The sequence below is a fragment of the Dermacentor variabilis genome, chromosome 2 (genome assembly GCF_050947875.1).
Source record: "Dermacentor variabilis isolate Ectoservices chromosome 2, ASM5094787v1, whole genome shotgun sequence".
NCBI lineage: Eukaryota > Metazoa > Arthropoda > Arachnida > Ixodida > Ixodidae > Dermacentor > Dermacentor variabilis.
Genome location: NC_134569.1, coordinates 197,267,627 through 197,339,715, shown reverse-complemented (window position 1 = coordinate 197,339,715; position 72,089 = coordinate 197,267,627). Strand labels below are relative to the sequence as shown.

At 45.3% G+C, this 72,089-nt stretch overlaps 1 protein-coding gene across 1 annotated transcript; it reads right to left on the bottom strand.

Annotated features, from left to right (window-relative positions):
* Positions 1-16,540: 16,540 nt before the first annotated feature.
* On the bottom strand, positions 16,541-23,123 carry LOC142570626 (uncharacterized). The gene is made up of 3 exons (XM_075678988.1): positions 23,094-23,123; positions 20,576-20,698; positions 16,541-16,897 (listed from the first exon to the last, which is right to left on the bottom strand). The coding sequence occupies exons 1-3, from the start codon at positions 23,121-23,123 to the stop codon at positions 16,544-16,546; spliced, it is 507 nt and encodes a 168-aa protein (XP_075535103.1). The 3' UTR covers positions 16,541-16,543.
* Positions 23,124-72,089: the final 48,966 nt, after the last annotated feature.

Genomic DNA, 72,089 nt, shown 5'->3' with positions numbered 1-72,089 from the left:
CGTGCAGTTTGTTATTTATTTCTGCGTCCCACAAACGTTGCCAGTGGTTTCGCAGTTTCCTTCTTAAGGAAGGCTTCAGGTCTGTGACAGGGACCGAAGCAGTAGGATTAACTGCATGCGATGAAATTGATGTGGCCAACTGGTCCGCTAGAACGTTACCCTCGATGCCCATATGTCCAGGCACGCAGCATATAATCACATGTTGGTTAGATATATATGCTTTAAACAGTACGGAGTAGAGTTCATTAATTATTGGATTTTTGTGGTTAAAGAAAGACATCAAGGCCTTCACAACACTAAGGGAGTCGGTATATATAACTGATTTCTGGAGTTTTGATTTATTTATATGCTTTAAGGCCGACAGCAGTGCGTAGGCCTCAGCCGTAAAGATCCTAGTTTCCGGATGCAGTACACCGGTTTCAGAGAAGGATGGACCGACGGCTGCATGGGACACCCCGTCGTGTGGCTTCGATGCATCTGTGCAGAACCCCGTACAGGAGTGTTTGTGCTGGAGTTCCCGGAAATGCACTTGGATTTCAATCTCTGGAGCGTGTTTTGTAACTTGCATGAAAGATATATCGCATTGTATCAACTGCCACTCCCAGGAGGTGGCAGCTTGGCTGGATGCATTAGGCGAAGCTCGAGGTGTGGAACATGCATTTCTTTACTTAGCTCCCTCACACGCGGCGAGAAAGGTTGCCTTACGGAGAGACGATTGCGAAAGAGTGTAGCCCATGTCATATCGTTAACGCTATTAAAACACGCATGTTGAGGATTAGAGTGCACTTTCAGAGAATTTGTTTGGTTGATGTATGTTCTCTGCCGATGAAGTGACCACTCATTTGTTTCTACGTATAAACTGAAAGCGCCTGTGGCTAAGCGGATTCCTAGATGGTGCACTGGATCTAGCATCTTTAGCGCGCTCAGGGCGGCAGAATGATACATCACGGCACCATAATCTAATCGTGACCGAATTAGGCTCTTATACAGATTCATTAAGCACATGCCATCACTACCCCACGTAGTCTGCAATAGAAGTTTCATTAGGTTCATTCTTTTCAGACATTTTTCTTTAAGATGTTTAATGTGTGGGATGAAAGTCAGTCTATTGTCAAGTATAACACCTAAAAAATTGTGTTCTTTGTTTTCAGGTATCTGTTGTCCACACAATTCTAAGCAAGGATCCGAAACCAGGCCTCTCTTTCTTGTAAGCAGAGCACAAGAACCCTTGTGAGGATTGATTTTAAATCCATTTTTCTCTGCCCACTGTGACACCTTGTTGAAACCATGCTGTACCTGTCTCTCGCACACTGCGAAGTTACAGTACTTGAAACCCATTTGAATGTCGTCCACGCAGACGGAATACAAAATGGCCGGTGGTAAGGAAGCACGGAGTGTTGTCATCTTAACAATGAAGAATGTGCAACCGAGCACGCCTCCCTGGAGTACATCAGTTTCTTGTGTGAAAGGACGTGACAGTACATTGCCGACTTTTACCCGGAATATACGATTGGACAAGTAGCTTTTCATTATGTTTAGCATGTTACCATGAATGCCTATTTCTGACAAATTTCTCAAGATGCCGTAGCGCCACGTTGTCATACGCCTTCTCCATGTCGAGGAATATGGATAGGAAAAACTGTTTGTGTACAAATGCGTCACGAATATTTCCTTCAACACGTACCAGGTGATCGGTTGTGGAGCGTAATTCTCAGAAGCCGCACTAATAGGGATCAAGCATTGTGCTCATTTCAAGGAAATGGATGAGTCGCTTATTCACCATTTTTTCAAAAAGCTTACAAATTCAACTTGGGAGGGCTATCGGTCGGTAACTTGCCACTGAGGAAGGGTCCTTGCCTTGTTTCAAAACAGGGACCACAATGGCTTCTTTCCATTCGGTTGGAAAGTACCCTCCATCCCAGATAGTGTTGAAACGTCTAAGTAGTGTAACTTGCGTATCATTGTGTAAGTTTCTGAGCATTTCGTACATGATTCTATCAGATCCTGGTGCAGAGCTCTTGCATGCGCTCAAAGCAGCTCGCAACTCTGCAATACTAAAAGAACGGTTGAACGGTTCATTCTGCCGACACTTTCTTATGAGTGGCTTACATTCTTCTATTTGTTTATATTTGAGAAAGGGTGTTGAATAATTGGTGGAACTTGACACACTCTCAAAGTGCTCCCCAAGTGAGTCTGCCTGATCAAGCAGTGTATCGTCCTGTGTATTTACCAGAGGGAGTGAATACGTCGGTCGACCTCTAATTCTATTTACCGTGTTCCAGACTTCGGCCCCATCTGTAAACGAGTTAATACTCAATAAAAAGTTCTGCCAACATTCTCTTCTGGCCTGCCTGTGGGTTCTCCTGTCTTGGGATTTTACGTTCTTAAAGTTGATAAGATTCTCTGCAGTGGGGGAAGCGCGTAGCAGCCCCCATGCTTTGTTCTGTTTCTTACGAGCGATCCTACGTTCGACGTTCCACCAGGGGACAGGCTGTCTGCACGCCGAGCCACTACGTTCAGATATGCATTTAGATGCGGCATCTATTATGAACGCTGTAAAATACTCCACAGCAGCATCAATTTTTAAAGAAGACATATCAGACCATGAGATGCTAGTGAGAGTTCGAAATTTCTCCCAGTCGGCTGTGTCTATCTTCCACCTAGGAGCTTGTGGAGGAAATTCGTTTTCTTGAGATGTTCTTAGCAGTACGGGGAAATGATCCATCCCGTAAGGATTGCTCGTAACTTCCCATTCGAGTTCGGGCAGTATAGACGCGCAAACTATACTAAGGTCTATTGACGAAAAGGTTCTGTTTGCAAGAGAGTAATATATGGGTTCTTTCTTATTGAGAAGGCACGCTCCAGAAAAAAGAAGGAACTGTTCAACGAGACGACCTCGCGCATCGATACGGCAGTCTCCCCACAAGCTGCTATGTGCATTGAAATCGCCAAGAACAGCATAAGGTTCTGGCAATTCATCTATGAAGGACTAAAATGCTGGTTTGTTTAATTTGTAATGTGGGGATATGTAAGGCGAACAAATAGTGATGAGTTTGTTTAGCAGGACAACTCGAACCGACACTGCTTCGGGGGCCGTTCGTAGCTGTAAACGTTAACACGCTATGCTTTATTTAATTACAATGGCAACACCGCCCGATGATGTGATAGCATCATCGCGATCCTCGCGAAAAGTAACGGGCTGTCGAAGAAAATTTGTGTGTTTTGGTTTGAAGTGTGTTTCCTGTAAACACTGCACTTTTGGATTGTGTTGGTGGATCAATTCTTGCACATCATCAAAGTTTCTAAGGAGACCACTGAGGTTCCATTGAATAATTTGTGTGTCCATATTGGAAGTAAAAAGGTGCTGTGTGTGCGGAAACGGAAGTGATGCATTAGATTAGAGAGCTCTTTCGAGGCCCTGTAACCAGGGTTTTGCCTTTTCTGGAACGTTCGAGGGAGCCTCGCCGCTCCTTAGGCGCTTCGTGCGCCGTGAGGATAGGTGTTGTGTCCATTGCCTCTTGTGTGGCGCTGGACATGTGAGGTTGCGAGCGAGAAGTTTCCCGAGAGAGTCCTGCCTTGGAGGGCAAGACTCCTGCGCCCACCAGCCCGGAGGTCGATGGGGCTCCCTGAGGGATTTGGCTGCGCCGGCTGTTGCCAGCGCTGGAAGGGGCCGGGGAGGTTGAGGCAGCCTCGGCAGCGCCTACCTTCGGGGCCACTATCGGTCCTGCGGGATCGCTGCGTGTAACGCAGGTTGGCGCAGATAATTCTTGTGGGGCCGGCAACCCAAGGGTAGCCTGGCCTGTTTGCTGGTTGGATGGAGCAGGCTTACCTACTTCCACCCTGGGGGCAGGAGCCTAAGGTACCTTCTCGCTGCACGCGGGCAGGGCACTTGGCAATGGCCGCTGCGACGCTGGCCCCCGACGCGCCGCATCAGCATAAAGTGTGATGTGGAAAGTTGAGCACCTCTTACGGGTTTCCTTAAACGAAATGTTTTCTTTGACATTGAGGGTGATTATTTCTTTTTCTTTCTTCAAGTTCGGACAGGAGCGTGAGCAGGCTGGATGGTCACCACTGCAGTTCACACAGTGAGGTGTGCCACTGCAGTTGTCGGAGGGGTGGCCCTGGACTCCACACTTTGCACAAGTTATTTGACTACGGCAGCTATGCGAGCCATGGCTGAACCTCTGACATTTGAAACACCGTCTAGGGTTGGGGATATATAGTCGCACATTTAACTTTATGTATCCTGTTTCGATGGTTTCTGGCAGTACGCTGGATGCAAATGTTAGGACAAGATGCTTAGTGGGGATTTCCTTGTCTCGTCTAAATATAATACGTTTTACATCAGTTACATTTTGTTCTTTCCATCCTTCGAGGAGTTCAGTTTCTGTAAAGTCTCGGCAGTCTGCCTCTGACACGACTCCCCGTGAGCTATTCATTGTTCGGTGTTGTGTAACAGAAATTGGTATGTTAACAAATGTCACAAGACTGCCAAGCTTCTCGTACTGATGTTTCTGAGGGATCTCAAGGAGAAGGTTCCCGCTAGCCATTTTCGTTATTTTATAACCTGACCCTATGGCTTCCGTTAAAGATTTTGCAGCTATGAAAGGGGAAAGGAATCTGGCCTGCTTTTCGGAGTTCTCGCTGTGCCCGACGTGGTATTTCGGATACGTCTCTCTTGTTCTGTTGAAGCATGTGGTTAGGTCATCGATGCGTCCCCTCTTTCGAGGGTGACGACCAATTATGCGGGGAAATGCGGGTGTCCCCATAGTACCTTCTTTTCTTTCCGGCGGCAATTCCGGTCACCCACCACGGTGCCCAACCAGGGGACGCTGCAGCACTTAACGGGTAAGGCTGCAGACGCCAACCGAACATTGCCACTATAAACTAATATATTGTACCCAAGGGAGGGCACATACACAAAGTTAACCCTAGCCGCATAGGAAAATTAGGAAGTGACGGAATAAAAGAGATGAAAGGACAGTAAACGAAAGAAGATAGGAAAGAAAAAGGTTGAAGAGGTGGACAGGAAAAGGCGACTGCCGATTTCCCCCGGGTGGGTCAGTACGGGGGTGCCGTCTACGTGAAGCAGAGGCCAAAGAGGTGAGTTGCCTCCATCGGGGGGCCTTAAAGGTCCGAACACCCGGCATCGGCTCAACTCCCAGGATCCTCTTTTCGCCGGACACGGCTAAGCGGAGCACGGCTGCGCGTGGGAGGGTCCAACCCTCGTGTGCTCGGGTACGTGGTGTCGCAACACACCAGACGCCTGCTGATGCAGACGCCCCTGCGGGTTCCTTCCTTATTACCAGCTGTGCTAGGATTTGCTGTATATATATTGGACCTTCAACTAACTTCGGCTTCAGGTCCGACAAGTGTCTGTTACTTGTGTATAATAATATGGAAATAAATATTTTATCCATTCATTCATTGAAATCTTAATTTATGAAATACTCAGAATTTTTTTGAATTATATGGATGTGATTGTATAATTATGCTTGGTCCCGATGCCAAATAGCAGGAGCATATGCAATCTAGGGGCGAGCAAGTGTAATGTAAGCGAATCAAGGTAAATGGCATGGGTGCCTGCTTTAAGTTACGCTTAAGCATACCAATAGAACGGTTAGCTGAAGCCAAAGTTCAAATGATGTGATGTTTTCGTGTTAGTTCGCGCTTGTTATGAATTTCAAGATACTTGTAAATGGGGTTACGTTCGATGAGGCTATCATCTAAATTATATGAGGTAGGTATCAAGGGTTACCGATCAGAAAATGACATTAGTTTGGCTTTAGAACAGTTTTGTGGTGCCTTTTATGAAGATGAACACGATGAACTGATGGTGTTCCAATGTTTGCCGAGTCTTGCAGTCAGCGTCAATGTCGATAATGGAATACACTACGCACACGCAAAAAAAGAAGTCGCATTTTCGACAAAAAACATGAGGGCGAATTATTCATGAAGCATAAATAAGAGCGAAGTGCCTAGAAAGCTCCCCTGAACCACAGTAGATGAGGTGTAAGTCCACAGACAGTCGTAATCGTGTACAGACAGGAACTGTTGTCGTGAAATATAGTATCTCACGCAAGCAACAACAATGCATTCAATGCTATGTTGGTTAGCCTAAAGACGATACTGCGGTGGGGCACGCGATCAAACAAACGCCCTCGTAAAAATTAAGAAAAACTACGTCAACGTGCACTGCAGTATCAAGTGCGGGATAAGTAGCAACACGCGTGATAAGTAGTCGTTTAGAAACCTTTAGAGGAAACTAGAAAACTCAGAATTTTATTTTATGAAAACTTGCTTTCTCGTGGTGTTTGGTCTTCGTAGTGGTAGAAGTTCACTGGTTGAGCGGGTAAGAAGTTGCGCCGGTAATGATGTCGTAATCGGAGAGTCCCCAAAAACTTCATTATATCAAAAACAACATCCCCGGAATTCATTAAGACACGGCCAAGAATACTAGACGCTCTAACTGAAGGCTCAGGGGTGTGAGTAAGTGGTTGTGTGAGTGTGAAAGACAAGAACATATTAAAAAATGGACATGCACTATTCTGACCACCAGGACACTGATCGAGTTGACCAGTCTATGTTAGAGAAATTCCTATGTCATAGGAAAGTTATGATAGAAATTGTAGAAACGTATTTAAAGAACACTTACAGCCATCTTGTTGGCTCTTGTTACTAAGACACTTTTTTAATTTTTGAAGTAAATGAATTCTTCCACAAAGGCCATTACGGCTTTCTTGTAACATTTCTATTACAGTCGGAAATTATACTGCATTTTAAGGATTCTCACATGGCCCTTAACAATGGTGTGCCAACTAACACCTTCTATTTAGACTTCGCCTGAAGTAAATCGATATGTCATTCTACTACCATTAACTCACTTGCGTACTGGTCTCTTGTTTCTCCAGTGGATTAAAGAATTGATTTGTAACTGCACACGGCTGGTCTAAACTGAGGAAATTGATTCGTCCGAGGCACCCATGGGTTCGGGAACACGTCTAGGTTCTCTTTTATGCTCAGTGCCTTTTCTAACTAATATTATAATTTTAGCGGTAATCAGAAATTTATCTCTCTTTTTCTTCAATGTTCCGCTTTCTACCAAAACGATACCGATGCCACCAACCCATTCTAATACTCCCATATATTAATACGCATCGGTGCGACCGCATTTCTCTACATTTGAGACAATGAGTTTTCTGCAGCCAAACACAATTTCCTGATTGCTAGTTCTGTCCTAAGAAAATCTCGATTTAATATATTCGACCTTAAAAATATCTTGGCATTCACATTATCAAATCATTGTTATAGTCGGAACATGCACGATGGGTAACGTCCAGATCAAATGGTATGCTAGGTTATCCAAACGATCTCTTTTCTCGCTCCATCGTTGCTATACGATCTGTTGTCACTCACTTTCGTCCCGAGCTAGAATATGCTGCAAAGGTCAGGTAACACTTATCTACAGGCTTGTTGTTGTTTAGAAGGGCTCGGTAGGTTTTATACTGTGGTACTGTCATCGCACATCTATTGTAACGAGCACGAAAGCTTGTCGTTAGCTTTCTTTCCTAACAATTTGCAAAAAATATTCTTTCTTCAACCTTTTCCAGTTCATCTATGAACACAATAGCGCACATAAATCGCACTAAATATAATCTCCGTCTTTAATGTCACGTTGGCTCTATTTTTGTAACAGCGTAACTTACACCCATTTTTTTGTCTGCCTAAAACCTGCCCGCTTCAACCAGCATACCAACAAAACCTGATAGATTTGGCGAAGCACTCAGCTGTTTTTTTAACAATAATACATTTATGACCTATTTTTTATGTTTATTTATGTGCCATAATATTTGAGTGTGTATGTGTGTGTGCGTGTGTTCATATTTTCTCTTTTCGACGATCAATCGCATTTCAAAGCGCAATTTATGCAATTATAATCTATTTCAGACACTTCTCCTCTACGCTGTCGATAATCCTTCAGGCTACGACAAGTAAATAAAAAACTTACGTGCCCTCCGTATTTCTGGCACCTTCTGACGCACGTGCTAGCGAGGTGATGAACGGCCTAATCAACAGTTCTTCCTATTGATGTAGAGAAGGCCTTTTGTTTCTAAATATGCTTAACAAATAAAAGGCGCTGTACTGACGACAGAAAGCCGCCAAGAAGAACCCTAACTGAAGTGCTCTGTTCTTGCTCGGGCTTGACGACGGTGGCATTTGGAAACTGCAAGAAAATGGCAAAATATTGTTACGCGAAGGACGAGTCAGTAAGACGAGCAACTATTTACAGGTTATATTTAAAACAACGGTGGCAGCGCTGACCGGTTAGATTCCCAGCGCTAGCCCCATTCGTTCTTCCTCCTCTTTTCTCCGGTGATGGAGCCCACGCTCCGCATTCAAACATTCAAATACCACCCGCGTGTAGCATTATATTCATCTAAGTCATCCATAACGCGTGCTTGCCAAGGGAAATCGAGTAAGCACTCTGCACTGATTTGACAGCAACCACTCTTATGCGTGAAAGAAAAGTAGTGTTGTTCAAGACGGAACGATCAGCCAGATAATAAGCAGTTATCAGGGTCCCTCTATACTTTTCATCTGGTTACAAACTTCTGCGTAATGCTTCGAAAGCTTCGTACGGTACCCGCAGTGGACGCACCGCGGCACTGGCACAAGTATACAAGGGGTACGGCAGCAGACGCGGACCGGACGCCACAGGCGCTCTGTGCGTACGGCGACTTCTGCGCAAAGGCCAGCTGCCGTTGTTGGTGGGTGATCAAGGCCGGCATAATGTGGGATTTCCCACGTTGGTTCTCCTTTTCTCTACATAGCGCCCCGTTTGCTGACAGCGATGCCTATTGACAGCAACAATTCCTAGTTAATGTTGTATGTCTCGTTGTCGGTCCCGCTACAAGTTCATCGAACAAAAAGGTATGCTTATTTTCTTTCTTTACCGACGCGGACCTATGAGAGAAGTGGAAGTGAGGGGTTCCATGGCGAGTGAGAATCGGTTTCGCATTTGATAGCAGAAATGTTCGCATCTGTGAAAAACATTTTGATGCCGAAGACGTTATTTCTGAACGGGAACATTGTGTCCTTGCAGTGGGAACGGCCAAAGCTTAAAGAAAATGCTATTCCTAGGACTTGTAGTGGTCTGCCGGCATTCTTGTCTAAGCCCCAACAGCAGTCTGATCCAGTGACGCGCGGTGCACCTCAAAAATGGCCGCGGCAGCTCTCGCCTGAGTGCGCAAGACCAAATATTTCTGCTGTCCACACTGTACAGAAAACGGATTCAGCCGGAGAAAAAGTGGTCCGTAAGCCTGTCGATACCCATATCAGGGTCTCCAGCGTGTATTTGTCTGCTTCTCCAAGGAATACGCCTGATTTTGAGACTGCAGTTTGCCTTTTGGCATTCCTTTGCAGATGAAATACAGACAATGAAGAAGCCTGTATGCGCGGATGTAGCGAGCTAAATAGTGCATGCAGGTTGCGACGGTTCTGATATTCAGCAATTGAAATTTCAGCTTTGTAGCCTTATGCAGTATCGTACCAGATGTCAGTTGAAGCTCGCAAAAACAACGTCCCGATTGACCATAAAAAATGAATTGCGCAGGTGTACAGAAAAGCTGTCAAACTGAGAGATGCTGAACTTATACCAATGCATCATGAAAGCAAACGTGAAGTCCATGAAAGCAGCTTGGTAAGCATACATGTCTTAACATTTGTTAACTGCTGCCCGTGGGCTTACGCTGCCTATACCAGTTCTATTAGGATCCAGAACGTTCCAAAATAATAAAACGATTCTGCATGAGCGATGGGACTTATCATCGCAATGATTTCACTTGGAGTTGGTCAGTTTCCTTTCAGAACTTCTCACTGGCAAGCTTGCAAGCTGAATAAAGAGGTTTTGTTGAGCCTCGTGAAGGCACTTGTATAAACGATCAAGGTTACGCACGATCCGTCTGCTGCTCGCGAGTTGTGCTGTCAAAATAGAAGGTTTGCCTGTGACCGTGACTTATGTCGGTCTATTCTGTTATTATTATTATTATTATTATTATTATTATTATTATTATTATTATTATTATTTATTAATACCTCAAGGGTCCAAAATAGGACATTACATGAGGGGTGGGCATGTAAAAGGCGGGATTGATGATGTGGAAATTAGAAAGATGAGTCGGAACACTCAATTGCAGATCTAAAGCGTGCTGTATCGCGGAGGAGTGCAGTTTGTCTTGGAAGGCCATTCCAGTCTAGGGCAGTTTGGACGAAGAATGACTGCAGGAACGTAGTGGTGTGGGCTTGTGGCGGGATTACGCAGTCCGGATGGCCTGTTCGACGAACACCATCAGCCAGCTGGACCAGCTGGCTGTCACGAGGTATGGAATCAAAAAACCTGTGATAGAGGCATAGGCGAGAGATGCGACGAGGAGAGGCAAGAGGCGATAGGTCTAGTTTAGATGTTAGTGACGAAACGCTAGTGTGATATGAGTAATCTGAAAGAATAAATCTAGCAGCACGGTTTTGAACGCTTTCAATGGCTTTAGTGAGATTAGTTTGGTAAGGGTCAAAGATAGCACATGCATATTCAACTTTTGGTCGCACAAGCGTTTTAGAGGCAACTGATTTCACGGGTGGTTGTGCCATGAAGATATCACGGCGAAGATAACCAAGAATTTTGTTAGCTGAATTAATTATGTGGCTTACGTGATTTGTCCAAGAAAAATCTTTGGATAGGTGAATTCCTAAGTACTTGAAGGAGTCGGTAGTAGATATAGTGTAGTTGTTAATCTTGTAGGCAGGGGAAATGTAGTTAGGTCGATGATGGAATGAAATATGCACAGTCTTACTAACGTTTAGGGACAAGAGCCATGTAGTACACCAGTTTTGAATATGAAAGAGGTCCTCCTGAAGAGTAGAGATGGCTGCGACGGTATTGATAGGGCGGTATAGGATACAAACATCAGCGAAAAGACGTATTGCAGGGGTTACAGTGAATGGCAGGTCATTAATGTAGATTAAAAATAAAAGTGGCCCAAGAACAGTGCCCTGAGGTACACCAGATAGAACGGAGGAAACTGAAGATGTAAGGCTGTTAGCATACACAAACTGTTTTCCGTTAGTTGAAAACACTGGATCCAGTTAAGAACAAGTGGGTGGATGTTTAGGCGTGATAATTTTAGTAGAAGGCGAGAATGTGGAACCTTATCGAAAGCCTTTTCGAAATCCAAAAACAGGGCGTCAGTTGGAAAGTTAGAGTCGAGGTTCAAATGAGTATCATGAATAAATAAAGCTAACTGCGTTTCGCATGAGTGATCTTTCCTGAAGCCATGTTGATTAGGGTGAAAGAACTTCACTGAAGTTAGGAAGTTAGCAACATGAGAGTAAATGACATGTTCCATGATTTTGGAGCATACGCTGGTGAGTGAAATGGGGCGGTAGTAACCTGGGGAAGACCGATCACCTTTCTTGATAACTGGAATGTACTTCCCTGTTTACCAGTCTCTTGGAACAATGCCTGTGTCCAGTGATTGCTGAAAGATGATACAGAGCATCGAACTACAGACATACTTCGTATTTTTTAACACTTTGACATTAATGCCGTCGGTTCCACAGGATGATGAGCACTTCAGGCCATCTATTACCTTAACGATGCCTTCCGGCCTAAAATTAATACCTTCCATTGGTGTAAAATCGAAAAATGGTAAATCTGGTAGTTCATTGGCAGGTTCTTTTGTAAACATTGAACAAAATGCAAGGTTCAAGGCATCAGGAACATTTGAGTCAGCAATGGGTGAGCCCGAATTATCACATAGAGAAACAGAATTATTAGTTTCGGGTTTTATCGTTTTCCAAGAACGCCGCGGGTTAGAGTGCAACATGTTTGGGACGGTAGTAGAAAAGAAATTACGTTTTGTGTGTGCTTTTACTGAGTTATATTCTTTAGTAGCTTTGTTATATTTTCCCAGGCAGAAGAAGAACCTGAGCATTTGGCTACACGAAATAATCATTTTTTCTTATTGTTTAAGCGCTTTAAAGTAGTGTTGAACCAGGGGGAACGTGCTCTTTCATTTATCGTGATAGCTCTTAACACTAACAAGGGAGTGTACAGGTAAAGAAAGGAATTCCTCTATGATTGCAGCTGAAGCTCAAGTCTACTGCATTTACACATTTTAACATAAAAATAAGTTTCCGCAACTTCCATACCCTTGCACCCTCTACTCTTACGTCAGGAACCTATACTTTGGTTTTAGGTTGGAGGAGGATTCATTTGCCACCTTGAAAGACAAGCTGAAAGTTTACCCTCTTTGAGAACACCGAGATTTAAAAAAATACATGTTTTATGTTTGCTGCGTTTTTTAAGGCTCTAGCGGAGTTTTAAAGTTATAGTCGTATGAAACACGCAGGCATTATTCTTACCATTCCAGTGTCCAGAGCAGCAGTCTCCATAGATAAGCAGTAATATAAGTAGTTATATACATAACTCAAGACTTTCGTTATTCATGCACATAAGTGCACGAATTAATTTTCCTCAGTGACCATGTCCATGTGGACACCAGAATGACAGTTACCTCCCCTTTCTCTAACATTAAAATAATTCTCACATCGCTCCAGTATTAAATTCTAGCCAAAAAATCCCCGTAAATATTTAGGGCTACAGAAAACTGCCTAAGCCGCTGTTGCTACTATAGGTGTCCTCATGTCTGACAAAATGGTTGTCCGTAAGAGCCGTCACATAGAAGAGAAGTACACTCCTTGAAAACGTCGACTTCACAGAGCATATCTGTCGCGCATTCGCATTTACCGTCCATGGCGGTAAGATGAAGACGCCTTCCGGGGAAAAAATAAGCGTTAAAGATTTCGCTGACCAGCAAAGAGCAGACCCAAAGATAGTAAGCATCATCGAGTACTCGGAAGGAACACCGACGTTGTACCTAGGGCATTTAGGCGAGGATTACCTTTCTTTTCTCTTCCAAACAATGTCCTCCTATAAAAGAACTTCTAGCCAGTCCTTGTACATTCAGCAGTGCCTCCAGAAACTCTGCACGCCCTACATAACAACCCAACCGCTGGGCACCTCGATTATTCCGTAAACTATCGAGGATATAAGTATTAAGGTCCATGCCTGATCGCCAACGTTGCCCACTGCATCAGGGACATGCCAAGACTGCCAGCGGTGGAGGACACAAGAATTGAAGTCTCTGGGATTGCTGCAGACAATTGAGCCACCTTGCCGACCGTTCCAGTAGATCGGAATGGACTTCGGCTCATTTGCGACGTCAGCATTCGGGACTAACGGCTCAGTCACACAGGCGACTTGAAGAGGTCGCCTGACCATTTGCGACTGGTGACCAAAAAGCGACGGAACACCACTGATATTCACACCAGTAAGCACGGTTGAGGGCGACCGGCAAGTCGCTATCCCAGAGATTATCGTTCTCAGCGAGAATTTTATAGGGGTATATGCAGTTCATGCGCACTTCGCTCGTTTCGCGTTCCGGCAGCGGCCATGTATTTTGATTTGAGCAGAGAGCAATACGTGGTAACTGTGCTGGTGTGCTCAGCCGCGGTTTCAGTTGTGGCAGCGCGGAAGCCTCCGAACAAACGACACTAGTGAGTACGCCCGTGTCTCCCTTCGCGAAAACTCGCCGGCCACGCTAGCCACCTCCTGCCCGAACTCAGCGCGCATGAAGAGGAGTATTATGGAGAGTAAGTTTGAATGACTAAATTGCCTAGCGTGGGGACCGATGCATAGTTTTTCTGCATTCTTTTGTTGCTGTTTGCCTTCCTGAGAAAGATACCGTTTACCTTCGACACGTTGCTGGCCCTGTTGCGCCCCAGGATCGCGAGGCAAGACACCCAATCACATTCCTATAATCTGTCATGGTGGCGCAGACTTTGTAACTACATTTCTGTAGTCTGCCATGCTGGCGTGGACTTTGTATTTCGTGCGACGCAGGAGTACGCCGGATGAAAACACACGGTAACATAACTTTCGGCACGCCATTGATTCCTTTAGCAGTTTTGCAACCCCGGTTGCGCGACTGAAATGTCAAGTAGTGAACAACTGGTCCAAAATAGAAGCTTGTCGAGAAAAGCGACCATTTACGTTTATTGCGACCAACTTGGTCGAGAGGCCGGTGTCATTCGCCGCTGTGAATTAACCTTAAGTGGATCGCCGTGGCTAGCGAGTACGCTACCCGCTACGCCGAAGCGAAAGTCGTTAGCAAAAACATTGTGACCGAAGTGACAAAATTCTTCGTCGAGAGCATTTTCTTATGACATTGTGCCTCAGAAGTCCTGATCACCCACATAAGTGGCGTTTTTAGTCGAGAGTTTCCTCAAGCTATCCGGCAATACAGTAAGACAAGTAACCACAGGACAGACGCCTACGACCCGCAGACGAATGGCCTTGCAGAGCGCCTGAACAAGACCCTCACCGACATGTTATACATGTACGTGGACATGGAACTCAAAACCTGGGAAGCAGTGGTTCCCTACGTAACGTTCGCATGCAATATGGCAGTGCGACAAACAACACACATTAAGCCATTCAAGCTGGTTTACGGAAGGAATCCAACGACGATTTTTGACGCCATGCTCACGATACGTTCCTACGAAGAGAATTGCGATGTCGCCGCCTATCTGCGCGCGTCGAAGAAGCACAACTTATCAGCCGGCACATCAAGAGCAACCAAAGGACGCACAGCCGACGCTACATGGTATACCAGCCCATCCCCGCTATTCTAGGAAAGACTTGGTGTAAAACATTTGCGACGCTATTTCGGACACTGCAAGATAACCCAACGTATTAGCTCACAGAGTTATTAGGTCCTGCCAGACGGTACTTCGCGATCACAGTGGCGTCACGCACGACATGAAGTCGTTCTTTTGATCGCCCTGTCGGATTTGAGAGAAGTTCACGCGCACATTCCCATGACAAGATGATTTGCCTCGTCCCAGAAAAGGCTGGTACGGTAAGCCTGGACCTCAACCTGTCAACTGTGATAAGCGTCCGCACGTCGACATAACTGTCCTCTTCTCCTAAACGGTGCACCCCTTTTCCCCCAAGCCGATACAAAAGGATGGGGGAAGAGAAGGCAAACTGAAGGGCAAGAGCTCAACGAAAAAGCCTGAAGGATACACTAATGCTTCCGCAGGCTCCCCAGGAAGACGTGGGCAACCACTAGTCCGCAAGGGGTAATTAAGGCCGTGCTATCCCCCGCATGCTTAACCTGTCAAGTGTGAGAAGTGCTCAAGCAGGCATCCCCATATCAACATAATTGCCCTCTTCTCCGTAAGGGGGTCTCCGATCTTTCCCCAAACTAACAGAAAATTGTGGAAGAGGAGGGAAACGGAATGACAAGTGCTCAACGGTAGAAGCTGACGAAAGCACTAATACTTCCGCACGCTCTCAAAGAAGACATCGATGACCACAGGACCACCAGTGCTTATTTAAGGCCCTGCGGGCCCCAATGTTAATCAGAACTGCTCGAGACTCGGGAGAGTCAAAACCATATATCAATGAAGTGAATACGATCTTTTATATTTTTGCTTCATCATCGCTAGCCCGGTTTCGTCTCGTTTCCTGCTTCTTACGGTGAAGACCCACCTAACACAATCGAGATCGTATTATCGTCCACATCGTGCGTCTTCAGCCTTTCTATGCCTGCTGGCGGACTTCGGGAATTCATATATGTGTTTTTTTTTCGTTACCACGGTACCTTTGTTTTTCGCTTTTGTGTTTGGTTTCAGCATCGGGACAATGCTATTTAAGAGGGAGATTTGACGCATGGTACTTATTTATCCGTCTCCTGTGATCACTTTTTCGCCGATTAACAAATGTTATATGTTATACTTCGGTGCAGGGCCCACCTATCCTGATGTACCCACAATCAGACCAGGTGTATCTGAAGTTTCACGAATGTTATCGATGATTCTATCAGTTGTCTGTCGTCACCGAACTTTGTGTAATCTCATAGTATGCGCGACTCCAATTCTGTACTACTTTAGGAAAACACACGGGCACCAGTGCTGAGTCGTGTATATAAGCTGACGCGCTTCACCCGCGCATCAGATTTTCGATGTTCGAGGACGGTGCTTGCCTCTATCTTTGGGCTTACATCGTAACGTTATTTTGTAGGCGCAAGTCCGGCCAATCTTTATTTTGTGGTCCACAGTTTTGGTGCTGTTTACGCTTCCAGTGCAACGTTGGAATACAAACATAATCGCAAAATGCTGCGGATTTCTTACGGCAATATTGGGTCATTCAAAGTCACAGGCTGCTGCAAGCTTCTGAGAGTTTAAAAAAAAACCCTCATTGTCAAGGTAAAAACGAGAACGAGCGTTTGAGGATCACTGATGGAGGATTTTATTCTCATTGAATAATATTTCAACTGGCTGTATCTGGTTATAACTACACCGTTCACAAGCAACGCCAAAGCTTCTGACAACCGCTGGCTAGCCTGTTCCTTTTAGATGGGAACATGGCCAGAATCCCAGGCAAATATTCAACAAACACTTCCCTACGCCACGCACTTGACTATCCAGACCAAGGACGGCCGTAACCGAAGCCATAAGTGGAGGCACTCGTGTAGGGAGAGGAGAAGGGGGAGGATCCACCAATGATGCGGTACTGCGGGCCAGCGGGGAGGGGTTTCGCATTGTAGACCGCGTCGGCACTGGCTCCAGGGGCAGTGCCGGGCTCGTTGGTGTCAATCTTTGCGCGGAATCCGCCAGCATCAGCGATGTACTTCACCTGGCGGAAGATGCCGTTGGCGTCCGTGTAGCCATACATGCCAGTCTTTCTGTTAGAGGCGTCGCCCTGTTCTTTGTAGAAGGACTTGGTGCCGTACTGGTCGGAGTTATCGTAGCCGAAGCTGTACGGTTGCGGTGGCTGCAGTTGGAAATTTCATATGAGTGGGATATTTGTGTCGTTTAGTACAAATATGATGTGAGGAACCGGAACATTTTTAGCTGAGGTGTCATTTGGGCACCGAACAGCTTAAAAATGTTATTTCAAGCTTGAAAGCACTGCTTCCTGCTAGACAACTTCATGAAAAAAAGAAGTTTAGTACTGCGGCGCAGTGAAGCTAATTTTAACCCTGCAGCATTCATTAGTTCACGGTACATATTATCAGCAATACCTACATGCATATGAAACATAGAAAATATACGTCTGCTTTGAGCATGCAGCTTGATTACAACAATTAAAAATATGTAATTTTTAAACGAATGAGCCGGCAATATACATAGGGAAACACAGCCTCCAGCACTGTCGCGCTTGGTTGTTGTTTCATTAAGCACATTTCCGACAAAACACATCAAGCTTCGAATATTCATTACCACGTAGAGAATGGTTGGCGGTAGTGGCTGATCACACACAGTAATTTTTGACATTGCACCTTCGGCTAACCTTTGCACTTAGCCGCGGCATACCAGTATAACTCAACGGGTAGCGATATCAAAATTTTGAAATGATCTACCTTGTTTCAACAAGGTTTATTTTGCTATGTGGAGAGCACGTTTACTTTAATAGGGTGCCCATTTATGACAATTAGTGCTGCATTATAGGACTGATTTGATCCTCACCAATGCTGTCGCAGCACTAAGTACGAGCTATGTGCAGCAAATGCATATGACATTAGAAAGCAGTAGCCTCTCTTGCTAGCATCAATCTTTGTAACTCATTCAGAGTAAGCTCTATTTCATTTATGTCATTTGCTTAAAGAAGTTTAATTATGTGTTTTACGTGCCGAAACCCAGATCAGATTATGAGGCATACCGCTGTGGGGGACTACGGAATAATTTTGTCCACCAGTGGTTAAAAATCAAATGAAAAAGTAAAATAAAAAATTAAAATAGTTTAATTGCCGCCCCGGCCCTGCCAAAGTGGTTGTCCAGCGAAGCTGTTGAAAACCACTACTACAACTGCTGAGCTACTACTACTATGGGAGCAATAGCAATTTTGACAGCACACGGGCACTGGTCGAATTGCCATTCTTTTTCCCTCTGCCGCTCCGCGTATTCACGCTGCTTCTCGGAAGTCCAAACTGGGCGTTGCCTACCCATATTGGTGCTGCAATAACAATGAACGCAGTTGCTAGGCTGCTTCTTTATATACGGAACACTAGTGAAATCAACCTACATTCGCAAGCTACCGTCACCGCGGCAGCTTGCGCATCGGTAATATTTACTGGGAAGCGCATGCAGGGAGTGTTACTTGTTTCGAATTGTTATCAGGAGCGCCTTATCAATTACGTGGTTCGGATGTTTGTTTAGTGCGTGTTCTTTATTGAAGCGAATGCTTTTCCGTATGTTGTATGTGCGAATACAAAGAATGCATGCGCCTTTCGCTTCACTTTGCTCAGTGATTCACCTCCACCGTAGGTCGGCCCGGTATTGCAATAACTCTGGGATCGGCCCATGTCTTTTTGTACCCGGTTAACTAGACGAAAAACGCTGACCAAGACGTGGCTAACAGCTGCGCTGTAATATTGGCAGTCACTTAAATAACTTTGCGTGATTCAAATGAGAAAGTATTGTGACTTCTCTAAGCTATGACCATCGAATACTTCTTAAGTACTACAACGAGTCTTCGTTCCGTTCTCCACTTTGCTTTCTCTGCGTTCGTAGATCGCAAGACCGCAACCATTCAGAACTCATCGCGAAGTAGCTACGTGTTCATATTGCGATTGAATCATTGTTTTCCATGACGTGACACGTTACGTAATGTCATGCATGAGCATCTCAGAACCAATTTGACGTCCAGGTATCGCGTCAGCAGGATAGGTGAGGGTATACACTGTCACGTTTGCTTAACAAATCTGCTCGATTCACCTTGCTCTAATATGAACCACCCTTAATCGTCTTTATTCCACCTTAACCACTTGAATGAACCTTATTGATGTACATTAATGCACCGTTATTCACTTTATTTCCCCTTCATTCACTCTACTCTACCTTAAGTCACCTTACCCTGACGTTGCAGTTGGGTGGCTGCGACGTGACGTGTACAATCACGCACGCACCAGGCCGTGGGGCCAGTACGAGCCACAACCGTGGAGCTGCCGTGGCGTCAGGGAAGCGGGCACGCCTCGCACCACGGCGGCCCAGGCTCGATTTCCGCTCAAACCCAAATGCAATTAGTTTTCATTTGAAAGCCACTAGTTCACTTGGTTTACAGGAACCTCCGTGAGAAGTTTGACGTCAATTCGAGCATTCGTTGATGTGTTGACTCTTTACGCCCTAGGCCAATTTCGGTATCATCGCTTGATCACGCCGGGCTTTCTGCCTCACGGGACATGCAATGCTTTCGCATTATTAATAGGTGGTATAACTCTAGTGATCATGGAATACATTTGTACCGCCGCTTCTTCTGGACCTATCCCTTAAGATGACATTAACATTTTTTTCCGCTTCTCTTAGGATGTGACGACGCATGCCATATTACTCAAATGCACATCGTAATTTCTCATCAGGAATTTATGTGTTTTCTTGACAGGAGCCTGTAGAAGTTTGAGCACGCTATAATTAGCAGAATTTTATTACCGTTGCTTGTTTTCTCACTTGTGTTGCTGAAGACTCGCCGAAAAAGAAATCACCGACAATTACAATATTCCCTAACGCAAAATTTAACCGCACCTCTATGCATGTTTTCATTTCACTATATATTGGTTGGCGCGGACGCTCTGTCTCGTGCAGCACATTGCAAACGGAGCGAATTGTAGTGCGAATGCCTCACTAATCGACAGATCGCAAGATCGCGAGAGGCAGCGTGTGGGAGACGCGTGGGTACGATTCACAGCAGCCGCCGCGGACAGACCTCCGCTCATGCAGCGCTTTGCTTCCATTTATGGTTTTCGTGGACGCGACCCCCGCGTGCCACCGGTGGACAGACGACGGTGAGCTACTCTGGCGCCATCTCGTAGCAATCGCCGCTGCAAAGCCCGTCTTACGCGGCACCACACTTTTTATCTCACGCTTTTGCCATACCCTTTTCCTCCGCTTTCCTCCCCGCGCTCTCTTGCCTATCGCCGTCTTTCATCCTTCGCTGTGCTTTTTTGCTAGGTCACGCCAACGTCAACGCCACACGCAGGAACAGGAGCCTAAGAGCTGCGCTCTATTATGTATTTTTCTACTTTTGGTTTGGTTTCAAGTAGTCGTCCCCACATTTTAAAGAAAGCTCATGGACACAATGTTCATCTAAATGTATAATGACAAATTTCACGTTGGCCTAGTTTATTATGACACAATTGCCAATCAGAGTCACCTAATTTAATGCCATGAAGTCTGGACTACATTTTAGACGCAACGAGAGCACGTCACTTCCTGTAGAAAAGGCTCACAAATATCATAATATAGATCAAGAGAAAGAAGCACCGCAAAATTCGTATTGAAGCCACCTGTGTGATTCCCCCTTCCAATTTGTAAGGAAGTTTCTACGTAGAATCTGCGACTATACCCAAGGGTTTATTGTAGTGCTGGTAGGCTCACAAGGACTAAGCAATGGTGTACTTGTTGCGTGTCTGGATGTACTTGCGTGATGCTGCACCTGTCGCGCGAAAGTACTTACGTAGAAAGCACCAATGGCGCCACCAAGTCCTCCACCAAATCCGCTACCAAATCCGCCACCAACTCCACCAAATCCGGACTGACCGCCGCCCAGTGTTGTGGAGACGATGGAAAGCGCGAACACCTGTGAACAAATCGCGCAGTATCCCAGATGATATTGCTGTGTTTTCGTATAATAGATGGAAAGGCGTAGTGAAGAAGAACTTCAGCTTGGCTGAGTTGGTGTTTACTGCATATCATATTGTAACGTCCCACTGGGGCCTTGAAAGTTTTGAAATAAATAAATAAATAAATAAATAAATAAATAAATAAATAAATAAATAAATAAATAAATATTGACCGCGAATAAGGACGGGGACTGCGGTAGAGCACACAAAACGTTCTTGTGTTCACTTCCGCTTTCCCTGTCTTAATTTGCGCTCAATATGATATGCATATACGTAGTGAAAAGTTATAACGCAACGGAATGCAGTACAAGACCAGCAAATATACATAAATAGAAAATGCAAGCCAAGTAAATGCCCATAATTATCGAGATAATCCGCTGCTATCCGGCATTACTGGAGTGATTGCGTCACTCAGTCAAGCCATTGCGAGAGCTGGATATTTAGTTGTCTGGTTGGGGTGTCCTATTGCCGACTGTCCTAATTTAACGATCGTTGGTTAATACGACGGCATAGCACTCTGTCATTTAGTGCGCAGAGCACAATCCACACAACGATTTGAATCGGAGTGCGCGATTTTTTTTAACACGTGACATGTGACGCCGGTGCTTCGGCACACTTTGGTCGTCTCAAAAGTATCACCTGCTACAGAACCATGCCAAGCAGATACAGGTTATCGCACCATTTGTACGAAAGTACAAGCAAACATATGCAGCATTATCGCAGCGTTATGCCTCGGAAATCGGACGATGCATGTGCGTTATTAACCCTTCCCTCCCCACTCCACCTTTCACCAGTGTTGGAGGTCATATGCGGCACTTTTTGTTGTTGTTGTTCAGCATACAGCGCCTATATTTTGGACAAAATCTGGAACACAACCTCTAATGTAGCTAATATCTTGCCGCCGTGATACAAATATATCTTAAATGCAGGATTCAGTTGGGCTTGAAATAGACGAACAGTGAAAGATAACGAGAAGGTTTTTTTGAAGCGGGCGGCAGTTATTTCGACGGACGCCACCATGTTTTCCCTATGTTTCCAAGGCTACTCTCGCCTGCGTTAGTTAGCCTAAAACGCCAAAGGTATCGTAAACACGCAAGAGCCCATGCACCGTTTTTCCACCACGCAATCGCGGCGTGGATCAAACAGCTCTATCGGAAATGTGGTCGTCATTGCTATATGGCGTGCGAAAAATAGCTGCTATGTGCGTCGATCGCTCTTGTATTAGTGATATGGCTGTATTTATATGGAGTAAATCTGGCACTGCTGCATCTACTGGAGCTAATTTCCATAAGTTCCAAAGGGTGTACGCTCACTCTTCTAGCCAACTGTATGGCTGGGTGGCGTCCTTGTATTTTGCGGCAAAATATATTTCGCGTTTTCTGTGAAGATGAAGAGTTAGAGTGAAAATTCGTGGATTGCGATTAAGGGCGTATTGCGAGAAATACGCAGTCCAAATTCCGCGATCTGCACAAGACAAAATTGAAGTCACAGGCCTTCGCGGCACACGAAGCACACTCACAGTTTAAGCTGGAGACACGGCTCCATAGTACATGTCGTGACAGCTGGGGGAATACGATACAACTGCAACGCAAATATTGCACGTACCGACGCTACGCGGAGCGCATCTCACATAGCGTGGGAAGCGGCCTGATACCATGCAACTGCTACATGTCGTGCCACTGGGTGCAATAATGCAGCTACCACACAAAGTGTGCACGTAAAGACCCTACGTGGTACGCATTAGCATCACGTGATTCCTCGTGCGCTAAGACGCCTGTATAGGAGGATGCTTCCGCAGCCGCTAGCAAGGGCGTGGGCGTGGCGCAGTAGTAGAGCAGCTGACTCCTCCGCAGAGGACCCGGTTTCTAACCCAGCCGGTACTGGGAATATTTTTTTTTCACATTCCTAGCGTTACCTGCAACGGACACCGGCGGAACCAGCGGACAAATGGCCAACCAAAATGGCGAATGAACTGAGCCCATAACAGATTACGCTGTAAAACTCAAATGAAAATACTAAACGTAATAAGAAAATAGAAGTAACACCACTGCCATTTACAGTTCCCAAGCTCAGTGCAAGTGCGGTGGTTCTCTTCTGAACGTTGCAATCGTTGAAAAATATATGCTGCGGCTTGCATGTTATAACAGCAAACGTCTGCGACCTACGTACAATATATTTGGCACTAGCGGTACCATGTGCAGGCCAAAATTCTGAGCACGCAGTCGAATCGGCGAACGTATGGCTGTGCATTTTCTGGCAGTTACACCAAGGTGAGAAGTGAAAAGAATTCTACGTAAGTGCATCATCCTTCACCGTAGTGGTAGCAACTCATTTTAAGTGCAGTCTTCTTACCTGAGCGAAGACAGCGGCTGCAGAAGACATCATGACTGGGAGTGTGCGCAAACCTTTCGGACACTGGAGCGAGCACGCAGAGATTTGCAGACTCTTGCTTCCAAGACGTGCTACTTCTTCGGCTTTATCGTGCGCAAAGCGTACGCGCCACTGGTTAAGTTACCGACGGTGGTGACTGACGCACAGTGCCACGGTGCAGCGTTTTATACTGCCATTTGTCTGCCGCAAGATGGCCAGCGCTTGCGCGTGGCCTCCTTGACACTCGAGCCTCACGTTTCCTGTTTTTGTTTTGTTGCTGCTGCTGTCTTCATGGCCGCAGCGGCTTTCACCACCGCGTTACATATCGCTTCGTTCTCACGTGGAGCCGAAAAAAAAAACGCGATGGTTACTGCGCGCAGCAAGAGAAACACACGCGCACACAAACAAAGAAGAACAAGGTCAACCGCATTCTTAGAGTTGTTGAGAGTTCATATGATAAATATGTGTTATTTGAAGAGGTATAAGAGAAATTGTCTCACAAGTTGGAAGACAGATCAAAACAAATTATATGTTGAACGATTTCAGCTCATAAGACAAGGCGCTTTCGTTTACTTTTTTTAAAGGGAGATATTACGGTGCTGTCATAAAAAAAATGTTAAAAACCACATCGAATTCGTAGTCACAATTTGTGTAATGACAAACCCGCCGCAGTTGCTTACAGGCGATGGTGATGCGCTGCTGAGCACGACAACGGGGGATCAAATCCCGGCCGGAGCGGCCGCATTTTGATGGCGGCGAAATGCAAAATCGCCCGTGGGGGCCCGTGCATTGGGGGCACGTGTGAAATCTCCTGCTGGTAAAAATTAATCAGCAGTCCCCGCTAGGGCATGCCTCATAATAAAATCGGGGTTTTCACACGTGAAATCTCAGAATTGCGTTCATTGTAATGACAGTGGAGAAACGTTATAATGACCACCTTAGGAAATTCAAACACTGAAATGCGCTGACATCTAAAGTATATGACAGCGTCTTGGAATACATTTTGTGCACATCCCGTAGGGCATAATGATATTCAGTCTTATCGACAATATAATTTTCAGTTGTTGTCTGAGCATGCACCTATAGTTAAAGTTCTGCAAGGACAACGCACTGAACCTTCACTAGCCCTCCTGAATGGGAATAATAAGCACAGTCACGATCAAAAATTTCCGGGCCGGCGCACCAGCAAAAAAATTAAAATGTATTCATTCACAGCTCCGTGGCCTGGAATTGGTTTAATGCATTGTGCTGGTCAAATATGGGGGCGTACGCGTGCGCTCTTGATTTCAGCCAGAATGCCTAGGCTGCGACAAAAAAAAAAGATATCGCAGCACCTTTGGTTCCAAACCTTTTGATCGCGACTGTACTTGTCTCTATTGTCTAGGAAGTCAATGCGCATGGGTTTCCGCATAAAAAGGTAGATCTAGGGCGCTATAACGTTAAACTATTCCAAATTTTTCTATTCCAATTCTGCTATCAGCCCACCGCGATTGGTCAAAAACTTTTTTGGACCACCCCCACTTCACCTGTCTGTCATGCGACGTCCCGAAAACCGCGATAGCGCCCCATCTGATATGACATGTACACACTGATTTTGCATAATTTGACCGAACAAAACAAAAATAGTTATTTCTGATTCGATGCCTTTTCGCCAATTGCCCTGGGCTATTGGTCAAACATTTTCGGGCTGCGCCCACTTCACCTGCCTCTCACGCGACGTCACGAAGCCGCAAGAACTTACCGCGTCAAAGTGACGTGTACGCGTTAAAGATGCTATAATATGCCGAACAAAAGGGAGTTGTGTTCTGAATTGCCGCAGGCTGCCCCGTTGCGAAAGGAATAAAAGATGGCTGCCGCAGATTGCTCCGGCACTGGCTACACGCCCCTCCCGAAGTGCATCGGTTTATTTGCGTGCAATAAAACTTTTCGCGTGGCCGCGTTACGTTTTCGAGAAATTTCGGCACGTTTACGACCTCGTTCTGCCAACTCTTCTTTGCTGAGGATCCGTTTTAGCGTCATTCTTAAGCTTCCGTTGCATGCCGCCGCGATTGTCGACGAGCCATCGCAAGCTAAGTAAGAGAAAGCGGACCAATCTCAAACGTCGGCATCACCCTCTTCATGGAGTTATCGATATTCAGTGCAGTGGCTCGCCCCCATCGACTCCCTCTAACTTGAGCATGCTCCTCGCCTCTTGTGAGCCAATTAGATAAGACAAGCCGCTCAGTGCTGGTAATGTTATTCGTTTTTCAAGCATTTCAAGCAAACAAAAGTGACCTCCTATGAACTAGGGGAGCATTTGATTGGTTTGTTCAGACAACACTGCGGGTGACCGCCCGATGCTTGCGCCGGCGGTTCAGCAAATTTGACGTCAGGAAATCGAAATAAAAACACATTGGAATAGTTTTACGTTATACGGTCCCTAGTGTAATGTACTATATCATAAATGCAAATGAGGCGAAAGCATAATATTGGAATGAACTAAAATTGTCAAGATGTAACTTTTGAAGAATTTATAAAGGATTATCTACAACCCAGCACAGTCACATTTGTACGAAAAATAGCTAGGTAGAGAATCCTTATTCAGTTTGACATAACACCCAAACAGTGAAATGCGCTAAGATTTCCAGTTTTTATTCATCACATATGTTAAAGGTACAAGAATGCCAGATGGCATGGAGAAATCCCTTGAGAATTCACGTTTTAGCGAGGCACATAATTTATTTATTGTACAGTTCATCTTCATTTACTTAATTTAAGGACGGCTGCCACCGAAAAGTAATTAAAAGCTGGAGAATTTAGTGTTGCTTTTTTTGCAATCTATTTATACGTTTACACTCGTGGTAACACGTATTCTTGTTTTTTCTCAAAGCTTTATTTTTTTGTTCAGTAACCAGTGTTCTGAATGCATGTATAAGTTATGTTGTGGAAAATTCGGCCAATAAAAGAAGTTCTCTAAACCCCGCGTCATTTTACAACGCCAGTGTGCTTTGCACCATAGAGTGGCAGACAATATTCAAGAGGTTTTATAATTTTGTAAATTATTTTAAGACATTTTGTTATTATACTCGTGGAGAAGCAGCTACATATTTCAATGTCATAACGAGTTGCACTTTCACCTAGAAGAGGAACACATTGCAGCTGGTCCATTACTCCAGATGTCATCAAAGTCCGCGGACTGCAGTAGCTCATCCTCTTATAATGCAAAAGGAAAGAAAGTTGGGTTAGTTGGTACGGTAACATATTCTTGGATTTTTGGAAGTGTCTGTGTCACTTCGGGCTACAATCCAAGAATATGTTCTGATCATCGTAGCCTCGAAACTGGATGTCGTGGAGTTAGTGTAAAAGTATTGATTTGCAGTTCACAATGTCTGCTTTTTCCGTAGTCAGAAGTGTTTTTCAAAACTGCTCATAATATCACAATAAAATTCAAGTCAGTGATACTTGGTATAAACGTGGGCATTAATGTTCTTAGGAAAGATATTTACTTGGGACGGAAAGTAAACCAATAAAGATGCCATCACACATGCTGCGAACAATCATAGACTTAAGAAAGTCTTGGAAACGAAGAGAAGAGGGACACTGTGGGGCTAACGCGCTTCTGATAAAGAAAATCATTGTTGTAAGTTCTTTTTTTATTTTTTGTGGTAGACCAGTGAACGCTCTTCACGAACAGCAATAGAGGGAACCCACGTCTCGCGCACCAGAGATGACAGCCATGAATGTAGCGTAGGTGCGTTTTGCATAACCGAAGCACGCTTAGAAATGATGCTACGGGAAGCATTTCCAGATGCCTCGCTGTCAGGTACCATTGACGGAGTAAGCGGGAATATTAATATCGCATAGGAATATGAACGGGCATTGAAAGGGATTCGCGGTCACTTTAGTTTTCTGTTTTGGTGTCCGTGCTCTTACTTAATAGAGAATTTAAAAGTTGGGGCCGCAATACTTTGAGGTCCCAAACCGTGCTGCGTTGGTTGCTCTTCGGTTCGGAGCATCAGAGTTTTAGAGTGTGGACAAGAGCAGCGTTGGGTTGCGCTCTCGGGCGCACGCAGCAGTGGGGAAAATAGAAGACGCTTCAAAGCGAAAACACAACAAGAGGAGTCTTTTGCGAGAAAAACGCAAACAAATTCATTTTTTCACAAGAGGAAAGTCTCAGAATATTGTTTGTAATAAAAATATTCAATTTTTTTTTTATTTTTGGCCGCAAGCGCCTTGGGGCCTCAAGAAGATAGTGGGCCAGAACTGAGCATGCGGAGAACGCAAGGCAGTCTTGGGCCACAATTCTAAAACGCTCTGATATGTCAAAGATGCACCCTGAACAAATGTTTTACAGCGGAGCTGTATACGTCTACCCTCCAACACATGTTTCAATATCCGTGCCTGAAAACTCCCGCGCCTTCTATGAGGAGGGAAAACAAACCAGTAAGGCATGTGCTGACACCTAGCGTAGCAAGAGGAAACCTAAGAAAACATCCACTACACAGTTTCATACAATAATTACCAGAAACAGGGAGGAAGGAAAGCGTAGGAGAAGCACGATAGACGGCTCCGGGCCGTCGCCGGCCTGGACTCAGTCCCAAAGGCGATCGCTGTTAAGATAAAGCTCCCGCGACCGCGCAGTGGGACAGTACCGCGGTACGGCTGGCAGGGTAGTACCGTTCAGTACCGCATGTTAGCAAGGTGACCCCGCCTCCGGTTAAATTAAAACTGCAAGCATGGGCAGAGAATAATCGCATTTTGGGAGAACTTCAGAATGGCTTCAGAATAGGTAGGCGTTTGGATGATAACTTATTCGTTCTTACTCAGTGTATTGAAATATCAAGAGTAGAAAGCAGACCATTATATCTGGACTTTTAGACATTACAGGAGCCTATGACAACGAAGACCGCAACATTTTGCGGGATATTCTGGAAGGGGTAGGCTTACGTGACGATTGTGTTCAGCTTTTGGAGAGATTTACCTCTCTGGGCGCTTGTCTGTGGTATTTGTTTCATAGTGCCCTTGTTTTATTTGCGCTGTTTAACTTCAGTTCTAAAAATGAACCAACTGGTCCTCATCACGATCCTACTAATAGAAAATACCGTTTGCGCTGAATGGGAAGGGATGAGGAGTGAGGAGAAAGCTGGTATCAATAAAGGACTGAGGGAGAGGTGCCCTTTATTCCTGCTGCTGTTTATGATGTACATGGTGAGGATGGAGAGGGCGCCAGAAGAAAGTAACATCGGGTCTAAACTCTCGTACACAGAGGCGGGTACAGTAGCAGAGCAGTAGCTTCTAGGTTTATTTTATGCGGACGACATTGTGTTGCCAGCTAACAAGCAAGGTGATTTGCAACGTCTGGCTAATATCTCTCGACAGGAAGACAAGAATTTAGGTTTGAAAGTTAGTGTTAGAAAATTAGGTGTTATGGTATTCAATGAAAACATTGAACAGGAAGTAGCAATACAAGGTAAGGAAATGCCTCAGTGAAGAGAATACAAATACCTTTGTATATGGCTAAACGAAAGCAATAGATATATGGAAACACAGGAAAAATACAATAACAATGCAGGGAAAGAGAAATGGAGCCACAATGAAACACAGAGCGCAATGGGGATACAATAGGTACGAGGTGCTCCTGGGTATGTTGAAAGGTGTAATGGTTCCAGGACTTACTTTTGGAAATGCGGTTGCTTGCTTTAAATCAAGGGTACACTGAGGACTCGATGGGAACCATAGGACAGTTGGTGGCCTCGCATTGGGCGTTCACGGGAAGACTACAAATGAAGCTGTGCCGGGTGATATGGGCTGGACTAGTTTTGAAGTGAGGGAAGCTCGCAGTAACATTGAGTATGAAGAACGGCTGAGGAATATGGAAGAATGTAAATGGGCTGGGAGAGTGTTCAGGTACCTGTACAGGAAAAACATTCGCTCACAGTGGAGGAAAACGACTAGGAAGCTTACCAGCAAGTATGGGGCCTGTAGGGTGGGCAACACAGCAACTAAGAAGGTGAAGCGGAAAATCAGATAGGCTGAAATAATCTCATGGGTTGCGGCAATGAAAAGAAACTTGCGATGAGTAACTACCTAAGAGGAAAAAACGAAATCAGGAAAGAAATTATTGATGACAACTCAAAGGGACTTTTTGAAACGAGATCGGGATGCCTTAGAACATGCACCTATAAAGCGAGATATAAGGAGGAAGAAGAAGCATGGTGCTTGCTGTGGTAAAGCTAGAGAAATGATGGAGCATGTTTTATTAGAATGTGAAGACGTCTGCGCAGCGGCCGGTGTAGTAACCACTGGCGTCCTTGAAGCCCTTGGGTTCATCGAGAGCAGTGGAAAAGTAAACATGTCGCATTAGAGATTAGTAAGAGGTGATTGGAAGATTGGTGGAAGAAAAGTGGGGAAACGACAAAAAATGGAGGCGTACCAAGGAAAGTTCGCAATAGGGGGTCAGAAAATTTGATTGTGGGAGTTCATGGTGTTTTTTTTTGCTTGTTTAACCTAGGTGGGACATTAGGCAGTGTTATAGCAAGACATTGGTTGCGCAACCCACCGCCCCCTTCCAAAGGAGACGCTCATAACATCCACCCATCCATCCAGGTTCGCAGCGTCTGCGATCAGAGGAGGTGGCAGACGCGGCACGCGGTTCCGAACGCGCTCCTAGAGCATGCGGCGCTCGAAATATCGGTTGGCTTCCTCATACGGGTAAAGCACGGTGGTAAGGCGAAGCACCCCCCCACCCCACCACCCCCCCACCCCCCTTGACAGAGTGCACTATAGTGCCGCCAATAACAACCTCCCAATGGATGCTCAATATATTCTTGAATGGTAAGCGGGGTTGGTTCTTGAGAATTTTTTTATATATTAATAAGAAACATTTCAGCAGCACAATGTCAGGCATATACGTGTCAGCCTTTGATTTCGGAGTGTTAGTCTAAAGAGTATGAAGGAGGCTTGACGATTTCTATCCACAAATATCTGCGTTGTCGTTGCCCATAGTTACAATTAAATGGGCAGGAGTAATTTGCATACACACCGGAGCCAGCACGGAGGCGCAGGCACCTTCCTCATTCGCTTCTTTCGCGACTTCACACAAACACCGCTGATTGCACGAACTGACCAGTAACGCTTTCGCGTAAAAAAACGTGACGTCAGGGCCTCTCCTATTTTTTTTTTCCTCCATGATTAAAGGGAATTCCGGCGCCAGTGTCCACGGGATCCAGCATGGGAGTTATGGGAAATACATAGGTTTGCCTAAACTTTGTCCTTGTGGCTATAAATGGCTCTTGGACTTTGTAAATGCGTCATTTTCAACAAAATGCTGGGTACTAATTTAATAAAATAATGAACATTATTGAAAGCATCCGACGGCAGAATTTCAACACAGAACTTCTAGCGCAGAAGCCCGTCATTGAAACAATTACGCCACTCACGCATTTTTTCCCTCCGTATCAGTTTCATTGCAACACCAGCTAAGCACATACAAAGCAGATCATTTTGGGCTAAATAATATTATTACATCGTTTCGATAGACTGTACTGATTTAAAAGGCCTTCAAGGAGGCTTTCAAAGGTACCAAACTGGCAAAGTCCTGAAACCACTTGCTCTAGGGCATTGTTCGTGTACGCATTGCATTCAGTAAGGTGCTGCCTCGCAGACCTTGCATATACGCCGGCATTTCTGGCATCCATACGCGTTTACCACACGCTCCTCATACACAGAAGCATTATCGCGTCAGCCGGCACTCTCCCTGCGTCTGCGCGTGACAAGAACCGATAATACCGCAAGGGCTTATCGGCAGCTCTATTTTCAGAGTTCGTTTGAGAACATCCCACAAGAACACGGAGTGATTGTGCTACTGACGCAAGCGTAAACAATGGGCTATAGAACACCCTCATAAATTACTTGCGGGCACGGAGTAAGACATATAGGAGGTGAAACTCCCGTCAGCGCGAGCGAGCGCGGGCGACCAGATAAAGTCGCAATTGTTGCATGCGCCGACGCCACCGTGTACAGTGGCGGCACCATGCGGCGCGTCGTAGAAGCCGCAGGGAGAAAAAAAAGCAGCGCCCGGCAGGCGGCGCGGCGGCTCCGGCAGTTCCGGCCACTCCGTGGTAGAAGTCGGACGCGCGCGGCCGAATGGGAGCAAAACGCTCAACCGGTTGCCCTGGCAACCGAAACGGTGGTAATTTCTTCCCATGCCGCCAGGTGCCGCCAGCATGAAAATATATCCGCGGGCTTGTGACCTTTACTGGTCGCCGCAAACAGCGGAGTTTCCACTATTAAATATTTCTTGCTCCGTGCTTGCGGGCAAGCCAGCGTCTTGAGGCGCTTGGCGCGTTTCAATTTGGACACCTCGACAGGTTGAGCCACTAACGATTTTGCGGGTTCACAGACGCGGACACGCTTCGACAGACGCGGAAGGGAAAACACTAAGATACGTAAACTTTTACACTTAGTGGTGTCCTTTCTCTTTTTTTAATGCTCCGCTCAGCCCACATTCATAGAGTGGAATGCAATTTTTAAAGCGAAGCTTTCCTGGCCTCCCGACTTTCCCGGCGCCGCAGTTGTGATGGTCTTGTCGCGATTGTCGTTGGGTTCTTACAGCACTAGCACATGGCGCTCGCCTCCGCGCATCCCGTCCGGGACAACCGCGGCAGCGTCGCACTATTGGGGCTTATGGCACGTGCTGTTCTTGTTTTCCTATGAGAAAAAAATGCAGGTGCTCTGCCGTGGTGGTCGCGTGCTGAGCTTTGATAGTGTAAATATAGCCTGAAGAGAGCGCTTGCTGCTGGCGTCTCAAAAACATGCTGGTCTCGTATGCAGAAGGAGCACGTAAACAGGCGTGAAAAACTAGCTCCATAACGTGCACTCAGCGTCGAGGACACCCAGGCCCGAAAGAAGCGCCATGCGGAACAGTAGCGTCTTCGCGTCGCAGCGAAACGTGGTGCAGGCCTCAAATGTATGTATGCAATGTATGCGCATCATCATTAATTGAATTACGTACATCCCCGTAATTCAATTAAAGTTTAACACTTCTGTGATGTGCCATGTGAGCCAACGATATTGCTGGAGCCTCTCAGACATTATGAACAATGACGCACAACAACGCCTCAAACAATATGTCTCCCTGTGTCTTCTGTGGCCTACGCAAAGATCAGTGGTGCACGCAAGGTAATGTGTAACATCAGCTGAACACTCTCATATTGAACTAAACGCAGAAGAAATGACACACTCACCGCCTACATCACGGGTAATTATCATAAGTCAAAGCAAACAGCATACAAAGATTCGCTTACATCGATTCCCACGGGACATACTCATGCATACTACAAGAACGACAGAACCAAAAGTCGACTCAACGCGCGCAGACGACTCAAAACTCCCTTCTGACCGATGCACAAGTCAGGTGCCATAACCGCGCTACCCTCACTAGTCACCAAATAAACGAAATAAGCACCAAAGTTCAACACGGTAAGTTTCACAAAGCTTTCGAGACAACAGTCTACAGCGACATGAAAAAGATGTGGAAGCATCACAGCATCAAAGACGGCAACGAGCACATACATGTCCATCGTACGCGCCAGAATTACGAGACTAAAATCATGCTAAAGGGAGACATGACGGAGACCAAGGTGAACTACTTCAATCCGTGGATCTCTTTCCTACTGAATTCCAACATGGTACATCCAAGTACATCCAACATCGAAGTGGTACTCCATGTCTACGCATACGGTGCGTTGTCCAGTACGTTAACCAGGCCAATCGGGGGATGAATTGAAAGATGAAGTACACCTACAACGTCGCCATCAACGACCTCTGCAGTCTCACTGACACGATAATCACAGAAGAGCGGGAACGAAGGTAAGTTCAACGTACCGAAGAGAGACGCAAGTAGTCATTTAGGGACGCATTCATCATATGAATGGGCGACACTGCCGACAACTTAGACATTCTCAGTTCTCCGGAAAACGAGCAACAGCAGGCTAGGTGTGAACAACGGGTTGGTGAATGGACCCGTCGGAAAACCGCGCTTCATGCAGAACGACGTTCATGTCACCATCATCACACTCTGGAGGGAGCTACCAGGTGCGTTGGCATCTTGGCGATAGCCAAAGGGGCGCTACTGTCTCAACAACAAAGCCAGGATATCCCCGAAGCGAGTTCCAGTGGGCATCATCAAGCTCTCGGGTCATCTTAAAGGAAAAGGCGTCTCCCACATACAGCTGAGGTGGAACCAGTTTTCATTCGTACAAGCAATTACGATCAAGATACATAAATCTCAAGGTGGCACCTACGACGCATATGTAATAGAATACGCGAAAACTCATTCTCATGAATTGGTCTACGTCGCACTCAGCCGAGTCACCAACACCAAGGGACTCTACCTAACACAGATAGGCAATGACGAAGTTGTACCACTACAAGGGAAATGGCGACAGAGCTTTCTCCAACGAGTTTCAAAGGTTGAACGATCATCCGCTACAAACAATCAACGAAGAGTGAAATGGCGAGCCTTGCTGCCATGAGCTTTTCGTGTGTCAATGCCAGGTCTCTGCGAAAGCATCGAGAAGATGTCATTCATCACGTTAACATCAACCAAGCGCGACTGCTCTGCTTGACAGAGACGTCAATGCACCTATCGTATCCAAGAGAACTGGCTGGTTACCGCTTTGTTCGTGCTCCTCAACGCCCCAACAACGTCACAGCAGGAGTAGTCTTCTACGTCAAAAATGCTGTATACATAACTCCACTGGACCTGCACGGCACTTTGCAAATCGAGGAAATCTGTGCAATACGACTCTCAGCTAGCCTCATAGTGATGTGCGCTCACTTGGCGCCACACTTGACAGAAGTTGTTGCAGTCACAATCTTAATGCGAAATGTCACGTAACATACGCCACCGACTCATGATCATGGTCGGAGACTTTAACCAGAACGCCAAGTACAGTATTCACTTCCACAGAATGATGCAAGACTATCTCAGACTAAAGCTTGCAGCGTCATCGCAAACAGCTACGACTTCTCAAATGACTTCAACGGACTATGGACTTTTACACCCAGTGCACAATTGAGGAAATCAAGTACGCAGGATGCTACATCACCAACCACAAGGCAATGCTGATAGCCGTTAATCCACCATCACACATTCCAGGTGACAGATACTGGGCAGCGGAAATGTATCCATCGGATGCGAAGACATTTACATCACGGAAGCAGAAATGATGAGATCAGATTTACAACTACGCATCGAGGAACTTAGTATATAAGGTGAGATCTGTAAATAAACAAAGACATTGACGTGAAAGCACGTTTCTGGCGGCCAACAAAATCAAACAAACGATAAAAAGGACGCAAAAAGTATCGCGCGGAAACGTTCTAATGCTTTCGCATTCACTCCACGTAAGGATATTTATGTGCCTGTGTAACTTTTGAAATACCGCAGAAACTACAAAATTGGTTAAAACTTAAAGGGGTGAAGACATGAAAATTTTCGTTCATGCGTTCTTCAATTCAAATGTTTCGTACTGCTTCAGGAAGCACGATATACACCGCGGGATTCATATATGCCCCATAAATATTTTAATAATAGCATTATCATACCGAGCGATTTCGGTTTCAGTTTCTGTGCTCCGGGTGGCGTATTTTCAACCGCTAGAATCTACAACGGGGCGTGGAAGTATAGGCCAAAGTAGGTCACGTGACTTCCGCTGCTTTGAAAAAAGTCAGCTAAAAGCAAAGTTTACTGTGGCGTATGTATTGTTAAACAAGATTTCGTAAATCACAAAAATACTGTACGCGGCGCCCATTGCTGAAAATAATTCCTGTTCTCATGGCAATGGTGGAGACGCTGCGACCTTGTCGGCGGCGCTTATGCGAACTGACTGAACAGCCGCGCACGCCCGTTGGCCACATTACCGTGCGTCGGACTACACGGGACGAAATGTAAGTACAATTTTGCATTATACGTGTGCTGTCTTAGCAAGCATGTTGGCAGCGAGGAACCTATGCTTTGCTCTGCAACGATACACCCAGCTCCTCCTGAGCGCGGGGTTCTTCGCACCACGATATAAGTACGCGCTTCCCGCGAAGATTAACACTTTGGGGTGCGACTGACACTGCGCAGCAGCCCGCCTGGTGCAAACTAGTGCAAAGGAGCTTGTGCAAAATAATTTTCGCTGGATACTTCTATGGCACGAAGGAGCATAAAAATAGCGCATCTTTACATTCGACCTGCCCCTGTACTAGCGCCAGGAATAATTGTCTTTTGCTCTGTTCATGACCACGCGAGCTGCATCGCTGCACGAAGCATTATTGCTTTACATGTTCTTTCCTGCAAAGCTGCCATACGGCAAATTGTATTCTTTCAGGCAATGATTGCTGTCATCGGCCGAAAGGTGCTTATATATATATATATATATATATATATATATATATAGATGTGTATATATACAGTGAACTCTCACTTGAGTGAATATCAAGGGACCGAAGGAAATAGTTGATTTAACTGAAAGTTCACTACACTGAATATTCACTAGACCAACAGACGACATGACATACAAAGTCAATAGTTTGAAGTTCAGTTCATGGAGCAAAAGACATGGCTTCCAGAGTGTTAGAAATGTGTGAAATGGAATTTTACATATCAACAAGTACAAGGTTCATAACAGTTATAATGCTGGCTTTCTCACTTAGAAAAAAAAATCTGTAATCTTCTTCTGCACTTGTACTTTTAAAGCACAGGAAGTAACAGAACCATCCAAAGAGTCAATGTTTTTGTACACTTTTGGTACAGCTTGCTGTTGAGACACAAAGTCTCTCAACTTTCCAATGTACCCTACAACCTCAGCTAGAGTTGTAAGGCTTGAAACTGGCTCGGCAGTTGCCTCTTCTTCGAAAGAAAGAGATCACGACCATGCCACGACTAGGCGGGCGGAAAAAAATATACACACGCAACGCGGTTTGTGGTGTGACAGATCGCCGCTTTGCTCTGGCGACGTTGTAAGCGCCAGCGATGTTACTTTGTTCATGACCTCCAAGATTACATGCTTGTTCGTTTTGTGCGGGCGATCTCGGAGGCCATGTCTCGTTGCTGTTCTTTTTCCGCGCCACCACTTTGCCCCAGGGGCGCTGTAGCGCCAGTGACGTTACATTGCCGCTGGAGCGGCGGTTTGATGAGGGCGGGCATCGTTTCTGATAGTAAAAAGAAGCCTTGGTGTTCTGAGCGAGTTCGTAAAACTGAAATATTGACCGTTACAAAATTCTTTTAAGTGAAACAGTTTTGCACAGAGGCTATAAGAAAACTGCCGGGGATTTTGAACAGGTTCGTTATTCTGAAATATTCGATAGACCTACGGTCGTACAACTGAGAGTGTGCTGTATATATATATATATATATATATATATATATATATATATATATATATATATATATATATATATATATATATATCTTCCTGACAGACATTTAGAATAACACTTCTGATATTTGGATTCATGAGATGTTCAAACTTAGTTACGAGATTGACTGGGACATGCAGTGAATACACACCAGCAGCAAGTATGTTTCAAACTTAAGTTGCCATAGTATCTTTAGAAAGACCCCAACAGTGTCTCGAATATTCAAATTTTTGTAACTGTTTGAAAATATGCACCATTTGCAACTTCCAGCAATTTTGCAGAATCAAGTCTGCTTGCTATAGCAGTATTATGCAAAAGGTGTTGGTCAGTTCAGTATAATGAACCTGCATAACTGACAATTGGTCTAATTTGTTCAAAACCACATGTGTAAAGAGAGATGTGCCACAATGGTGGCGACATTCTGCTGCTTGATGCTGTATTGGAGTGCAAGTCAGGAGAACAGACCATGCCTGACTGCATTATTTAGTAGAGTAGAAGGAAACGCAATGCGCTATCTCCGCGGAGATTCATTCAGTGAAACTGAGTTCGTTATCTTGAGTCTCCAATGAAAAGCCCGGCCAGCCAACTTTAGAATGTAAAACATACTACTACTACAGCTAAAGCCAAGAAACACGAAAATTTTTCGAAAAATACTAGTTATTTTATTAGTGAAAACATACAGAGTTTATTCTTAAAGAATTACCAGTAGGGACACTTAAAAATACGCACCAAAAATTTGCGTCAGAAATTTGCATCAAAACGTTATGTGCATCACTAAAAAACAGAAATGTTTATATTGCGCATTCATGAAATATTCATATAATGATAGCCAAAATTTCGCCCACCATTTTAGTGGTGGCGCTGCCGCTGGTAGGTCAGAATCAACAATACACGTTTTTGAACAATACAACTGATCAGGAGCTTACGATACAAGGCCATGAAATACCCCGAGTGGCCAAATACAAATATCTTGGTGTATGGATAAACAAAGGGCAGACGTACACGGAAAAGCACGAACAGTCTCTCATAGAAAAAGGTCGAAGAGATGCCGGGATATTAAAAGATAGGGCATTGTGGGGTACAACAGGAATGAGGTACTGAAATGTATTTGGAAGGGAGTAATGATGCCGGGGCTTACTTTCGGGAATGCGGTCCTGTGTTTAAGGGCAGAGGTTCAGTCAAGACTAGAAGTAAATTGGAGAGCTGTGGGAAGATTAGCACTAGGCGCCCACGGGAAAACCACAAACGAAGCAGTAAAGGGGGATATGGGCTGGGCATCGTTCGAAGCACGGGAAGCTCAGAGTAAAATCCTATAAGAAAAACGTCTGAGAAAATTGGACGATAACAGGTAGACAGCCAAGGTATTTAAATACCTATTTAGAAAGAGCGTTGACTCACAATGGCGGAAAAGAACTAGGAAGCTAACCAGTAGTAAGCATGCCAGACACGAAGACGAAGAAAGACAGAGCATTAAAGGGAAGCTGAAACACTTTTCGAAAAAAATGAGTTCTCTGCGGCATTCTACAGTTTTGAGTCCCCTGAACACGAATATCTGGTTCAAAAGGGGCGGAAACAAACGCAGGCGGCTGTTTTTCCAAGAAAACGCGCACCAGCGCCTCAGGGCATCGCGCGAACGCCGCTGGTTCCCGTGATTGGTCGGGGCCGCTGTGACGTCGTTGGCGGTAGTCGCCGGTCGGCGCCGCCGCATGTCTCCGTTTCAATGCGTAGCACCATTCCTTTCGCTCTGGTAGCACGCGGTTCTGCTGTTCTGGCTTCATAGTTGAGTTGCAAGATGGAACGTTCTCGCTGTCTCCGGCAGCTTGTATTGTCCCCGTACATGTTTGAACCCACAGCCGATACGGAAAACGATGGCGGCAACAGAGTCAACGACGATATTGAGTGTGCCAACAGCGAGAGCGATGTGTGCACCTTCTTGCGCGCTGGAAATCTTAGCTCGTACATATGCTTTTTTTTCATGTAGCTGCATGTTGCAATGACGGGAGAAAAATGCGCTAAAGTGTCACTGGGAACATGCTGCTGGAAGAATGCCGAAGCACTAACTTCTCATTAGATTTACACGGGTGCAATTCCGCGTTGTCAAGCACCTTGCCGCTGCTTGTCTAAAGTCCCGTGGTTTTTTCAGCGTTGATACACGATCGCGAACATAAGTGTCGCGTTTCAAAGCGCGCACATGCAGTGCTGTGAGGTACAGTCATGGAAGTTGCTTATCATACACATCCAGAGATGACCAGAGGTATTATATGTGCAATATTCATACTATGGTTAGACGACTTTGCGAGTGTGGCTCGATCAAGAATAGGTATGCGTGCTCCATGCTAGTGTTGACATAAAGATATTAGGCAGTTTTAGCACCGCCGTGTGGTAAACACGATAAATGAACCGTACGTCGAATGTCACTAGGCAAGCCTACACTCCATTTGATACCTCAGGTGCATCGCTGCGGAAGCTACGCTCGAAGTCCGGTCACCAAAATTTATTACTGCGCGCGTTTCCGTCTATGCTTCGCAGCGTGCCAGCGGCGTTTGCTCGCGCGAGCATGCACGTGAAGCTGCCGCGACGGGATGCAATTAAAAAATACCGAAAAGAAAATTTTTTTAAAAGAACGTGTTAGCGGCCGTACAAGTACAAGGATGGTTTCTATGGGTAAATTCTTTTTTTATTTTCATTCCGAACTGAGCTTATATATGGAAAGCTTTCTGAAAAATCGGGTCAAGAAACACCGAACTTTTTCTAAGTGCGAACGCAGCCACTGCAAGAAGTATCTCAAGCCTCCACAGCGTTGCACTTGATGTATGAAACGGAGTATAGCAACGCTAGCAACAACGCGTTTTCGCATTTGTCGTAAGGCTATCCGGCTACGCTAAAACTGTGTTACCAGACGTTAATGGCTGCAAATGTTCGTATTTCTCCAGTGCATCAATGGGGGCCTAATCACGCTTTCATTAAACTAGGTGCACCTGCATGTGCTGCGTATTGATGGAAGATGAAGAGAACTGCTTGTGCTGCCAGGAGGTGCAAGAGATTAGGAAAAAACAGAAGCGCACGCAGTGCGTAACAAGTTCAAGACAATTCAGGACTGTGTGCCTCAGCAGGGCAGTACTGGAAGTGGCACTTGCCCAGAAAGGAGTCGAACCGGCTGGACAAGGCAAGAAGCATACACACAGGTGTGAAAATGATATAGCCAATGGAAAAAGAGTGATGCGGAACAACGCGGAACAACGCCGGGCTTCAGTCGCGCCGATTTAATTGGAATACCGATTGCCCGCATCGTTGTCAAGCTCCGATGATAGTCACTGTCGCGGAAATGGTCCGAGCACAGCACAGTTGATTTCGCCGGCACGAACTTATCTCTCCTCACCGCACGTACCCACTGCGCTGAAAGCTTCTTTTCCTTCGGGAATTTGTGAAACACCACATCGTCTCGCCCGCCTGTGTTCGCGCAGCCGAATGCTGCACAGAACGAGGGCATGTTGTTGGGCGCCCTTGGCTGTAGGCACTCACGCAGCATAGAAGGAAAGAACAGTTTACGAAAATCGCAAAACAAACGTGAGCGGCGGCGGCGGCGGCGGCAGATCTCTCGTAGCGTCGTTCAGTAAAGCGCAGGACGGAAAGAGGCATGCCAGCACATGTCAGCACGCCGGTGCGCAGCTCGGTTGGCTCGGTCTCCGCCCGTGACGTCACTCTCGCCGGTTCTCTCCTCTGCCAACGTCCCCACCCGGCGCTCCGGGAAGCGATGGGGGCGTGTCCGCGCGGGCGATTTAGAAAGCGATTTCCGCCCGTTATATTAACAAAACGAAAAAAAAATTTCGGAACCGTAAATTATTAGGTCTGTTCTTCCCAATCCCAGCAATTCATAGAAATTGAAAACCGTTTCAGCTTCCCTTTAAACGACATGTTAAAAATGCGGAAGGTAAAAATTGAATAAATTCAATGGAAAAGAAGCGTAGTGTGGAACTATATCGACACTGGAAACAGCAGATCAGGAAGGAAGCGTTTTATGATTATTCAAGAGACAGTTCCCTTCTCTTTAAAGCTAGGTCAGGATGTCTTAGAACGCGGAGCTATAAAAAGAAATTTAGCGAAGAAGAACACACATGTACTGTGTATGGTAAATATGTAGAAACAATGGAACACTTCATACTAAAATGTGATGGTATCAATCCCGATGTCGATGCGGCCACAGTCACGCTTCCTGCGGTCCTAGTGTTCAGAGATAACAATTGTCATGTAAATAAATACGCGGTGGAAATTAGCAAAAGGCGGTTGGAGGATTGGTGGCTCAAAAGCCGAGTTGACGTAAGGTTAAGAGGGTAGGAGGACGTATTTAAAGAAAATCACAAATTTTAATAACACACAACACAGGTAAACAAAAATAAAAAGCAATATAAAAACCAGAGCATGGTGGAAACTGCCATCACCCCGTTTCAAAGGGGACGCTCCTACCTTCCATCCATCCAGAATAGTATAGTGGGTACAAGTAGTAACTCTCTGAATAAAAAAACACCTTGATGGCTATATATTTGCATTCTGCTGAAATGAGTTCAGCCATAAATAGGAAGCAAATGAAAAGTTGTTTACGATTGTCATATGGACGGCGATAATTTTACAAGGGCTATGAATGGGACATCTTGCCATAAAATCGTAACAGTTGGGAGATACACAAAGCCTATCAGGCGGTCGTACTAACAACCGACTTAAAGGCCCTGTGCTGTCTTCAGTTCCCAAGAGAATATCTGCTGTTTACATTCTATTTTGATTAGAATTGACTAATCGGTGGTGAAAGTTATTTCCATCCCTCCATTTCGCGAAATGTGACAAATGTTCCATTACATGAGTGCCTTGTTCTCTCTTGTCTTAAGCTGGACTAATTCTGAACTCATTACAGATGCTGCTCAAGAATGCACATTGACTTCGGAGGCCTTCTTCAGTATATTGGAGTAAAGCCAGCAATTTTAAAGGAGTCAATCCGTCCATACGACCACTTGGTGCAAGCTTGATTTTTGTGTTGCACATTCACTCATTGCAATAACTGTAATAAAAGATTTGGAAAATACATTTCTCAAGTCCTCCATTGCCCAAGAAGAGAAGCATGTGATTGCAGGGAATTCAGAAAATAAAGCCTATTTGCACCCTTCATAGCATGAAACACAGATTAAAGCAGGTGTACGTAGCATCTGCAACATAAAAAAACGTGAAATGTGATAAAAGCTTGCCACATAATGGAAACTACAGAAATATAGAATGCAACACAAATCTAAAGAAAATTTATTTCAGCATAAATATGAAGTTCAAAGGCATAAAGTTTGCTTATTATATGCTGGTGGAGTTCTCAAAATAATTTTCACCATCCTATATATCATCCTTGCCACAGGTAACATTTGAACACTCAACTTTCGCATTAGCATTCGTTTTTATAGAGCTCGCCGCTCTGGTATACAAGTGCCTCGTCAGGAAACCATTGTACCGCATACAAATTCCTCCAAGCACGGTAAGATGAAGTGCCAGTGAAAAAAGGCCCTGAAAAGAAAAAAAGGAATGGCAGACATTTTTTGTTACCACAGCAATCAGTCATCGCTGCCTAGCTTAATTCTACCATCAGAAACACAAACACCTCGCACAGTGCTGTGCTTAGTGATGATCTTAGCACTTCCTTTCTCAGTAATATTTGACTTGGTTGTTCCCACCATACTGTTCAATACTGCTTTGCTTTCTGTCTGGGCAGGAACTACACAGGAAATTTAGGGTTTTGAAATGCACTCAGGTAAACACTGTTTTGCAAATTAAAGTGAAACTCAGAGGAAAATACTATCAGCAGCCCCTTGATTTCCAGTCCTATGCTCGTAAAAGGCACCAGGAGAAAGAGTGGACAGGGTACGGGTCAGACTTTCGAAGTCATCCTTTAAGGTTTGTGTAGCTCCTAAAGAAATACGGTGAACTACCTAAAATATTCGACACACTTGATGATTGGCCTACTGATCCAAGTCTAGTTACTAAACAGGACTCTTAATAGACTTAACGTCTCGGCTGTATAGATTTTTCTAAATAACAATGTTAATTTTTGCCTCCAAGCGTGTTTCTTTTATGGCATCGTTCTTTTTACTGTCACTTTACGAAGTGCGCCATTAACTTAAATGCTATGCAATCCTTTCCAAGGGCAGTCAAGAATTTTACATGGAAACATATGCGATGGAGAAAATCCGGTTAATTTGCACCAATTGTATCAAACATTTTCATTCTGGCATTTCTTGTGCCAAAACCATGATTTTAATATGAGGCACATCATAGTGAGGGACTCCAGATTAATTTGGAATATCTAGGGTTCTTTAATGTGCTCCCAATGCACGGTATATGGGCGTTCTTTAATTACACCCTTATCGAAATGCAGCAAGCGCGGCCGGGATTCATTGAGATGCCGTTGCTGTGGTGGAACGTACAAGCCATGGCTGAATACTTAAGAGCGTTTGGAATATGTTGTTAAAATACTGGAATGGATGATATCTCTAAAGGGCACCAAAATATAGTGCTGTTTGAGGTTAGCGATCGCCTGCTCACTTATATGCTTGCATTTCTTGTTTATTAAGCAAGCATATACGTGGGGTGCCAAAGTCTCGGTACACTTATAAGTTGGCACTTCAATTGTACCACCAACTTTGGCTAACCATTTAGAATGGATATCACACATCAGTTAATCAAAGCACTGCAGTGGTGCCTTTGGTAGCACGTAGTGGCGAGCACGCCAAAAAGCCATGTTCTTCACAATGTCACTGATCCCCCCTACGTCCCAAATATGACATGCACTGTAACTAGTGCAATGGCACGTCAGTAATCTATACTGAACTGATGTGGCAAACAGAAGATGAGGACGGACAAGGCTGATTCCCAAAAAAAAAACTTGAAACAAGGTGTGAATATATATACAAACCATTCCAGCTTGTGCATCTGTCCTGGTCAACCATCTCAGAACACATAGCAAATGAAAACATGTTCACACCTTATTTCGATAAATGTTTTTTGGAGTTGGCACTTAATTCTGTCTCGTCCATCTTTGTGTTTTTCCATTCAAAAAGAAGTCCCTGAATTATTTTACTCTAAGGATTGCTTCAATTAGTACCAATTTTTCTGTCAATCACGAAAAAGGTTTGTAGAGGCAGACCACAATGCACACATCAGTGTTTTTGTAGTTCGTAGATATTTCAAATTATTACTTAGACATGAATCTCCTACTCAGACACTGCAGCTCAACACACGTCAAGTCATTTCAGCATAGCACAACGTGGCAATGAAAGCTTTCACTGCACAATAGCTGTATCTGTCATGATTATAATTCCATTGCAACAAAGCTGATGAATTGTGTCCTTGAAGAAAAATAAATAGCACCATAAGCAAAGTCAAGACCTTGCTCAAAAACTATTTATTGCAATATGGATAAAAACAGCAAGAAAATTCTGTCGGCGACATTTACAGAAGGTCATTTGCTGGCAAAACTACACGCAGCAGCACCACACGACATGCGCCTGCAAAAAAAAGCAATCCATATTCATCTGCATTGCTACCACACAAAAAAAACCACGGCTTTGCTGTTGTACCAACACGTTCCACAACTCGGCCCATGCATGTAATGCATGACTGGTAAAAGAAGAATAGGGATCCTAAGGATGCTAAGAAAGTATCAGCAATGGTGCAGCGAGCTATTTCAAGAACAGATTTAAAGTTTGAGTTATAGAAATAAGTACCCTTTGCAAAATGTGCTCTTTCTGCATCATAATGTAGAACTGCCTGCGACAGATTTGGAGCAGTAGCGAAACATCACACCACGTTGTGCAACCACTGATGCCCTACCACTTATGTTTATGCTTTTTATGCACTTGCCACTAAATTGATGGCACAAATGGCACATACATTCCCTATACTCCATTCCATACGTAGCAATCAACACTGTGGAAGCTACACAAGAAGTTCGGTCAAGAAAAGTTATCACTCAGTGCGTTCCATCTATCCTTCGCTCGCACGAGCATGTACGCGAGCCAGCTCGACGGGTTCAAAATAAAAAAAATTCAAAAAGAACAAAAAACAAAACAAAAATTATCTAAAACAACGATTAGCCACCGTATACCACAGTGCCTTTGTAAGGATTAAAATTCGTTTCATTGAATACTGAGCCTATATATAAAACAGTTGTGCGCAATTGTGGTTAGAAAGCATCAAACTAGCTCTAAGTGCAAACGAAGCTACTGCAAGAAGTCTCTCTAGCCTCCACACATGGCATGGAGTATATGAAGTTACGAAAGGTAACATCATTTCAATGTTCTAAAAGTTGAAGATAAAACATTCACAGAGCTGAAAAGAAGTGTGAGCATGTTCCTGCTCCACTAGGAAGCCAATCCTGGCTATGAAGAGTATATACTTGGGCATGTTGGTAGTTCATGTTTAAAAGAATTGCACGAGAGAAAAGCACAAACAGATTGGAAGTCAGCACTGAGTGTGTCCCTGTTTCTCACGCTGTTCTTATTTCGAGCTAATCCACTGGCATTGGTGGCGGGGTAGGCCCGCCGACACAAATGAAGTAGAGGTGTTCAATTCAAAATTTATTTGATAAGAATGGAGGAAACTGCTTTTAAATATGGAAGGTTTCTACAGGAGCTACATTTCATTTTTCATTTTCTTCTCCCTTCATCATTGGCTCAGCCACTGAAACACTACCGCTGCTGCTATCAGCTGCGGAACACAATGAATAAGAAATTTTAAAAATTATACTGCCAAGTTTAAATTGTCTGCTATTGCCCTGGCAGCCAAGAATGATAACCATGCACCAGGATGGCACTTCACTGTCAGCAAAATAATAACTTGTGACTGGCAGATAACTTCAGAAAATACAAGCTCCACAAAGGGCAAAAAGGTCCTGAACAAGGGTGAAAAGGCAGAATGGCCGGAAATGGAAGCTCATCGTTAATCATAGGTTGCAGTGCAATGGGCTGAAGGCAAGGGACTGAACAATGCAGTTGCATCAGAACACAGGGGCATTGGTTAAATATATGAATACTATGAGCTTTATCAGTAGACCAGCATGGTTCATGTCTTCAACATTCACGAGGCACGACTTGGCGATCCCAGCTTGCACAATCATGTGCCAAAAGCTGCCAGGCAACTGAGCAGCAGCTGCAGAACTTCAAGGAATAATTTAAGAACAAACTGACAATTCTAATGTTTGCCCTAGTCACATTATCAAGATAGACAAAGTCCCTTTACAAGACCCCACTTCACTATAATCAATGTCTCTGATGTGGACAGAATGATGCTGTCACTATATTTAAAAAGATGATACTGAAAAGGCAATTGGCTACTGGCGCTCATAGACACCTAAGCCTACTTTACCACTCATACCCTGAACGAAACAGAAAATAATGCCAATTCTGTGCCAATTATGCCAACGGAACCCCACAATACCTCCTATCCCTCAACGATCCCAAAGGGAGGCTGTGCTGCTCAGCTCCAGCCTGAAAGACCAGCGTGAGCTGGTGGCCCAAGCCTGCTTAGCGGCCAAAAGTGCCCTTGAATAAGGGCCCCTCCCCTGGTAGAAAGTTGATTCACTAAAGCTTATTCTCTCTCTTTGTCAGTTTTACAAAATTTCTTCTATTGAGGTACAGTATAAGGGTGCATCACAGCTGCAACTCTGAAGTCAAATAAGGCAACAAATTGAATATCCATGGTTATTATCAGTGGAAGGACAAAAATGCTGTAGCCACTTGATACTGCTGCTAACACACAGCTCTATGTCTGCTTTTCAGCGCCAGTGGTACTTACATATGACAGATGCTGAGCACAGCTACAGATTCTCTTTGCGCACGCAGCTGACTTCATTTGACAAAGTGGCGAAATCGGTCCACAAAGCCTGGGCCACAGTGCCTATGTATACCGTATCTACAGGCTTGAGGAAAGCTGGCCTAATTGCATGTCCACCTGAGTGCAACAATGAAGTAGAACCCAGCCACGATCCAGAGGCCAATGACTGGGACAGTGGTAGTTGAAATGTTTGACATTGCATCACAGGAGGAGAACTTTAAATGAAGTACAATAAAGTTAAGAGTGCTGCTTCTTGGACAAGTTGGAATTGAATCCTGTTGTGGAGGTACGTTTTTAACGCAGGGACAGAGTAAGGCACAGAGCTAAACATTGTCTGCTCTTGTTTGTTTATCTGTGCCTTACTCTGTCCCTGTCCTAAAAGCACACCTCGTTGCCTTCTTGTACCCGAGAGGAGCGTTTGTTGAACATTTTTAATGTTTTCTTGTCCACCATCCTGTGTTCTGGGGTGGGTTGATCAGTTGCTGGCTGGGTTCTCCCTGAGTAGACACTTCCTAAAAAAAGTTAAGCACATCCAAAGCACATGCTGTGAAGCTTTGGTGGTACCTATCTGATGCTATATAAGGACTGGTTTGGTTTGATGAGAGCTATAGAATACCCCAGTCACACGAGCATGCCAAAGGTCCTTTGATGTTAAGGAGCATTGAGCTTTCGAAGGCACATTATTTCAAGGGATATGTCTCGGTGCTACAGGGTCTCCAGATGGTCTCCGTTGAAGCTTTCAACACGAACCGCAACGTATCCTTAGCGCCGCCATCGTCTCGAAAGTAATAAAAAAATATGGCCCAAATGCGTCTCATAATAAACTTGTCATATTCGTTTTCAGCAATATTTATTTTTCCTAATACATAGAAACATCAAAACAAAATCCACGCGTAGTAAAGGCACTACTTTACTAAATACAGATGTACTTATTGCGATGATGGCCACCATGTGTACCGCTTCGTACACCGCATGTTCGCGTAGATTATTCAGTGTTGCCCTTGCTTCGGGCGCTTTGTTTCATTCCCTGTGGCTAGGCAGTGGTAGGTACGCGTAAACGCGGTGAAGTAAAGAACTACAAAACAAAAGTGACGAGGGAAGAAGATGCGCAGAAAAAAGCCGAGGAGAGTGAGATGCCTAGCAACCGCTAACCGAAAAACCAATTCGCACATGGCACTATTAACTCTATGCATGGCACACGTGTTGTGTCGATGTTGCTGCTGATGACAGGCCGGGCCGGCGCTGCTGTATCGGAGCGTTCATGATGATTGCGGGTGTCCCGAAAATGTTTAGTACTTTAGCTATAGTATTCAGTACTTATAAGCTTGTTCTGAAGAGGTGAAAATTGAACTTTTATATTTTAGAGACTTTTTCTCTGCTGTTGGACGCCCTCTCTGCTCGAGAGTATTCCCTTGAGGTTTCAAAGGACGAACGTGCACTCCTATGACTCAAAGCTGCCTTCCAGTAGGGCTCCTTTGCTGTGCCTGTGTGACAGTGCGCATTCTCCCTTGAACTAACGGATCTTTGGTTCGAAGGAACTTGAAAGTGCCCATATGACTGGGTATAAGCTATGTAAAGAAAATTGGCTAAATTAAAGAATCCGTTAAACATACTTCACCATTCTATTAAGGGATCGAGGTACTTACTTCGTACTTAAATTCACAAATGTATCCGACAAAGTAACAAACAACCCAACAGCTAGGCAGGCACACCAGACCCAGGAAAGCAGGCAAGGGAAGCATCACTTAAAAAGAAATGCATCTGGCTGATAATTTCAAACAAGTAATAGCCTGATCTTCTATCGATTTCCTTACAGCTGTAAGTGCAAAAAGCACACATTGCACGTAGTGGCAGGCTCACCTGTAGAGCAATAACTCTATGTGTATGGAAGGGTGGCATCACCTAGCAAATAACTATTAGCTTACTGTTGATGGTGATTATTGGCATCGCCTTCGAAATGGAGCGGTGACATATAGCCACCTAGCCTGTTTTCATTTAATTAGTTACGCTGTACGTGTTTTTCTTTCTAGCATTTTTGCATACATCGCTTGAAGCTTTCTTCTCTCCCTCAACACTGCTCTAGCTACCTTGTGCGGCTACCTATGCTTGGAACACATCCGGTTCTATCAATCTCTTCCCTGCCTTTTTTCCACCAATACATTAAATGTCTTGCTTATCTCTTGCTAAATTAAAGCGCTTCTGGACTATGTACATTACCTACGGGTCCCACTGGGTGAATCCCTCCACATTCCATCAGGATGTGCAAAGTTGTCTCCAGATTTTTCCTGCAGCGCACACATGCCTCATTCTGCTAAGAATGCTTGTTTCGATATGCACAGGGTCCTGAATATTTGGCTGTGTGTGGTCAATAAAAACAAATAGATTTTGCGCTCACCGCTGCATTGTTCTGACTCAAATTTTGCAGAACGATCGCATTTTGGCATCGACTTCATTTAGTATAACACTTGGCAGGATTGGTCGCCTGTTTTTTAAGACAAAAATTAGAAACTCTTTTTGTCTATGGGGAAAATGGTGTCTGAAAAGCAGCCCTGACAGTGTCGCCACCTGCCGTCATCTGCAGAAAGCAGCGTTTCAGGGAGGGCGGCCGCGTGTTGCCTGCTCCTGGAGCAGGCCACTGCCCTCCCTGAAACACTGCTTTCTACAGATGACGACAGGTGGCGGCACAAGTTTATGCTTGCATAGTCCTGGCAGCAGTTCAAATGCCCATAAGCGCAGAAAAATTTGCACTTTTTTTTGAAAACCTGCCAATTAACTGTGCCAAATATTATACTAAACAAAGTCGACTTCAAAATTCAATCCTTCTGCAAAATTTGAACAAGAACAGTGCACCGGTGAGAGCGAAATCTTTTTTTTTAACAAACGCAGCCATGTATTCAGGACCCTGTATTTGTACTTGGGCAATCAGCTCGAGCCTCAAATAGCAAGCAATGCCCTTTGTGTTATCGCACTGATTTTCCCTTCCAATTTCTTTCTTCCCATTGTTGCAAATGTCCATGGTTTTTTTTCTTTTGTTTTCCATTCTTTGCATCCCATTCGCTGTCTATGTTTCTCTCACTTTCTTTCTGAGGAGTTCTGGTTGTCTATTTACACTTTCAATCAACGTGTACTTGGTTGCTTTCTTAACATCTTCCTCTATTTTGTGTCCACGCTTTTCAGGTACAGGTACATTAGCCGCCAATTCATTTTGATCCATCTTCCCGAGTCTTCAAAACTAATTTTGCTCAGCGCTTCTGACTCCAAAATAGGCCCAATCCATGTCACCCTGCACTGCCTCACTTTCAACCCTGACAAGAACAATTGCCTGGGTGGCGTCACCTTGTGGCAGCCGGAAAATAGAAGCACAAAAAAGTGCTAGTATACGTGATGGCATCTTGACCCATTCCAAAAACACACGAAAGGGCAGCGCAGCCTGGCAGTGGAGCTGGGTGGGTTCTGCATCACCTGGCTTGCGTCACCTGGCACTGGACGAAAAATGATCGCATGAACGAGGCTTAAATCCAACTCAAATTCCTTTGTTAGTGAAGCTTTCAGGTTGATGTTCGGTGAAGGTGACGTGTTTTGTTTTTGCAAGGGCCGCCATTGTGTCCGAAGATATGAAATGCATTCATCGCCGAAATCCACTGCTCAGTCATTACCAAGATGTGCAGCTATGCCTTAGCACCATATGCTGATTCTTGCTATGCTTGGGATTCACGTTTTTTTCCGCTACCATTTGCAACTCATAAAAATTTGTTTACGGAACTGCAACACACTGAAATTGGAAAGTATGGTATTTCACGAACACACGAATTGAGTTAAAGTGATCTCGTCTGTGATAAGATCACAGACGAGAGGTATATACAATTTTTTATTACACATATCTACATCACCCACAAAGCATTATTGTTGGAGAGATTCATACAACATTACACTGGCATATTATTAAAATAGCAGTACAAAAGTAGAGAAAAGCTTACAACGCGACCTTGAAAAGCATTTCGCCTTAAAACTTAAAAAAAACTGAATGTTGACAAGCTAACGCTCATCACCTGCAATACCACGCGTATACTTTGATTGGATTGGAAAAACTTTAATAAAAGCCCTGCAGGAGGCACGTCAGCGCACAGTGGGCGTCTCCCACGCAGGGACCAACAGGGAGTAGCTGGCGGCCGCTGCGCGAGCCTGCTGGACGGCCCATTGCTGGTCTTGTAGGAGCGGGCTTCGTATGGTCTTCTCCCACTTGTCGGAGGTAGAGTCGGGCGGAGCGTGCCACTAGTTTTTTTCAGGGCGCAAAGCAGAATCTATAATGCTGCACTTCCGACTGAATCACAGCAGTTAGCTACGCGCGAGGGGATGGAGCCGCCCCAGAATATTAAGCATACTGAGAACAACCGCAACAAAAACGCTGGTGAGCAGGCCGGAATAATGAAAAAAAAGCAACATTACCGGATGCTTTGCTACGAGCTATAAGAAAGACGTAAGTGTCGCAGCTTTCCAACAGGCGTTAATTTCAGCAATGGCCGTCGCGTACAGTATTTTTGTGGTTTACAAAATCTTGTTTAAAATTATATACGCCACAGTACACTTAGCTTTTAGCCGACATTTTCCAAAGCAGTGGAAGTCACGTGACCTGCCTTGGCCTATAGTGCCACGCCCCGTTGTAGATACTAGCGGTTGAAAATACGCCTCCTGGTAATGCTATGACGTCATAGGAGACGAAACGCAACACGACTTGGTCACGTGGGTCACAAAAATAGTGACGTAAAGCTATACTGCGTCGTCTGTTCGCGCATACGCGTGCTCTGCCAGCAGAGGTAAACAACTGGTGATTCGAAGTGCATGTCGCGATTATTATAATTATTGCGAAGAGCGACAACAACGGTAAGAAAATATTGCCGCTTGTGAGAGTCGGTGATTCATTCCGAAGAGCCCTAAGCTTTAGCATTGAAGTTAACCGGAAACGGCCTAGCGACGATACCGGCGGCGTCGAACGATCAGAGGCGGTGAGGCTCCCGTCGGTGCCAGAGTGACCACTCCTCGGTCGCTGATTGGCCGCTTCGCCGTACGGCTGCCGCACAAATGGGTCACGGACCCGTCCTCTCTATGGCAAGGAAATCTCGCCGTTCGCGAGCAAAACTACCGTCGCACGGGGGCCCGCGAACGGCGTGCGGCGAGTTTTCGTGCCGGTAACGTGGACAGGCCTTCACGTTGAGAAAGGCCAAGGGAACGAGCGACCGCTCCGAGCTGCTGAACTATGCGACTGACAGATGCTAGTCAACTGCTCTCCGCGACAGCGCAGTGCATGTCTCGGTTACCCAGGGGTCGGTTAGCTCGGTTACAGTGTTCTATAAGCCTGTAGCATAGGGGAAGGATTTTTAGAATGACAGGAAGCTGAGCTAGTTGGCTAGGATTCATAGCGCAAATTAAGGGGCAATTGCGTTCAGATACGGACCCAAGAAGAGAAAAGCGGACAACATGAACGCCGCATATCCTGGTCCCTTTCGGAGTTGGCCAGCTAGTGTTACACTGAACGTGTAAAGGCCCGTCCACATTACGGGCAAGGCAACTCGCCGCACGCAGTTTGCCGTTCTCGGGCCGCCGTGCGGCGTTCGTGTTGTCCACTTCTCTCCTCCTGTGTCCGTGTCTGCACGCCTTACCCCTTCTTTGCATTAAGAAAGGACTTCTATATGCCTGTAGCTCGGTCATAGGGGAGGTTATGCTCGGTCGCTCGGCTCAGCAGGCTCCGTAATCGGCATTTCATCGCTACTCATCACACGTCATGTTTTTGTGCTAGTGTGCTATGACGTCAATATTTTCGTTCCGCCGCTGTGGCGTCATAACCGCCACGCTAGCGATGGGTCTCGACTATGAAAAGGAGCTTTTAATGACTTTTTGGAGCTGAATCAAAATTATTTTGAAATGTTTGCAGCGTCCAATACCTTTTCGTGGGTGTCCTTGCATAAGGAAGCAGCCTACAACATACTTTTTATAGCCTCAAAATTTGGTGTCCCAACCCCTTTAAATAGAAGCTCTCGCACTTCGCGCACAACAATAGTTACGACCTAAACAACAAACATAACATTGAAATAGTGGTGAAAGTGCAACGATGGGGCACTTACGGGTAATAAATAATGGTGATTTGTAGTGAATCTGCCACACCTACGCTGAACCCATCGAAATACACGTGACAGCGTGCCTTTGAAGGATACAATACCGGTGGCGCACAACTCTATAATGACTTATGTGCATCTCTGTAAAGTAACATGTGGTCTTACATATTTCTAGTTGGTCACATACTGTGATGGCAGCTTTTTCGGGTGCGAGCAGTTAAACTGAGGCTGAGCGTTAGCTCACGAAAGGTGAAGCCGTTTTGTTTTCCGCCAGAAAAATGCAGAACAGAAAAGATCTCACAGAAAGCACAGGAAAGGGAACGTACAGCTAGGCGCATCAATGTATGTCTAGCAGCATCGAAATCGAGGAAGATGAGGAGAGCGTTAGCTGGCTAGGGGAGAATTATCCGCCGTGGAATGACCGTCAGCTATGACCTTCGGCGCTGTAAAAATGTACCCCTGTTTATTGTGGCTCAACGTCATCCTTGATTTTGCAAGCCATCCATGCAAAAGGTTGAAATTAATGTCGTTTTAGAACAAAAAAAAAAGAAACTCAGTCAACGAAAGTATCGGTTACTCGGGTGGCGATGCGTTGACAGCGTGCAATGACACTTTCATTGATGGCGGTAGCGGTGTGGCTGACGAGGGACGTAGACGCACGGCAAAACCAATGCCGGACGTCAGAAATCAATGCTGTCGTAGTCGAAGGCCGTCCAACTGTGACCGCTACGGCTGAGCGGCGGTTGCACTGGACCCTTGGCTCACGGTTCCACCGTGGCGCCTCTCGGCAGCGTCGCACCAGGCTTCTCGTCGCCCCGAGGGGAAATTTACGCTCCGCACGGCGGCTAAAGATCAGGGCCAGGAGCAAGAACGCCATCACCAGCAGGAATAGCGGAGCCTCACGCTCGGCGGATCGCTATAGCGACAACCCCGGTCGTCTTGGTTTCGACGAGGCTTTCGGTTTCGCGTCCGGACACTTATACCACCGACCTCTAAACAAGCGATTTTCGAGCCCCGCGTGTTTCAGCGATCTCTTTTCTTACTGTTTGAGTCTCTCTTCTTCTCTTTCCGGGTTTTTCGTCCCCTTGCTTTCGTGCCAAAGCCTGACAGCGTGACGCTCTTTCTCGCTCATCCGACAGCTCGCGCCACCACTCGCCAACATCGCCTTCTGTGTCAGCCATTGCAGAGTGTTTGGAGCTGCCGCCATTCCGCAGACTTCTGTCACAACGTTTTCAACCACAGCTGTGTATAACAGCTGTTTCTAACCAGTAATCACGTACGGGGCAGAAACCTGGAGGCAGAAGAAAAGGGTCCTACTTAAATTGAGGATGACGGAACGAACTATGGAAAGAAGAATGATGGGTGTAACGTTAGGGGATAAGAAAAGAGCAGATTGGGTGAGGGAAGAAACGCGAGTTAGTGGCATTTCAGTTGAAATAAAAATATAATTGGGCATGGGCAGTACATGTAATGAGGAGGGAAGATAACCGATGGTCATTAAGGGTTACGGACTGGATTACAAGGGAAGGGAAGCGTAGCAGGGGGCGACAGAAAGTTAGGTGGGCGGATGAGATTAGGAAGTTTCCAGGGACAACATGGTCACAGTTAGCACATGACCGGGATTGTTGGAAAAGTATGGGAGAGGCTTTCGCCTTGCAGTGGGCGTAACCAGGCTGATGATGATTTCAACCACGGCGCTCTCCACTCATTCACTACACATTGACATAGTCTACACAAACCGCAATAATAATGATTGCGCTTCAAATTCTCACTGTGACATTTATGTCCGAGTGTAAGCTACAGCTGAGTGTAAGTTTTTACGGAATTGTTCTTTGGAACTAAAAAGGAAAGTTGGGAAATAATTATTTTTGTGCCCTGAAGCGTTGCAACACTAACGATATCAGAGTGATTCTTCCATTATTGTGCCAGGCGTAAACATAGAGCACCAATGTGAGAAGACACAAGTGGCGATAGTTGAACTCACGCCATCCTGATTGTGAATATTGGGCGATGATTTGATGGAACGCAAAGATTTACTCATAAAAGGGCTACAGCCCTCACACCACTGCCCTTGCTGTCCGACATGATAATAAGCTGCAAATGATAGGTATGTTTTGCGCATTGTCTGCAGGTTTTTTGGTATTTCCATACTACACAAGTGCATGAAAACTCGAATTCCAAGCTAGCTAGTCGACGATCACCCATTTAGCATAAAATAAGAAGACATTACACAACTTATGGATTGATGTGCGTGGGCCAATGCTCTAGTAACCGAAGAGCAAGTGTGGTTTCGCCCTGGTAACACGGCAAAGACTGCCATAGCGTAGTTCCTGACAGACAACTTCAGAATGCAGCCCTCCAATGTCGCGAAACTTCAAAGCCAACTTGGAGCTAAAATAACACACTGCGCTAGAAACAACTGTAGCATTTTATTGCAATCAGTGACAGCACAAGTGACTTGGACACGCTCCGTCACCTAATCTTGCAATACTTTTGAGTACACGTTATGCTAGGTTCTCTCGTGCTATGGAAATTTCCGTTTTTGCACACTGTAGAATCAACCAAATTGTTCCTTGCATCACTGTATTTTCACAGCACTCGCAAAGCCTCCTGTCAAGATTTTTTTCTTACAGCAGAAATTTCATCTTTACAATCGATAGGCGTAGAGTAAATTGTTGAGTCTTGCTAATGCAGGATGGCAGCTAACATGTGACTGGTTCATATGGTCTATGTAGCATAAACGCAGAAGAGCTACATCCATTACGGTGGTGTGTTGGGTATTGTAATTATATCATATTGCTAACCAAGGTGAACGCCAAAACCGCCATTCTGCTTGCCTTGTGAAGCCTTACATGCGTGGGCAACTTCTTTTATGCTCTGATGGCCATCATTTTATGCAGCGGTGATCCATAAGTAACACATGTGATGTGTAAGTTAGTGCTGCGGTCACCTGGATATTGACATGCCAATGAATAGTTAAGACTCTACAGCCTCATGTGATGACGACCGGTATGAGGTCAGCACGTAACCCTATGGCACCTCTGCACAGACTTCATGGTTTATTAGCCCAGCCAGAGCCAGGCAGGTCCAGTGTGCCTTGCTCAAATAATTGTGAGTAGCTCCGACACTTACTCCTGCTCCAAGAGCTTGGCATACTCGTGTGCTGCATACCCGCTTCAAGCTTCATAGACACAAATACCTTGGTTAAACCTCAACATTAGTTGCAACGGCTTACGAAAGGTTTCAGTCTTCCAGCAGTCCGTCGTTGTTGGCAATGTTGTCACTAGCTCTGACTTATGCTTCTTGTTCGTTGTTTCGTAAGTGTGTTTGTACACTTGATTTCTTACTTTCTGGCCTATGTAGTGCATTTTTCAAAATTATAACTTATCTGGAACTCGCACAATAGTCAAGTCTGTCTTGTTCGACCAGTGCGAAACCAACTTGCATTTCTGACAACACAGAAAGACCCCAGTTGTCTAACTTAAGTGTGCACTACGCGGTCGCGTCATGGTTGCCTGGCACAGTGTTGTTTGAGAACGCATCATGCTGATCACTACATTGCTAACAGCATCCGTGACCTTGGCGTGGGGGAGATATCCATACTAAGTATGTTTTTTGTATTTTCGTACCCTGAGTTTTTTCTGTGGCTACACAATAGCTTTTCTTACTCAAACGGTTTACAGGGGTAGCTTGCAGCCAATGCTGGTTTGAGGAGGCTTACTATCGCTCATGCCTACTGATGCAAGAAGATTGCGCATATTGTCATTATATGCCTTATCTAGGTCCGTCTGCTCCTTTCAGTATGTTATCTGCCAATACACTGCAGTCACAGTGCCGCATATTTGCTTCGCTACACTTTTGTAAGGTTAGTGATGTGCTGTGGTGCGTCAAAATAGTGTGGTATTGAAACGTGTTCCTGTTCATGGGAAAAAACCCTTGGAAAGCCTTCAGTGCCGTTGCCCTTATGCATTCGTTGTGCACATCAGTGTGCCGACGCATGAGGCACAGAGCAGCATGTAGTAGAGCATGAAAAAGTTTGAAGGTGCAGTGAGGCCTCCACATTCGTTCAATGCTGTTATAAGCTGCGCTTAGTGTGACACGGTAAGCAAGTCGCAACTGTGATGCTCATGAATAATTGTTTCATCTCCCCACGCTGTCTGCTACAATACATATATAGTGAGTTCAGATTATGTGGCAGGTGCACCTGCGAAGAAGAATACGGCGAATTTCGACGAACAAAGTCGTGTTAGGTTCGATCACTCTATATTTTTCTCGCATACATGCTTTGTCCAATCGCACACAAACAACTACACAGAGAAGTACGGGCAACATAGACGAAACGCTGTATTAGTGGCCGCAAAAAAGAGTGTTAGAAAACAGGTCAGCTTATTTCAAATATAGCTAGCACATTTTTTCAAGAAAAGGGGAGCTGTAGTAGTGACGTTGGTTAGCACGACGCGTTGCATAGAAACACAAAACGCGGCCGAGGTGTTCATAGCTCTAAGCTTTACTTGCACAGCCTGCTTACTTGCAGATCTGGAAAGGTGGTTCAGGTTCCATTTAACTTATTTCTGATTTCATTGTTTACTTCAAAAATCAGCACAACTGCCAATACACTATGCCCATGTCCAGACGCGTGTCAAGACAGGGGGATTCTACACCTTGTGACAAAACAAGCGTTCGCGCAAAATAATATAGTAGGAAAGAAAAGAAAAAGTCAGTGTGTGTAAGAACGCAAAAGTTCAATTAGGTAATCGAGGCTTGAGGCACCTTCAACTAGTGTGTATATTTCAAAATGGGTCCGAGTTTCAAGGATCGCTTGTTGGAACACGGAGCAGCTGTCAACGCTTCAGCGGGTGTTGTTCATCTGGCTAACCACTGCCGTAGCTACTTGTGCGCCGCGCGCTTTCAGAACCACTCGTGTGCTGAGATGGCTGCGGAGGTAGGTTTATAGCGAAATATATGAAGTGTTTTGAATTAGGGCGTTTGATAAGTGCGTAAGCACTACGTCATTGGCTCTCAACAAGAAAGAGTGTTCCTATTTCTAAAGATAAACGATGCATCGACTCGTCTGATAGATTACCTGTTAGAGCATCGAAAGAGAAGCGAAATGTAAAAGTTGCTTCCTTGAGTCGGGCGTTCCATCCATTCCATGAATGGTGCGCGTCAGCGTTGTAAAAATATTGTTGGAGTTTAGGAACACTGTTCAGGACAACATTCATTTGGGCTAGATGGTGCATACTTGAATTAGGAAGGAACAGCGCCAACCAAGACGATCAAGAGACGGAGAACGACACAGGACAAGCGCTTGTCCTGTGTTGTTCTCCGTCTCGTGATCGTCTTAGTTGGCGCTATTTCTTCTTAATTCAACTAATTTAGCAACATTGGCGATGTGGTTCTCGTTCTCGTCACACGACCTTTTAGCGCTAGTCGGAATACCTCAAATCTAGAATACGCACCAACTAGCCAAACATTATTCTCTATTTTAACATAATAGCATATTACAAAGGAGAGAAATAAAACGAATCATAACACACTTGTTAAGTGTAGTTTAGTAATGAACTACACTTAACAGAATTGACAGTCTGTGTACCAGACTGTCAAATTTTCAGTTTCAATACAACACAAAAGCTGGCCTCATTGTGAGAAGTTAAAGAATAAAAAAGAAGTACTCACATTGGCACCTTTTTTAGCAGACGTGAATTGTATATATATAACTGTTATAAAACTATCCTTGAAGGGGTACACATTCCTATCGGTGCCAAACTGCTGGAAATATGTGTAGTTAAACATAATCACATTTATTCTTTTTCTGCATGAAGCAAATGTTGTGCCGCCAAAAGGGCATTTGATAGGATTTATACTATCAATCATGTAGTGAATTCATCTCGCATGTAATCTGAAACGTCTAGTGGCCCAAGCTATTAAACAGCTTGAGCCACTGGATTTCGGTTGAAGACGGGACGACGACGGCATAACGAGAGCAAGATCGAGGACGTAGAATGACGATGTAACGACCACGACGGTACCGCTACCAGGAGCACATACTCAGTGGCGCAAGAACGTGCACAACATGCGTCGCTGGGTCAGCGTGGCAGCATAGATGATAATAGTAATAATAAAAATGTGTATTTTGCATTAAGATGTATAGATTATTTTGGCGGGTCGGCCCAAGTAAGGAGGAGACTTGTCGGGCGGTTCCTGACAGCCAGCAGTAAAAAGGCACTAGTGCAGTTGTTAAACTAAAAAAAAACACTAAGCAACGAAAAGGAAAGAAATTGATTACAAGAAAGGGTATATTACATCAGTAAAAGTTAAACAGCTTGTACGGGCACTTCGGGAAAGCTGACACGAAGGTATTGAACCAATTCATGCTTTGAAAGCAGAGAACATAGAGAATCCAGCAGCGAGTTGAAAATCCTTCGTATATACTAATTCTTTGTAAAATGACCATACGTCGTATAACATCTCGGAACGGAAAGGGGCGGATTCGACCGAATCCGCCTAATACGCACATGCTGATTGAAAAAGGCACTATCCCACTAATTATTACGTACAAAGGTCTGAAAAAGTTCAGAGAGAGAGAAAATTTATTGCAATGGAAAAGATTTGAAGGAGGGGTGGTCGGAGCCTCTCAGTCCAGGGCCCCACTGGCCTCTGCCGCCTGCCTGACCTGGCTAATTAGGGACTTTTGTCCTGCTTCGTCGGAGCGGGCGAGCTGTGCCTCCCACTGCTCCATTGTGTTAATGGTATTTGGCCTATGAGGGTGCTTAGTGCACTCCTAGGTTCTATGTATTAGGGTAGGTGTGCCACCGCACCAAGGACAGTTGACCCTATAACGAGTGGGATACATGGCGTTTAGCAATTTTGAATGGGGGAATACCACAGCCTATATTTTAGGCCAATTGGCGGCCTGTTCCCCGCTAAGTTGTGGGCGAGGCGGCGGGTATTTCCTGCGGACTCCGCGCTGATGAGCAAGGATGTCTTTGGCATTTAAATTCGTGGAATATTGAGAGGGTTAGTGCGGGTGGTTGGGGTTAGAAGGGGACGCCGTCGCTCGGTTAGTGAGCGCTCGAGCTAATGCATTAGCCATTTCGTTCCTCTGCACCCCCGCCTGGCACGGGCACCAGAGTAGGCGATGGTGGTGGTTGAAGGATTTCGGGATTATCGCGAGGCTAGCCGCAGTCACGTGCCCCTTGAGAAACATGCGACATGTCTCCTGGGAGTCCGTGACCACGACCGAGTCCCGTTGCGAACGCTCTGGGTGAGCGAGTGTGATCGCCACTGCTGATATTTCAGCCGAGGTGGGGGATCCCGCCGTGGCCGACGCGGTAATTTGCTGTTGGCTGATCGCGTTCACGACTGCCTGGGCGTACCTCTGTTGGTAGCACTGCCCGGTCGCCTCTGCATACACAGCTGCGTCCGTGTAGTACGTGTTGTACCTGTGGTTGTTAGAGTAAGCTGATTCAAAGTGTTGTGCGCGTTCTTTGCGCCTTTCTTTGTTTTACTCGGGATGCATACTTTAAGGAATTGGGGCTACTGTAGTTCTGGATCTCATCGAAGTAGGGAGAGGTACGGCTTGCCCTGTGAGATAAATGGGGTATGCTGGGGATAAATGGGCTATGGCTAGACTAGAGCGTGTAACCTAGGTCGGCTATCCAATCCAGATCGCGCGCGAGGCGACACATCGCCATGTTGAAGACAATAGGAGATAATATAGCTTCTTGAGGTGTTCCTTTTTCAGTCATTTTAAATAAATCCGAAGTGATTTGGCCAATACTGAAGCTTACCTTGCGGTTGGAAAGAAACGCTCTTAAGTAATTGTATGTGCGCTCACGACAACCCGCGAGTTCCAGTTCCTCCAATATTGCGGCGTGAGAGACGTTGTCGAAGGCTCCATTGAGTTCTAGTGCTAGGACTGGTCTCTCGTCACCATACGGTATATTAGTTAGAATTTCGTGTCTAAGTAGCAGGAACGCGTCCTGGCAAGATAAACCCGTGCGAAAGCCTATCATGGAGTCCGGGAACCAGCTCCGCTCTTCCAGGTTTCGCCGCAATCTGCTATGGATAACCCTTTCCTAGAGCTTACCCAGGCAGGACGTGAGCGACACCGGCCGTAGTGTATCAATCGAGGGATTCTTTTTTGGCTTGGGGATCATGATTATTTTAGCCAATTTACACTTTTGGGGCAAGTCTTCCTTGGTCCAGCACTCGCTATTGAAAATCTGTTATTTTCACTAGGGCTACCGAATCCAGGTTTCGAATCATTGCATTTGTGATCGGGTCTGGGCCCGGTGACGAGTTTTTAACTGCGGATTGTGAGGCCTCATACACATCCGCGTGCGCTATTTCTTCGTCTAATTTAAGGTTCGCTTCCCCCGCTTATTGTCTCCTCGCGTACGACGATCCGTGGCAGGTGAGGGTCCGTATGTACTTTTTCTGAAGAGCATGGACTACATCTTGGTGTGGTACTTGTTGTCTGCTATAATTTGGAGCTTCTTGTTATTCTCAGTATGCGTGCTCATCGAGTCTAGCATGCTTCGTAGTATTCGCCACGTACTGGTCGTTCCCAGAGTTCCTGATAGGGTTCCACAGAACGTCGCCCACTCGCTTTTAGCAAGCTCGTTGGCGTGGCCTTGGGCTTGCTCTGCCAAGAGAACGATGCGTTGTCTCAGGTGTTTGTTGAGACGTTGTCTTTTCCACCTCTTGGCCAGTTTCCGCCTCTCTTCCCATAGCCTGACCAGGTGAGAGTATATCATCGGCACCTCCGCTGTACGCTCAATGGCTTTAGTGGTGTCCCCGTGTGCTCGTCAAAGGAATTTAGTCCATTCTCGCATGTTGGTCGGGGCTGTATCAGGCTCCTGCAGCGCTCTCTGGAGTTCTCTATAACGAGGCCCGTCAGGTAATTTAGTCATTTCTATTGTTCTACGTATGGTGGGCGTGGAGAGCGCTACTCGGACTATGTCGTGATCGCTTCCCAGATTTTCGTCAAAGGAAACCCATTGTGCGTCTCTGATGGTAATTGTAAAGGCAAGGTCGGGCGCCATGTCTCGGCTGACGCTGTTACCCGTGCGCGCCGGTTTCCCGATCTGACTGATTGCCCGTAAGCCCAAGGCCGTTGCGGTGCGCTCGAGTAGGAACCCTTTGGGCGACGTTTTCGCGTATCCCCATAGTATGTGGGGTGCAATAAAGTCACCCGCTACCACCGCCTTATCCCTGGTGCCCGCTAAATCTTTTGTTGCTGAGAGAATGTGGGGTAGGTCGTCCCTATTGCTTAGGGGAGGACTGTACAGATTTGTGATTACTGTGTGTGCTTTACTTCGTTTCTTTGGCATCACACTGATAACTATGGAATTAGTCTCTCCCTCAGTTTTTGGAAGTGTTAATAATTTAGCGTTTATCGTCTTGCTAACCAGTGTGGCGACCTTCCAATTCTGAAGATCGCTCAGAGTGTAGTATTCCTGCAGTTTGGCCGGCTTGGCCCCGACCTCCTGCAGACATATCACGTCCAGAGCGATTCCGGAGTTTTCGATAAACTGATGGAACACGGCCGCTTTCCCGGAGAAGGAGGGACATTTCCATAGCCATATCTCTAATTGTTCTCAATTTTGTATTCGTTGTGATTTCTTAGCGTGATTAGCCATGTTGTCCACTCTTATTTTAAGCCCGTGACGTTTCCGTGTCCGAGCCGTTGGATTCTGTTACGCAGTGGTTTAATTTAGTTTTTGCCGAACCCGCTCCTATCGCAATTGCACGTTTTTTAGTGGGAACAGCCTACGAGACTGCCTTAAGCTGTTCCGCCATGAATACATTGTGTTTCTCGAAGTCGTTCGTGCATAGTTGTTGAAATTCCGTTAACCTGTAGGTAACTAGCGTCATCATTTCATGCATAAATATTTTCAAGTTTTCCGCGATCCTTGTCTGGATCTGCGCTGCCGTTATCTGCGCGTTATTTGAGATTTGGGTTGTCGGAGACTGCGCGGAGACGGAGTTTATATCTGCCGCCGCTTTCGTTATGGCTATTTCCTCGGAGTGACGCGGCGTTTCCAGCTGTTCTATTGTGCTATTGAAGCGCGCCTCTAACTGTGACATTTGTTTCTCAAGTGGTTGTCGTTTTCGTTCTTCTCCTGAGAGCTGTTCTTTTAGTCACGCATTTCCCTTTTCCAATTTCTGAATACGTTTATCATTTTCACCAGTATTCTGTTTTTGGAGCAGTGGGAAAAACAACCCTCGCCCAGCTCACCTGCTGTTCTTTAGGCAGTGGCGAATTCGACTGTTGCGAAGCCCTGGAGCTGGAGGGGCTCCTCGAGGGGATATTGCTATTCGCTCTGCTTCCTTGTGGAGATCTGGATCTCGATCGGTGCCGGTAGAAGTCCTCCTGTTCCGTCGACTCGAACCACTGCCCCAGTGTCTTTTTGGTGTTCTGTCCAGACCGCTCCCGCGATCGAGACTGGCGTGTCGTCTTCACGCGCTTGCGGCAATCAGTTTGTTCGGGCACCAACGCGTCTCGTGCTCCGCCGCCCTGCACACGGCGCACTTCACTTCACATTCGTGTCCTTGTGGGGGTGGATTTCGGAATTCACGGCCACGGCATATGTTCTTGCGGTTCGGGTAAACGTCCGAGCGGTGTCCCTCTTGCATGCACTCCAGGCACATTTGCATTGTTGGCCTGTACTCCGTACACCGCATCTCTACTCACATGTAGTACACGCATTTGGGGCGCGTGCCTCTCGAGAAGGTGAGGAGTGCGGTATTTGAGCTTCCCAGCATTCGGGGCCTTTCGATGGTGACTCCTTGCGTGCTGACTCGCAAGTGTTGCTGGAGATCTGCTGATTCGGTGTGTGCTGGGAATCCGTGCACCACCTCTTTGTAGCTATCATCTGGATCCGCTGCGTACACGTTGAAGGGGTTTTGCTTGCCTCACAGATCCATGCACGTGATTCGACGAATGACGTCCGCCACTTCAAGTGAAGGTGTGGAGACGATGATGATATTCGTTCCCTCTCGGATTCGCAGTATGAAATCCTCTCCGGTGTATTTTCGCTGGTTCGGTCCGTTTCCTGTGATTATCGGCCCGGTAGCCCGAATAATTGCTTGTGGTATTTCTATTCTTAGATATTCCTTGAGCACTAGTCCCTCGTGGGGCTTCAGTATTATCTTGATGTCATTCTTCGTTAATGGTGGCAGAGGCTTCCCCTTCCTCGGGCGCATGTTGCGACGACCGATTTGCCCGTTTCCTTTCACGCCGCCTGCTAATGGCTGTCCGTTAATGTTAATGTTGTTGTTGGAAACCGTTTCCCTGTCATTGTGCTTGACAGCCTCTCGCTGTCGCCACGATAGAAATAACTGCCAGCCATCCATCGCCTGGTTGTGGGTGGCGATCTCTTGGCGTTTGCTAGTCCCCGCTTCGGCAATTATTCTTGTGTCCCCATTTTCGTCCGCGTTTAACCGGATGCGGGGGGGGGAGGTTATTTGGAGGTCCATGTCTTCTGATGTAGCCATCTCCTACGCACGGCAGAAGCGATCCGGTTATTAAGTGGTGATGCGGTCGCTCACGCGTTAAGCCTATCGAGGCCCAACGGGGCTTCCGCTGCTTCGAATTTTCAAAGTCGCGTGGCATGAAGAAAAATTCACTCACGGACTTGAACTTGGCCTTGCAATAGAGCGTTTCTCGAGTGAAACCCGATCGGATAGTCGAGGTTGGTGCAGTTGGCGAGTTTTCAGCTAAAACTTTGATAGTCGGCGTAGCCCATGGGAAAGAGCGTGTTCTTCCGGAACTTCTTCGTCAAAGGGGAGCATCAAATGTCGGAAGGTGTGTGCTAAAAACAGGTTCAAACTTTTGGAAAGGTGAACATTCGAATTACAGCCTTCAAGAGAAAGTTATTTTTTTGCGCAAGGATAGAGAACAATTATAAAACAAAGCTATGCCTTATCTGAGCTTGCTATAAGCGAGCGAATGTGCAATAAGTTTACGGATAGAGTAACGGATTAAAGAACGCAAGCTCTATAAAACGCACTATATAACTCGGAGCTTAATGGATGTAAGTGAAAGATGGCTATTCCAGGTCATATCTTGCTCAAAAGTAAAACCTAAGTACTTAATAGTTTCCAGTAAGGTATTTTGGTACAGCAACAACTACTGGTGGCTTATAACCCTAACTATTGCAGTACGTTTTTATTGCAATCTCCTGACACCTAATTTGCCTAAGCGCCGACGGAAGCATCGGTCGGTGACCCGCAGGTTTGTCTGAACAGACCAATGAAGCGCTCTCCTCCTTTATAGCAAGTCACTTTTGTTTGCTTTAAAAGCAAATAACATTGCCTACACTGAGCGGCTTGTCCTATCTAATTGGCTGACAAGAGGCGAGTAGCACGCACAAGTGGATGATTCCAAGGGACCGAGCCAATGCACTGAAATTCGATAACCAGATGAAAAAGGCGACCTTACTTGCTAGAAGTAGCTGTTTAAGGATGCCGCTAAAACGGACCTCAGACAAAAAAAGTTGGTAGACCGAGGTCGTAAACTTGCCCAAAGTGCTCGAAAACGTTACACGTCCACGCAGTTGAACGTAAATAAATCCTTGCTCTCCGGCAGGTGGGAGCAGCCATTGCCTGAGTGATCGGTGGTAGCCATCTTTTATTCCTTTCGGGACGGGGCAGCCTGCGGCTATTCAGAAAAAAAATTGAGTTTTGTTAGGCACATTAGTGCATCTTTATGCGTGCACGTCACTTCGACGCAGCGAGTTTTTGTGGTGTTGTGACGTCGCGTGACAGACAGGTGAAGTGGGTGCAGCCCGAGAACTTTTTACGAATAGCCTAAGGCTTATGGCGAAAGGATGTCTATTCAGGAATAATTATATTTCTTTAGTTCGGTCCAGTCATGCATAATCAGCGTGTACGCGTCATATCAGATGGGGAGCTATCGTGATTTTCGTAAAGTCACGTGACAGACAGGCGATGTGGGAGCGATTAAAAAACTTTTTGACCAATGGCGGAGGGCTGATTGCAGAATTAGAATAGAAAAGTTTGGAATAGCTTTACACTGTAGCGCCCCTGCATTGCGTATTGTGCAGAATGCGACATGTGCTTTCGTAAACATGCTATGCGGGTTTCGCAAAATAACAAGCTTTGTTTTTGATATGTTAATCGATACCAGAGAGATATATAAGCTCAGAACGGTTCATGTAAGCAAAGAATGTCATTCGCATTAAAAAAACATTAACGCTGTCAGATTCGTCGAAACGGCCACCTTGATTGCTGAGAAGCCCATGAATCATTTACTATCGTCAATAGCTCCTTTCGCTGGGATGGTTTTCGCCTGTTCCGTACTTTGTTTGCATAGTGCATAGTGCTACCTCATAGGATTCCTATGCAGTAGTGAAGAATTTCGGCTAGAGCGTCATTTTTGTTCTTGGGACATGGAAACGTCAACCCAAAATTATGATTCTCTCAAATACGTCGTATTGATCCACGTTCGTGGGAAAGTAGTTTGTCCGTTAAATCATTTCGTAGAGCCTCTAGTTTGGATGCGTCAACTCAACTCTTGATTTTTAAATTACAAAAGCTGTGGGGCTGTGCAAACCTTTTGTTTCGGCAGATATCGTAGATGATGACTGGGTGGTCGTCACGCGAAGCTTTATCCACAGTTCCTGAGAACAAGTATGCCCTCCCGGAGCTCATTGCCCTTTGTTCAAACGGTACGAGCAGTATATACGATGCTTGTGCGAAAAGCGGGGCTAAATATGTATTTGAGGCTATCCTGACTTTCTGCTTATGAACTGAATCAGTATCAGTGTGTTAAGCTATTCGTTCTTTATTTAGCAAATACTTTTAAGCAGCAGCTTGCCACGTTTCTGACTCAATAAAATTACCAGTGCTGTCACTTTATGATTCTTCATTTCCTGCCTGATCAGTTGTGGGTGGGTATGCTCAGGTGCCATAGGTTTGTTCTTGCTGCGCACAAGACTTGTAACGCATATGGTCTGGACTTTGTTACTTTGTGGTTAATACGTATTAGCGCTTGTCACTCGCTTACTCTGTAGACATTTACGAAACGTTAAGCTTTGAACATTATAGCGTGCTGTGGGTGTAGTCGCTGTCACCCATGTTTCGGCACATTGATTCACGTGTGTGCCAGATCACTTACATTTTACACGTATAGGGCGACAGAGGGCGCGTAAGTTTGCATTTTAGTCGGAGTGGATGCGAGTGAGTAATGCGCCAGAAACTTACTATAAGCCAAGAAGGGGTGCTACTCCCTTTGTGACCGTATAATGAACGGTACTCACTCAGGTATACGTTCCGGGGTTGAAGTCCTTTCTGTGGAGGCTAGCGATACAATGCTGACGGATGAGAGAGAGAGAGAGACGTCAACGTTTTATTGACGCCAGCAATCAGGGGGGCCGACGCAGTCTCCCTCAGCCTAGCAGACGGCCGACATCGCCTGGGTCTCATCGGCTGCCTCGTCTAGACGGACGGCGCACCCTGAGGAAAATGGACGAGTTTCTGATCAGAACGCTGTGTATTCCTAATGGGACATCAGACATTCATCGTAAATGCTCCGTACAATGTCGTTTGGCATCCCACGTACATCAGGCACTCAAATGGAAATGCACCCTAAGATTTCTGATGAGTGGGGTTGGCAGCTTTTTTGTGTTATTGCTAATATCAAACTACATTATATAATAATGAGTACGACGCCATGTCATGAACAATCCTTTTTAATCTGAAAGCAGTAAGTGGCTCATGAGGCAGAAAATGCCGCATTGTCGGCTTACGCACACGATGTACAAAAATGTTACAAACCCTCGACCTATCATGGGAGTTGAATCCACCACCTATGGTGTTAATTAAGGCTACGAAATACGGCCTCTGGTATTATTTAGGCGCAGTTAATTAGGATAGAGTTAGTAAACGCACTGGAACCCACCACCTTTGCTGGAAGTCGAACCCTTAATCATTCATGTTAATGAAGGCGATGTTAATTGGGACATAGCTAATAATTATATATTTAGTTAAGGCACTGGAACTCCCAGCCTTGCGAGCAGGCGAACCCACGACATTTAGTGCTAATGAAGGCGATATTAATCAAGGCATAGTTGAGATAAAATTAAGGCATTCGAACCGACGACCTTGGGTGGGAGCCAGAGCCACGACTATTGTTGTTAATGAAGGCGATGTTATTTACGGTGCAAGAAATTAAGGCACTCGGACCCATGACGTTTAATGGGAATGGAATCCGCGACCTTCAGTTTAATGAAGGCGCTAATTAAGGTGCAGTTATCTAAGATATAGTTAGTTAAAGCACTCGAACCCACACCGTTGGGTGGGAGTCGAACCCACGAACTTTGTTGCTAATGAAGGTGATATAAATTAAGGTTAATTACATTTAATTAGGATAATGGTCAATTAAGGCACTCGAACGAACGAACCTAGGTAAAAGTCCAACGCGACTTTTGATGTTAATGAAGGCGATGTTAATTAAAGTACAAATTATTAATATATAGTTAATTAGGGCAGTGGGACGCATGACCTCGGGTGGGAATTGAACCCTTGGCCTTTGGTGGGACGGGTTTAGTTTCATGGTTGGGGGCAGTCTAAGAGACAAGAATGAGAAAAGACGATATACCACAACGTGAGCACTGAAAGCTGCGTTAGCATGGATCTATTGTTTCAATAAATAAAGGAGGTGATGCACGCTCTGGAGACGATTCCGATTTACCCGGGCTAGGCATAATACACAGAAGCTTTTTTTAAGAGCACTGTGAGTTGATGCTGCCCCGTTATCACTTTCGGTAAGCAGTGCAGTTCCACAGCCTGTGCCTGGTTCTGCGTAGTCTGGTTTCTTGGCTGTGTTACTTTTCTGTAAGTGGCAAATGACAATTGTGCAAATTGACATGATGATGACAAAGAACACTGCGCGTAAGCGACAGCGTCTATTTGCTGGAAGGCGCTTGGTGGCAAGCACATCGTACACCGGCGCACATATCTGGCACGCAGACACGGTGCAGCCCAAACACATTAAACACACAAAGACGAAATCAAGACACGGGCAGCACGTGTGTAACCTGCGCCACACGAGCATATTTGATGCGTTCCAACTGACACTGTTGCAACGCGCACTGAAATATCGCACACGGCACATGTGTAACTCGGAGATGGCGTCAACAATGTATGAGGCCATACAGTTGATGTTAACGACAACAAGAATTTATTTAAAATGGAGTGATGCAGTAAAATGGAGTGACATAAATGGAGTGAAATGGAGTGGTGGAGCTAACACGGGAAGAAGCGCAAGACGTAATTCACGGGTTTTAAGATATGTCACCGAAGTGCAAATCGTTCGAATAACGCTACAGCGACGGCGTTCTATAGGGATAACATTTTTTAATGTCGAAGGCCATAGTTTTGCTGGTTGCAGACAGCAGAAGTGATTCAAGATTGAAAATGCGTCAGAATTTTGTTCTATGCCAAGCTATAGCTTACAATATAGACTTATCGGTGGCTCTTTCGTCTCGCAACATATATATGTAGTTGGACGCAATACGGCGCAAAACATGAGTGTACTGGTTAATATTTTAGTCAACACGGAGGTCGTAGAAGTCGCACAAGTCGACAGATGACGCTGGCGCCTTGCGGCCTCTTTGTGGCGCCACCCACCGCCCGTTTCAAATGTGACGCTAACAGAATCCATCCATTCCGTCTGTTCTGTTTACGAGTCGGTCGGGTGTGCGAGCTGTGACGGTGTGCTTGTTTGATCCGTGTGTTTTTTTTGTGTAATGAAATGTGACTTAGTTCGCGCCCGTATATGTGCCAGATGACAACTTATGTCTCGCTACAAACACGCCAGCCAAATGTGGACCAACGTGTTCATATCGTGGAGTGCGTTCCCTTTGTCTCTCGTTGTTGTTGAAATTTGGGTCGACGACGCAAAGAAATAATGCGTATTTTTAGCATGCAGCAGCACATCCCCTACGCAATGGCATGTATGCTGGGAGTAACGTCGCAGCACCGGCAACATGGAAGGCGCATTTAGACCGCGTCGTACCTTTAAAAAGGGGAGTAACCGTGCTTGCTAATTACACATCTGTTGTGCGCGCTTCTCGTGTGGAGCACATATTAGCTTGCGAACCTAAGAAAGAGAACTCCCACGACAACAGTGAACCCTATAATGATGCTTACTGAGCAGTAGGTGTCACTATTCAGTTACGCAAGTTTATTGCCAAAATTCTAAATTCACAATATTGACAAGCGTTTTCTTACGGGAAAGATTACGTGCGGAAATAATCGTGTTCATCATGCGGGCCTGTGCGTGAGCTCCCGTTTTTCTGCTGAAATCGCATGACAATGACTCAACTGCCTCTTGACCGATTCTAACTGGAACGACGCTTCCTCGCTTATAAATGATTCGACGTTGTAAATTATCTCTGCTTACAAGATTTTCGGTTTACCAGCAGTATTAGGGAAAAAATGTAAGCAATCACCGCTTGCTACTGATCAAGACAAGGGCCATTGCCACAACTGTGACGTAACTAAACATGAGAGGGGAAAGTTGCTTAATCTAAGTCATGAAAGAAACTCTAAAATAGTTATGTAAACAAAAGTTTCTTGTAATGCGCGGCTGCTGCTGAGTGCGTGTTAAAAAATCTGCTGTGTTGAAGCAATGGCGTCCCTATTATCATGACATTCACCGTTGACTTCGACTTTGTGCTCTGTTGCCACCCTGCACTAGTGCAGGCATTGTTTTCGTGACTGTTTTTACATTCTCCTTGCATGTGTGCACAAGATGACACTCTTATTGTGCCACAGCTATAAGTGAACACATAATTATTTTTGTAGGGATGAAGCCGTGACCCACAATAATGTCCACATATTAAGCATGGCCATAGCTGCAGCATGCAGCAGCACGGCGTGTAATCTGGATGGACATTTCATGTATTCATTAAGTGTAGGTGATCCAAAAAGTTGGATTTCGCTATCCTTTGCGGATATGTTCATGGGGATATTACTAAACGCAGCTTACTTAGTAGGCCAAATATTTATGCAACTTCATTCCACTTGCTGCATATTTTTGTTCGTAGACATTATGCACACATTATCGCGTTCTGTATAAAACTGGAGCTCACATGTCTTGTCGTTTTGTATTTTTTCGCGCATCATCGGCTCGGCTGCAAGTTAAATTATATTTTTGCTTATTACACAGTATATTTCTCATTTGAATTTGCTTTTATTTCTTTTAAACTGTTTCCTATGATGTCGCATATATTTCCAGCATTTTTCTTTCTGAAGTTTATGTTACATGCATGTGCAGTTTTTGTCCAATATAGAGGAATTCGAAGTGTAGTGTGCCATCTATGTGTAACATGCCTTATCATGCAACATGAATATGATTGTTTAACATTGATAGTTACAATTATTTCTGACTTGTTCTTATAATACCTGTCACTGGCAAATACACAATAGATGAGCTCGAATTGTGCTGTGTTGCAGATACGTTAGTAGTGAGGTGTTTACTGGTATGCTTGCTGTTTATATTATTATTATTATTTTATTGATTGTTGTGTTCATAGGAGGTATGACAGCATCTAACCCTACAGCTAGAATAGAACTTGCAGAACTTTCGAAGTTAATCAACAAGCGTAAGACAGCTGACATAAGGAAGTATAATATGGATAGAATGGAACATGCGCTCAGGAACGGAGGAAGCCTAAAAACAGTGAAGAAGAAACTAGGAATTAGCAAGAATCAGATGTATGCGTTAAGAGACAAAGCCGGCAATATCATTACTAATATGGATGAGATAGTTCAAGTGGCTGAGGAGTTCTATAGAGATTTATACAGTACCAGTGGCATCCACGACGATAATGGAAGAGAAAATAGTCTAGAGGAATTCGAAATCCCAAAGGTAACGCCGGAAGAAGTAAAGAAAGCCTTAGGAGATATGCAAAGGGGGAAGGCAGCTGGGGAGGATCAGGTAACAGCAGATTTGTTGAAGGATGGTGGACAGATTGTTCTAGAGAAACTGGCCACCCTGTATACGCAATGCCTCATGACCTCGAGCGTACCGCAATCTTGGAAGAACGCTAACATAATCCTAATCCATAAGAAAGGGGACGCCAAAGACTTGAAAAATTATAGACCGATCAGCTTACTGTCCGTTGCCTACAAAGTATTTACTAAGGTAATTGCAAATAGAATCAGGAACACCTTAGACTTCTGTCAACCAAAGGACCAGGCAGGATTCCGTAAAGGCTACTCAACAATAGACCATATTCACACGATCAATCAAGTGATAGAGAAATGTGCAGAATATAACCAACCCTTATATATAGCTTTCATTGATTACGAGAAAGCGTTTGATTCAGTCGAAACCTCAGCAGTCATGGAGGCATTACGGAATCAGGTTGTAGATGAGCCATATGTAAAAATACTGGAAGATATCTATAGCGGCTCCACAGCCACCGTAGTCCTCCATAAAGCAAGCAACAAAATCCCAATACAGAAAGGCGTCAGGCAGGGAGATACGATATCTCCAATGCTATTCACAGCGTGTTTACAAGAGGTATTCAGAGACCTGGATTGGGAGGAATTAGGGATAAAAGTTAATGGAGAATACCTTAGT

Excerpts from the sequence above, each read along its gene's own strand:
- LOC142570626 (XM_075678988.1), bottom strand. The coding sequence starts at position 23,123 with ATGTCTTCTGCAGCCGCTGTCTTCGCTCAG. Across the intron at positions 20,699-23,093 it reads CAGCCGCTGTCTTCGCTCAG|GTGTTCGCGCTTTCCATCGT; the intron begins GTAAGAAGACTG and ends ATTTGTTCACAG. Across the intron at positions 16,898-20,575 it reads GCGCCATTGGTGCTTTCTAC|CCACCGCAACCGTACAGCTT; the intron begins GTAAGTACTTTC and ends TTCCAACTGCAG.